General features: G+C 39.4%; 2 protein-coding genes, 1 long non-coding RNA gene and 1 pseudogene across 3 annotated transcripts; 1 reads left to right on the forward strand and 3 right to left on the reverse strand.

Annotated features, from left to right (window-relative positions):
- Nucleotides 1–5,136: 5,136 nt before the first annotated feature.
- LOC104451747 lies at nucleotides 5,137–7,632 on the reverse strand. Its single transcript, XM_010066342.2, has one exon. The coding sequence runs from the start codon at nucleotides 7,630–7,632 to the stop codon at nucleotides 5,137–5,139; it is 2,496 nt and encodes an 831-aa protein (XP_010064644.2).
- A 32,136-nt stretch (nucleotides 7,633–39,768) lies between these two features.
- LOC120294699 lies at nucleotides 39,769–41,350 on the reverse strand. Its single transcript, XR_005551936.1, has 2 exons — nucleotides 41,052–41,350; nucleotides 39,769–41,001 (listed from the first exon to the last, which is right to left on the reverse strand). It is a non-coding gene; the product is annotated as an uncharacterized LOC120294699 (long non-coding RNA).
- A 3,103-nt stretch (nucleotides 41,351–44,453) lies between these two features.
- Nucleotides 44,454–48,447, forward strand: LOC104451748 (annotated as a pseudogene).
- Nucleotides 48,448–64,535: 16,088 nt separating this feature from the next.
- On the reverse strand, nucleotides 64,536–71,774 carry LOC104451749 (putative wall-associated receptor kinase-like 16). The gene is made up of 2 exons (XM_039315342.1): nucleotides 70,115–71,774; nucleotides 64,536–65,901 (listed from the first exon to the last, which is right to left on the reverse strand). The coding sequence occupies exons 1-2, from the start codon at nucleotides 70,980–70,982 to the stop codon at nucleotides 64,766–64,768; spliced, it is 2,004 nt and encodes a 667-aa protein (XP_039171276.1). The 5' UTR covers nucleotides 70,983–71,774; the 3' UTR covers nucleotides 64,536–64,765.
- Nucleotides 71,775–72,089: the final 315 nt, after the last annotated feature.

The following is a 72,089-nucleotide window of genomic DNA, read 5'->3' on the forward strand; positions in this document are numbered from 1 at the left end:
GTTTTATCTTCTCAAAGGCACCCTAGCACTCGGCATTCCACTCGATCTTTGCATTCTTTTTCATGAGCTTGAAGAATGGCTTCGCCGTTTCAGACAACTGACAAATGAACATCGCCACATAATTAAGTTGTCCCATCAGGCTGCGGACTTCTTGGACGGTAGTCGGGGGTCGTAAATCCCAAATGGCTTTAACCTTCGATGGATCAATCTCTATGCCCCTGCTACTAACCATGAATCCTAATAGCTTCCCAGATTTCGCTCCAAAAACGCATTTTGCGGGATTGAGATGCAACTTGAACTTTTGAAGACGTTCGAACAACTTTCGCAAGACTTTAACATGATCTTCACCACGTCTCGATTTCGCAATCATGTCGTCGACGTATACTTCGATTTCCTTGTGCATCATGTCATGGAATAACGTGACCATGGCCCTCTGATACGTTGCCCCAGCATTCTTTAGACCGAAAGGCATCACTTTGTAGCAGAAAGTTCCCCAAGGAGTTATGAATGATGTTTTGCTCCTGTCTTCTTCCTTCATACAGATTTGGTTATATCCAGAAAAGCCGTCCATGAAGGAGAATAACTCGAATCCCGCCGTACTGTCAACCAAGACATTGATATGCGGGAGCAGAAAGTCATCCTTGGGACTAGCTCGATTTAGATCACGATAGTCAACACACACCCTGATTCACCTATTTTTCTTCATTACAGGCACGATATTTGCTACCCAATCAGGATAACGAGTTACTTCGATAAAGTCTACTTTCAGCAGTTTCATCACTTCTTCTTCAATCTTCTTGGACAATTCTGGTTTAGTTCTCCTGAGTCTTTGCTTCTTTGGTGGCACATTGGGATCCGTTGGTAAAGCATGTTCCACAATTTCAGGTTCCAATCCCGGCATGTCGGCATATGTCCAGCGAACACATCTTGATACTATTTCAGAGATTAGTCATCCTTTCCGCTTCCGACTTTGAGAGACATGCCTCGATTTTTACTTCTCTGACATTCTCCGCATCACCCAAATTTATAATGACTGTTTGCTCTTCAGTCAACGGTTTCGATTCTTCATGTCGATTCCACTCACGCTCGATCCCCTTCTGACCATCGTCGTCGATGCCATCGGAACCCGAGGGACTTTCTTCATGCACATCTGAGTCACATGCGTCCTTATCATGATTATGCATAATGTAATGCCTGAGATGCGATGAGATGAGTTAGAGGAATGTCAACAACAAAGACGATGCATGTCGTTTTCAAAAAGTTTTTGGAGTATTTTTTTGTAAAAATTTCAAGAACTCGTCCTCATATCCTCGGATTTCCTTGTTATTGCAAAATAGTCAAATAATGGAGCATATGGAGGCCTAGGCCTCAGCGACCATCATAGGGCTAGTTTGATGTGCTTCCACATGTCCTTGATGTGGCACCCCGAACCACCTTAGGTTGCCACATGCACCTATTGCTACACCTAATGGACACTAGTTACATCTCTTAGTAGAAGCGTTGTAGTTCATAGACATTTTTTTTTTTGAAAACGGTCCCAGCGCGACTCATTAGTGGAAGCAAAATTTAATATCGCCATCTCTCCCTCCAAACAATCATGATACAATGCACACCACTAAGTACCATAGGAAAAGATAAAGCCATGCCACTTTTATTTACATATTTTCATGACGGATTTTCTCGGGTCAATACAACAAAAGAAAGCCAAGATTTTTAGCTACACTTGGCCACATCCCAAAAAGATACTACGACCCCTAAAGTAATCGCATGACGTCCTCCATCTAACAGTGGCGGCTACTCCCAAAAAGAAACACCAGCTCTCTACCCTTCACGTGGCCATCACACCCATCCTGGTGCGTCGGGCAATGGTGGCGGCAGCATCCCCCTAAACACTTCGTCTCGGCGGACATGAACTAACAGAAACTCCTAAATAACAGGGCCCTCAACCAGGCCTACATCGTACATAACCAGCACTCGCACTCGCACAAAAGTCAGTCCAAGGACGAGGACGCAGTCGATCTCCGTACACTCTACCTCTACATCCGATGGGAGGCCATAGAAGGTGCCTCGCGTGACGGTAGGAAGCGGCATCTTTCTAATTTGAAATGTTGGTCCCCGAAGGGGTGAGTACAACCACTTAGCAGGTAAAGGACCAATAAACCACTCAATGCATCATGCCCCACAATCATCACAATCATAGCATCATAAGTCATTAAAACATTCATACACAATTTACCTTTATATCATGCACATGTCATCATACCTCATGTACATGCATCATCATATAGTCAACACCATCATGTCATACACTCACCATCATCATGTCACATGTACCATCATGCCATAGGTGCACATACATCCATGCACTCATCATCATCATATCACATGTACCATCATCATTACCATGCATCCATGCACATATCATCATCATGTCACATGTACCATCATCATTACCATGCATCCATGCACATATCATCATCATGTCATGCATATACCATCATGCATATTTCAATTTCAATTTCTCAATTTCATCCCTTTCATTTTGGACCGCCACATTTCTCTTTCCCGGGACCAATGTTTGCATCCCGCATTTATCACTTGCGCCCAATCCTGGCATCGCGAGAACCCTCCGGCACAATACCTACCGGGCATCCGGCACCCCCACGCTCCGGGCATCTCGTACCCCAATTGGCATCACGAGGACCCTCCGGCACAATACCCGCTGGCATCCGGCCGTACCTTTCTAGCCGGGCATCTCGCACCCCAACCGGCATCGCGAGGCATCCTCGGCCACAATACCCGCGAGCTTCCGGCTCCCCACGCTCCGGGCATCTCGAAACTCCCGAGGAACCTCCAGCATCCGGCCATTCCAGGCCACCGGGCAACCGGCCGTACCCTTCTAGCCAGGCATCCCGACACTCCGGGGCATCGTCGGCTCACACCTCCGACGGCCTTCTCACTTATCTTAATTCACATCTCCAATTATAGTTCAATTTTAACATGGCATGTGATGTGATGGCAATCAAGATCATTTTCATCATTTGATTCATACATGCATCTCCAATCATCATCATACATGCAGCAATACACAATCATTCATAACAATACAATTCATGGAGTCCATACAATTTAGAATAGTCCATTTATCATGCCTTTTTGAAGTTTACTAAATCCCAGCTTGTACCATTTTAGAAAACATTTGAATTAAATATCCGTATGATTCTCAAAAATCATGAAATCAGGACATGAGATAGACAAGACAATAAGATAACAATTTCATGAAGAACACATGCCCTAAAGAGTTTCACACAAGAAGATATAATCCACACAAATACAGCATACAATTTCGGATAGAAACAGACTGCGCAGTTTTTGAAATAATTCAATTTAAATACCCGAATGACCTCCGAAAATTATGAAATTTTACCAGGTTATAGTTAAGACACTAAAGTAGATTTTTCATGAGACATCTAGGCCATATTCGTTCTATATAATTTTCTATAGACGTCCGAAGATCCTGATTCTAGCACCGAAACGTCCAGTATAGCTATCTCCGAAATATCGAGTTTTCACCCACTTATTCTTCTTCGTTTCCTCTGAAATTTGGATATGTTTTGCTTCAAGAGGTCCCCTACAACTTTTTTCAAGGGATATAAGTGAAATTTCCAAAGAACAGCCACCATATGGGTCCAAGAAGTCTCGGGTGTCCAGTACCGTGTTTCCAGATTTACCGTCTTCAAGAGAAAGTCGATTCACTAGGCCACACTTGCTCATTTTACCTCAAATTTGAGTATGTTAGTATTTAGGATTTTCTCTACAAGTTTCATGAAGAAGTCGAAGGGAAATTCTCGGTAAAAAGCAACATGAAACCCACAAAACTACCAAAAGGTCAGCAAAGCAGTTCCAGATCTAGTGTCTTCGTAGGAAGAGGTTTTTACCCCTTAAATCTCAACCATTTTGTCCCAAATTTTAGTATGTTATATTTTGAGATGTTTTCTACAACTTTCATGAAGGAGTAGAAGTCAAAATCCAACTCGAAACATGCATGCAAGCCTCCACAAGTTTCTGGGTCGGGCGGTATACACGAAATCAGCAAGCATTTTTAAGAACAAACCACATTTGCTTCGATTCCTTGCCTCTAAACATCCAAGAATTCAACCACACATGCAAGACACACATGCAAGAGTAGAAATTGATCCTAACTTGCCTCTAAGATCAAGCGGACGACGGCGCACGGACGGCACACGGACGGCAAACGGGCGGCGACGGCTCCTCCTTCTCCTCTCTCGGCTTCCCCTTCCCTCTCGCCGCTCCCTCTCTCTCTCTCTCTCTCTCACTCTCTTGGACGACAGCCCCTCCATCAGCCGGCCTCTCTCCCTTTTGTTTCCCCTAAATCCCATCATTAGCAATGATGAGATGCCACCGACAATGGCCAATGCATGATCTACACTTGGCAATTTGGGAGAGACACTTGGCCTTCTTCATGCAAAAATGGGCCTCATTCTCGGCTGGGCTTTGGGCCAGCAAGTGGGCCGGTCGACAGCCCCTCCTTGGGCTCCAATGGGCCGGCCATTTGGCCCACCAAAAATCCAAGCTATTGGGCCTAAGGCCCAAACCTAATTAAACCCTAAATTTTACCTTTAAACACTTTTAATTCTTTCTTTTATAGGTTTTAAGTTTTCAATTTCACATGGCCAAAATCTTGTAACATTTTATCTATAGGAATTTAGTCTATGAGGTGCATAGCCAAGAATAGATTATTCTCATTAATTTATCCTATAATACTAATTTCAAAAATTCATGAACACAAGCATATATCACTTAGTCTTAAGAGAAAACTAATGGCTAAAATATAAACCATAGGTAATTTCATTACCTAATCATGGGCTTTAATTCATCTAGAGGTCGCCTTGAATTTTTGGGATGCCACACTTGATAAAACATGAGTCTAGTTTATTGAATGAAGAAAGATAATGCCGTATTTTAACACACACCACCCTCGATCAACGGCTCAAGATCAGGGTTGACCAAAGTTTACGTTACATATAACATAAACATGAAACAAAGAAAGAAAAACTACGAGATCCCACGTAGGGGAAAAGACAAAACAAAAGACTAGGCTAGACGAGAACCGTCCTACTCTGGAGGGACAGCCACGACTTCAGAGGACTTGACCTCCTCGCACGCCATGATGGTGCATATGACGCATTCCTCGAATAGCTCAGTCACACCATAGATATCCTCCTCTTCCTCGAACAACATCCTTGGGGGTCCTGGAAACGTCTCTTCCAGCAATGGGGAAAACAGGCTTTGATAGCCCTTGTCCTCTTCAGTCTGGGCAACGCGTTCACTCTGGTCTCTGTACCCGTCCCAGCCTCCTCGGGCACCCCAGCCTCCATGCCTTCCACGGCCTCCTCGGTTGTTATGGCCTCCCCACTTCTCGACATATCCCAAGCCTCTTCTTTTGAAGTTTTTATGAGCTTCAATGAGTTTTTGCACACCTTGACCGTGTGATCCAAGGCCCTCTCCAGGATTATATCCGCTCGCTAGAATAATCTTTCCTGCAGCTATGGCCGGCTTAGACAATTCAGGAACCTTTGTGAAAGACCCTGCAGGCACGTGGACCATGGATACCAGCTCGAAGGTTTGAAAGTTGGATTCCTCGGTACCCTCAAGTTCCACATATGGGATGGTTGTCTTGTGGTAGATCTTGAAGTCAGATTCTCCATGGACCGTGATAAGCCTGTTATCCACCACAAATCGTACCTTCTGATGGAGGCTGGAGGCAACATCGCCTGCCATGTGAATCCATGGCCTCCCTAGCAGAAAATTAAAAGCGATTGGTATATCTAACACCTGGAACACGACTTGGAAGAGTATGGGGCCAATCAACAACTCAAGCTCAATTTCCCATATCACATCCTTCTTCATCCCGTCAAAGGCCGGCACAGTTGACTTGCCAGTACGGATTCTCCTAAGATCAATGCCTAGACGATGGAGGGTAGCCAACGGGCATATATTGAGCGTCGAACCGTTATCAATCAACACTATGCAAACAAGAGTGCTCTCATGCTTCACCGAGATGTGTAGTGCTTTGGTATGATTAGGACCATCGGGAGGGAGATCCTCATCCGTAAAGGAAATCTGGTCTTTCAGTAGAACGGCCCCAACAAACTCTTCCAATTGGACTTCATCAATTGTTTCGGGTACGTGTACCTTATTGAGGACCTTCAGTAAGATGTCCCTGTGCTTCTCGGAGGATTTAAACAACTCCAGGAGGGAGATTTGGGCCGACAACTTCCGCAGTTGATCCACCACATTGAACTCGCTAGATTTTACTACGGCCAAGAATTGCTTCACCTCCTCCTCAGTCACGACCTTCTTTTCTATTCCTTTATCAGGTGCGTAACAGCGGCCCGATCGCGTGACAGCGTCTACCTCATTTGTTTGATAATCCCAAGGTACAGCTTTGGGATCGAATTTAGGAGGACTCTCCAACACTATTACTCCATCTTCCTCCTGGGATGGCAATTCAATTGTGACCGGCGTTACGTTCCCTCTCGTGATTTTGATTGCCGACATTTCCTCGACCATAAGGTCGATCACTGTGGGTTCAGCGATTTCCATCTCGATATTGCCGGCGGTCTCCTCATCCGATAGTTCAATCACCATCGAGGTTATCATAGCTATTACCCATTCCTCGTATAAAGCCGGGGTCTTCGAAATTCTAGGCATAATCTTCTTCGCTCGAGATATACGAGCAATATTGCAAAAAGATGAGCGGAATGACGACGGCATTATCATGGATACGACATCCTCTTCCTCTTCTCCGCGTCGAATTACCCCCATGGCTACCATCTTGCAAATGCAGTTCAGTTTCTCTTCTGGGGTCACATCCTGATGACCTCCATAGTATCCTGCCAGCACTAAGGACTCGTATAACTTGGAAGCATTCACAACTAGAGGCTGTTGACTCGCCTGCATCTCCTCGGAGATTGAGTTCACTCCCTCTGCATGGTCCGGTAGGGGGTTCTGCTGCACATTAAGCTGAGCTTCCTTGAACGTCAAAATGTTTTTGTCCAGTAACTGTTGGACTTTGTACCTCAGTACATTGCAACTATCTACATCATGCCCCCTTTCTCCCATGTGGTACTCGCAGGTCTTGGTCACATCAAACCCGGCGAACCTCGTGAGATTGTCTCTAGGTACTTCCTTCGCAACCATCCTCTTTTCGAGAAGCATGGGCAACAGTTTTGACAACGGTTGTAGCAGTGGGGAAAATTCCTTTCGAAAGGGCCTCTTGCCCTTGTCATATGCTCGTGACGAGCTCTCTTGAACGGCCATAGGCTTGTGCGTAGGTGCTGTGGGCGGCCTAGGGTAAAATGACTCTTGCACGAGCGCTACCTCAACTGCAGCTTCCTTATCTTTTCTCGCTTGGAACTTCTTCGCACCTCCGATGGATATCTTCCCTTCGATGAATGCCCACTCGACTCCTTCACCTACATCTACCAGCTGTGAAAAGGTTTGGCATCCCGAAAATACTAATCCTTGGAAGTATTCAGGGGGCAATGTCTTGAGGAATAGTTGCTTCATCTCCCTCTCATTCAAAGCTAGCTTCACCTGTGAGGCCATGGTTCTTCACCTTTGCGCAAAGGCCTTAAATGACTCATTTCTCTTCTTCTCAACGCGGGTCAACTCTTCCCTCATGGGGGCGAGCTCGGTATTAAACCGATATTGCTGCAAGAACTCATTGGTTAAATCTTCCCAACTAGTGAATTCTTCAATGTCCAGTGTAATGAACCACGTCAGGGCAATGCCTTCCAAGCTATCTTGAAATGTGTGTATGAGAAATGGCACGTTGTCAGCGTAGCGAGCCATTTTCCTCATGTAATATCTAAGGTGAGTCTTGGGACATCCCATTCCGTCATATTTTCTTGTGAACTCAGGCTCTTGGAAGTTCTCAGGGAATTTCGTCTTGGTGTATGGAGACAGCCTATCAGCTCCTTTCAGCTCGTAACCTTGCAAGGCACACAGTCGCTCCTCCATCTTTGCCAAGTGTTTTTCACTCTCTTCACTTAGACTGGGTGTTGGGTTTTCCTTTGGAGGAGGATCCAAATTGACGATGATTGGCGCGACAGAAGGAGCTTCCCCGGCAGTTTCTTTCCGAGAGGATCAGTAACGTGCATGCCTTCCGTCGACACTGGAGTGGATGTTCCCATGACAACTACAGTAGGGGGCTCCTTGAGCTTCTGGCTTATTTCAAGCATCATTGTGGTGAGTTGGGCCAGCTGGTCCTCCATCTTGGCCATGCGTACATTGGTGTCCTCGTTCTCCATTTCGACTTTCGCGCTCGTGCGAATTGGGGATCTCCGTTTGGCCGTGTCGACGATCGGTAAAAGACAATCGATCGGTTAGTACCTGAACAAGGATAGATAAGCATATATAAGCATAGAGTAATGATTAGGTGGTCGGTCCATGACAAAGATCTAATCGCCCCAATTTGTTCGTTTCATTGAAAGCAAGGTTGCTACATAACACAGGAGAGGACATGAGGGAGAACCCCTAAATAACGAAGCTACTCATCTCCCGATAATGAGACACAAGACAAATTCTTTAACATTGTAACATATGTGGGCATAGGCCCATTACATATCACACTTGACTCAATCTAACTAACAAGGGTAGCTCCTGCTTGTGACAGCCCCACTAACTCGGGTCAACTTTGAGGCACACTCCTCGGCTTCTTCGAGCTTCCTCTTGAGGCGCTTGATCTCGGCTTGGTGGGTGGTCTTTAATGGCACGTCGAGAATTTTCGGGCGTAGGCTCTCTGGGATTTTATGCCTAAGGATGTATTCCATCGGGGCATAGTAGGTCTTCTCTTGCCCTTTCAACTCCTCTTCGGGCCATACCAACTTTCGAGGGTGGCACATATCCCACATCGACTTGACTAACGCGACGGAGTCTTCGTGATCTTGGCATCCATCAAGGAAGTCTATCCTGAGCGGGTCTTCTTGAATTGTCGGCGAAAGTTGTTGAACCTCTTGGAACTAGCGGACGACTTGGGTTGGGTAATACTTAGTGATTCCGGTAATTCCCAGCAAAGGAACAGGTCCAGTAAGCCAGTAAGCCCACACACGAACCGCGCTTCTCGAACTCGGAGCCATTTGGCGTGCCATTGGAAATCTTCGGGTCTAGGGTTGGTCATGAAAACTAACCACTCAAAATAATGATAATCGGGGGCAAACGTCTTCATATCTTTAAACTTCAGGATAGGGTGGCTAGAGTGAGAGATGTCGTTCACGGTTATTAAGCTACCAAACCCCTTAACGTGAGAGAAGAACCAAATTTGCAAGAGTTAAGGAGGAGCATGGAAAGTTTTGTTTTTGTTTTCTTTGAAACGAGTAAGGGAAAGAAAAGTTTCAGTCAGAACGGCATTAACAAAGCCCTCCCCATACATACCTCACGAACTACCCATGTCATGGAAGGGTTAATAGCATTCCTACAATGTGGGAATAACACGAACCCGAAGAAAGCTAACAGGAAGATCCTATTCTTTTGAAAAGATGGGGCATTTTGAAAAAGCTCATTTATGAATGAAAATGGGCAAGTCTTGCGATTAACTTTCAAAATTTTCCTCACGTCATCCTCATTAACTCTAAGGAAGTCAGATAAGGTCGATGTATGCTCAGTCCCTACAAGTGGGCCAATTAATTCCGACACCAAAGGCTTTTCCGTGACAACACTGTATTCTTCCAGGGTTGGAGTGAGCTCGTGGTCACCGAACATAAACGTGCAAGTCTCGGGACACCAAACATGCGCCAACGCTCGTACAACACCATGATGAGTTTCTATTTCTAAGAGGGGAAGTAGTCGTCCGACATAGGATCGCACCCAATCATGGCTAGTTGGGTCTAGTCTATCCCACCATGTTCGAAGCTCGGCTTTTGGGGGTAGCAATGATGTGAAACTCGGGTATCCCCATCGTATACTACTTACAGTTACGATCAACCTAATTTGCCATGAACCGACCAAAAAAAGAAAGCGAATAAGTAAATTACGAAGGAAAGAATTCGAAAATCTTATCCTGCTCATTGAGTAGCAAAGCCAATGACATAGACATACACATGGACAGTGATTCAATTTCTACTCTAAACGGCTCAAAATGGAGCCATGGGATCACCGGACTGAACAAGCAACGTCGCGGCTAGGTCGGGTTACCCATGACTCCAGCTTCGTCAAAGAATCGACCCATGTCGCGCGGTTGCAGACCGGGGTGGGTACCTTCGACATGAAGAAAGAAATTTTGGGATTAAGGTAGGCGACTCGTACTACGCGGTTGTAGTCGGAGTGGTATCCACCTCAACACCATCCTAGGTGATCCTATGCAGCTCAGGTTCGGTGGCAGGTTGTGTGTGCTATGGTGTAGTGCAATGCAGGGGACTCATGCATGTCAATTTATAAACAATCAGCACTTCAAACATAAATAAACCATTCACTCTTACACCCCCTACAAAACAAAGGTTAGAAACCACCGCCCCTTATAACTCCCATAAGCATTCAACATTCGACATGTTATGGATGCACATGATATCTTCTCTGCCAAACAAAAATATTTTCAAACAATATTAATTTTGGCTTAAGTCCTTTAAGGTTTAAAACCAAGTCCCCAGTGGAGTCGCCAAGCTATCGCGACCTACCCTCGAGGGGAGGAAATAGGTTCAGGGGTATTGCCTAAAGGACGGGCCTAAGACCCATTATTAGGCGCGGGCTCTCCCAAGCCCATACCCCGCGTGACGTTGGGATATTCTTAAGGAATTTTGTATAAAATGAGTCGCCACTAGCTTATTGGGGTCGGCTAGAAACCAAGTGAGGCATGGGAGTGTACCTCACTTCCTACGCAACTAGAGAATCTAGGGTCAGGAACTTGATTACACTAATTGGTCAATTAGTGCCCTTTCGGTACCTAATCCGATTCATTTTAAAAGAAAATATTTTTATCAGGCAGTTTGGATTGATTTTACATATATCCACTAACATGTGAGGCGATCATGTGGTTGCGCAGTCATTAAAGTAACAATCATAGCTACCAAGATCCTAATTGCAGTAAAATTAAACACGTACAATTGAACATCCACAAACATAGTTAAATATGCAAATTAAACATGCTATATAATCAATATATGAGCAAGTAAAAGCCTAATTACACTAAAAAGGCAAAACATGACAATTTCCAACCAAACTCTACATTTTTTAATTTTCAAATTTTTTAAAAAATAATAATATTTTTTTTTAATTTTTTAAAATTTTTAATTTTAATTAATTAATTAATTTTCTTTGGGTTGGAACGGGTCGGGTTTGGTCTGACCCGACCCGGGTTCGGCCCATTAAAAAAAAAACACACTAAATTTTTTAAAAGAAAAAAATGAGGGCAATTTTCGACCCAAAGCCCATCTTGGATTTTTACTTCAGCCCACCCGAGGGTCCATTTTCTAATATCTATTTTCAGCCCAATCTATTCAGCCCACGAAACAAAAGCCAGCCTGAAACGAAGCCTATTTCCTATTTTCTAGTTTCAGCCCTTTTGTGTTTTCTTTTCTTTTTTTTTAAAAATTTTTCTTCTACCCCTTTTCGGATTGTCTTCTTTGATCCCTTCTCTCCTGCATCCGCAGCACACCGAAGCTTCTATAGCTTCTCCGCTGGTCCTACGCCGACAACGCCACGAGTTCTGACCGCCCTAATGAAGGTCGCCGGACCACTGCCGCCCACCGGTTATCCCCCTCGATCGACGCCGGTTACCTATTTCGGCAACCTCTAATCTACTTCCGATGGAACAAGTCTTCGATCCAAATAAATGCCAATATCTCGTGCAAACCGCTCAAAATCAAAACGAATACAAGCAAGGCAACAAGGATTCAGCAAGCACGGGGGCAAAAATGAGTGGGTCCAACGTTAAAACGTAGGTTACCCTTTGGTTTTATTTGAGGAATTTTGTTGAACGAATGGTCTACACTACCAAACTTGAAGGATTCCGGCTCAATCGAACGCCGAACATGCTTTAGGGGTCTCAAAATATAACGTAGGAGGACATGGGAGCAAAGTGCAAAGGTGACGTGGACCGGAGCTCACGCGAACCAGTCGGCCGTGAGCTCCAGCCCAGCGTTTTCCAAAAACGAGACCGCAGGGTTCAGGAGACCTACCTCGTCCGGTGATGGGCTACGGCGGACCACAGCTGGCGAACGGACCTCTGGCGACGATGAGTTGCTCCCTCGAGCTCCCTGCCTCTAGTTCGGCCTCTCCTTCCCTCCGTGTTTTTCTCTCGCCGCTCTTAGCTTGTTTTTTTTTGGTCTTTTTGTCGTGCCAATTCCTCGGTCTCTCTTCCGGTTTTATGCTCGGCCAGCGCGCGTGGCCTCTCAGCTGCCAGCTTACCGGCCGGACTGCCCCCTCGACTCGCGGATCACGCCGCTCGCCTACCACCGATCCCCTTGCTCCCTCTGTTGCCGCTCTATTTTTGTTCTTTTTTGCAGGTCTTGCAGCGAAGACCGACTGCAGGAGGGAGACGACCAACTCCTGCGCGGGCTGGGCTGAAGGGAAAAAGAAAAACAAAGGCTGGGCTGGGCCTAGCGCGAAGTAAAGAGGAAAGGAAAGAGAGGAATGAGCCTACTCAAGGCTTGTCCGAACTTGGCCTAATTGCCCCCTCTTTTCTTTTCTTTTTGTGAATCTTTTTTTAAAAAACTCTTTTTTTTTATAAAAACCCTTTTTCGTGACTAATTCCTAACCTTTAACACTACTTTAAATTAATTAATTTAGGTGAAATTTAGGTGTCAACAGCAAATATAAAAAGCAGTTGACTTTGAATTTTGTGCTCTGTATGGGCAAATAAAAAAAAGCAGATGATATGCTATAAGAGTTACAAATATGATAATGGTAATTATCTTCATAAAATATGCTCGACTTATATAGAAATCGGCCATTAATTGACATTATTTTTGTTAATGTTTTTTTTTTTTTTTGGTGCCAGCCAATGGATGTAGCTATCGGATCTCCAACATGTGTTTTCTCCTCGATTAATCTTTGGCATGAGAGTGTAACTATTGGATTAGAACTTTTATGCAACGTTCAATCAAGCTTGTGATTTTATTTTTATTTTTATTGTGTCCTTCAATTTATATATTTGTATCACTCCATCTGTCTAAAAAATTTACGAAGGTGCTGCCATTATGGCACTAAGTTACAATTAATTGCTATCGTAGCACCACATGCGATATTAGATGTGGCTGTTGAAATCCTTAAACAATATGAAAAGTTAAATATTTTTTGAATCCTAGGAAGGAGCAAAATGTGAGGAGTTTGCCACATGTGCTGTGAAAATCGGAACAGTTATGGTCCAAAGATGCAGGAATATATATATATAAATGCATGTGTATGTCTAATGTTGTTTTTGAAGAAAGAGAGAGAGAGAGAGAGAGAGGGAGGGAGAAGAGATGGGTGGGACTGAAGCCCTTAAATGCAACGGTTGTGGCACAGCTCAGCTGCGGGAACTCAAACCCAGGTGTCCCCCGCGTAGGCTTTGAAACCAACCCACCGCCCTTCCCCTCTCCCTTCGGTCAACTTCCCCATTCCAATATATTTTCTTCTTTTCTTTTTCCTTTCATCGTTGCACGAGAAATCGGCACGTGGCGTTTTCTTTGCTTCGGGAACAGCACGAGCTCGCGTTCTATCGGGGCCATCAAGAAGAGCCCAACTTAGTCCCGCTTACTAGGTTTTGTTGGGCCAGCCCATGTCTTGTTTCTAGGCCCAATCTCGGTGGGAGTTAGCCTATGTAGCCGATGCGGTTTTGTTACTTGATCCAACCCCTAATCCAAGCTACCATCAAGGCTAGAACTCAACCGCCACATTTTGGTGTCGAATCGTCCTGATATAAAATCACCATATGCTCAGTGCATCCGACAATCTGGTCATGCGAGAATCCTATGATTTAAGGGACGGAATGCATAGGATGTACGTGCACTTGGTCCCAAAATAAAGTTAATGGAATTCCGGAAGACAGTCATGGATTATGCTTCCACCACAACCTATGTAGACATCTTAGTTTTTCAGTTAAGATGTTAGACCAGCTTGTGTTCATGGGTTCCTTGAAGGGATAAGTGCCGTGGGGGTAGCTCGCTGGATGCGTTCTTTCCAAATTGCAAAAAGACTAGGTTGTCACCATCAGCCGAATTGCAACAATTGCGATATAGAGAAGCATTATTCTGACTTCATTTTCAATATAATATGAGGCATTGTGGTGACTCGGCATGTAAGGAAGCCTTAGAAATATAGCAGATGCATTATTCGAAGGTAAACTACAAGAAATACTTTTGTTTTCAATCTTTTGATAAGGGATTTTTTTTTTCTTTTGGTTATACTTGCAGATCAATAAAAATATGGTTTGAGACTACTTCTTCGCAATGTCAGTTGAGATATTATATAGGACCCCGGTCAATGACTAAAATATTGATTTAGTCTGAGCCCTTAATTTCTAAAGTTCCGATGGAGAGTCTGAAAAAGTACTGGTTATTTCTATTGCCTTTTTAGAACCCCCCAAAAAAATAAAAATCAATTGCCTTTAATATAGGTTATATACTCCTTGCAAGCTAGTGTTTTTCATCGCGGTTTATTAGTACCAAACTTACAAAACAATTAAGTTCTTTTATCCTAAAAATAAAATGAGTTTGTTGTGATATGAAGTAATTATCATGTAATTTCCCTAGTACTTTTTTATTGATCTTGTGATCGCCTCATATATGTTGGATAAGAATATTTTGTTCTTGTTGAATTGATTAATATAGTGTTTTTCATCCCTTTATCATATTTATAAGTAATCATATCAAGGCTGGAAGATGTGGTATTTTCCGAGTTGTGAATCGGTTTGTCTTTCCCACTTTTACTTTGATTTAACACTAAACTGATTAAATGAACCTTAAAATAAAGGGAAAGTAAAGCAAATTGAGATTTTATTTTTGTTTTGCCATCATATCAAGTTAAGATCATATTACAAAAAAGGAAGAAAAATATAAAAAAAAAAAAAATACACTTTTTTCTGGCCTATTAGAATCCTTTTGGCCAACAATTCTGTTATCTTTTCACAAAAATGAAAGTTATATAAAGATTAATTGCAATATAATTAGGGAAAAGTAAAGACTGGAAGTGAATGGAGATTCTTACTTGTCATAAAAGTGAATTGGGTTTATAACAAGGGAAAAAAGAAGAAGATAAAAAGCAGTGAGTAGATTTTTTTTTTTTGACCTATTATTGTCATATGTAAGGAAAAAAAGACGACAAAGAAAAGATAAAGGGAAAAAGAGATTATGATAATGTCAAAATGACCATATGTCGGTCTTCTATAAGTCTACCTCAGTGCACTATGATATTAGATTGTTACAATTAAACTTGCACAAATGCTTTCACAAATATAAGTCCAAAACAAATGGCAACTATAACATATATATAGAATACACAATCAACCCTAGAAGTCCTTATGGACAATTAATAGACATGTCATTATAGTAACAAAGGATTAGATGTCGGAACCTGCCGAATAGAAAAAAGAGCTTGTCTTCCCATGTTGGCTCATCCTGGAAGTAGTTGAAGTCGCATGGGAGTAGAGGTTTTCTTCATCCACCGTACTTTCAGTCTCTTCATTGTTTTCTTCAACTGTTGAGTTGTCAAGCTCGCGGTTAATCCTGGCAAGTTGCTCAGCCACTTCCCTCATTGCCAGCCTCCTCGCACCACTTGGGTCCAAGCACTTCACTGCAATCTCAACAACCATTCCTACTCTCTCTATTTCATCTCACTACCGGCCTTGAAGCTTATGATATCGGAGAGTGTCTTATCCTTCATGGAAGAGATGAAATAATGGATAATATTGATTGACTCTCCAAACTTTGTAACAAAACTTGTGGGCTTCTTTATAGTGAGCAACTCCATGAGGACAACTCCAAAGGTATATACATCACTTTTAATTGTTAGTATACTGATGGTCAAATATTCTAGATCGATGTAGCCCAACATGCCTACATGCCTTGTATTTCATTAGCTTCAACATGACTATGCTCTGGTGATATAAGTATCGAACCTCCAAAATTAGATACTTTTATAGAGTATTACAGAGTAATTTTGATCTAGAAATATGTTTACCGACTTGATGTTGCCGTGAATGATTAGGAATTCTGCATAAGAATGCATATACTTGAGTGCAAGAGCAGCTGTGGCAGCTACTCTGAGTTGGTTTTTCCATGATCTTAATATGGCTGACACATTCTGATGGATGTGTTGGAGTAGGGTACCATTAGAAATGTATCCATAAACCAGCAAGGGTATTCTAGTCTCCAAACATATGCCATGAAGCTTCACCATATTTTTGTGGTTCATTTGCATCATAGTTTCAAGTTCATACTGGAAATCCTTCCTTATTAGAGACTTGTGCACATCTTTAGGCTTCTTGACTGCAACCACAATGTCCCTGCTATTCTTTCTCTATAAACAGAATTGAAACCACCCTCGTTGAGCTTATTGCTATCATCATAGTTATTGGTAGCTTTTGCTAGCTTTGGCTCCGTAAAGATTTGAACTCTGTGGTGTTCCAAGAGCTTTCCTCCATTTCTCTCGAAGTATTTATGTTTTCTTCTCTTCCTACAGTGTCAAAGGCTATAGCACCAAAAGTTACGTGGAAGAAGGACAGAGCAATCACTGCCAAATAATTTATGTTACTAGATTAATGATTCAAGCATGTAATCCTTACACGGTCCACATAGTTCATAAAAGAAATTAACTTCAAATAGACTACCCATTTAATCTTTTATTGCATAAGCTGCATCCATCACCATTTATTTAGATGATTAATCTATCTTTCAAAATATAATATGTATGATGCGACAATTCTTATAAAAGTCCTTATGTAATCGACTGGACTCAATTGAAATACGTATTACCGACGTCTTCCAAATGTCTTTGCTTGATCATAAAGACACGGTCTGTAATAAACAAAAGTAAATAAGAAAGCATTCACCTCACATTGTTTTAGCTCTTTCCATTTTCAAATGATATGAAAGGTAATCAATTATGCACGTTGTAATTATCATGATTACATGTTTCCATCCATCCTATTGGAGGAAAGTCTAACCGGTGGGACTACAAATGTAGACATCTTTCAAAATTATACTTAGGCAAATTTGCATTATTATATCGATCTTGATAATTGCTAAAATTTATGTTTCAGAACATATCTGTGTTGAAAAGAAATTTGATATGATCATATGTGGATGTTATGTATTTGAATATACCAAGTGACTAAGGCTAAATGATCTACATATCTATTGTTGTCAAAGTATCTTATAAGAAATAGTTGAGTATATTTAGGAGTTAGTTGTATCTATCGCATGGATAGAAGTAGCGTATCACATGAATAGAAGCAAAGTACTGCACAAACACTGGCAGTGCACCAAGTGGAAACATGCAGAACGTAAGCTGGATGCCATCACTATACTAGAATACTAGATATAAGCACTAATTGTGAATACAAGCGAAGCACATATACAACCTACAACAACTATCTTATCACGAAATTCAAAGTTATTGTTATATTAAGATATTTGATCTCATTCCTCGACAGCTTGTGATGTGGTATGAGATGCTAATTTAGAAGATTTTGATTGATTATTAATCTTAAAGATTATCTTCGTGAAATATTCAATCGCATGAGATATTTTAATTATTGACAATCATCCTGAAGGCAAGATACATTCCATAGACGAGCTACTCTTTCTAGAAACCAAGATTTGATTGTATAGGTGATCAAATCTACAGGAATTCTGATTGATTGACCTCAATGACTACTTAATCTTCTCAACAATATGTCCAATGGGTAGATTGGAGATTAATCATCTGAAAGATTATCCAATGAGAAGTTCAAATGTTGAGGAGTATAAAAGAAGACTAAGGCATCGAAGAGATAGAGAGATCAACAATTCTTATTTCCATAATTCGAGAGATCTTTACTTCTTTCTATTGTCTTTTGTGAGCTTTACATTGTAGTCTCTTGAGAAGTATTGACAGAACCATAGTTTGTGCTTAGTGTGAGATAGAGAGACCGATCTGCTTAGATATAAGCAACACCAGCTTCAAGGAGAAGTACTTAAATATAAGCGGCATTGCTACTATGCTTCTCAATGATTGACTAGTGGAATCTAGCTAGAAGACTATTAGCCAAGAGAGTGGAAGTAGACTTACACTAAACCAAACCACTATAAGCTCTTATGCATTGTTTTTTGTCTTCTCTACTATTACTTACTTCTTGTATGGTAACAGCATTGCACTACACCACTATTTTGGTTAACGCCCATTGGTCGGTACCTCTATTCTTCAAAGGAAAGTTTTCAAACAGTCTTGGTCGATTTTATTTCCTCTCATGCGCCTGAAAGTTCAAGCATTTATGGTGGTAAATCATACACTCCAAAAATTACGAAATATGAAAAATGTATGTAATCAAAAAAATGAGATAGTAAATAAAAGTGGAAAAAAAAAAACAAGCCGAGCCGTGTCGGGCAACCATTAAACATAGTCTTGTTATACACCCCGGGTCAAGATTTTGTTACAATGAAATATAAGAAACAGAAATCCATGTGCCCTAGAGTCCTAGTTACATTGCTTTCATGAATATGTTGCTCTTTTAGAATACATCAAGGGCTTAAACTTCAATCCATCTCTCTTGCTAAGGTTTTCATATTTGGGAAATCATCATGGAAGGTTTGAAAAACAAGCTAAGTTTTTTAACTATCAAGAAAATGACATAAATGGTCATTGAATTTGGGTCTCGTGCGTAATTTGGTCAATAAACTTTTAATTTGTTTAATGCGGTTCATCAACTTTTAATTTATATAATGTAGTGCATGAACTTTTTATAAAAATTTAATTTAACTCTTAAACTATACGAATATATTTCATGTTGTCCTTAATGGAAGGACAATATTTAATATTTTCATATAGTTAGGGACTACATTAAATATATATAAAAATTTTAGGGGACTATTAGTATTATTATCCCTTTTTGCTATCCAACTGCCCCCAAGTGGATGAATTCTAGGCCTCAAGCATTGTAAGGTCAATAAAAGTGTTATGCAAAAAACAACTTTAAAAAAGATTCCGGAAATGGGCCTCTAAGAAAGCCTAATGTAATATTATCAAGGCCCGATGCAAATCCGAAACTGGGCTTCTCCCTGAGCAGCCTAAATGCCATTTCGAAAGTTCTAGGACAATGAGACTCGCATATGAGGTGATGCAAAGAGGCTAAGTACAATGAATTTAGAAAGCCGAAGGGCCTTACCATACAATTTAAAAGACTCTTTTGGAAAATGATTCTTATATCTAACTGGTAGCGGGGAGGCCCAATGATACTTTAAATTTCTCTTAGATAGGCCCTATATTTGGTGGGAAGGTCCAATATAGCTTACAAAACCCATAAGAAATTGGGATTGCCAACCTAATGAGGTGCACCGAAGCCCAGTGCAAAAAGGTTTCATTTAGGCAGCTTTTGTTTTTGTCGAAAGTATACACGTCATGAAACTAATGATCTAGAGACAACATAGCAACATAGAATTCGTTTAATGTGATTGTACTTTTAATTTATTTAATATGATCTCTATACTTTTGGTATATGTTCAATTTTATCCCTGAGTCGTTTTAGAATTCTTTTTTTTTTAAACTTTAGAAAATATATGAAGTTTATTAAAAAAGCTCCCCTTTTAGGATATAAAAACTTTCTATACCTTTTAATTATATAAATATGTTCAGACGAATGAAGAATTATTTGTTGTGTATAAAGTAAAATATTTTGCCATTCAGCCAAAGTTATATATAAAATTCAGATCAAAGCACTTGGCATGTATGACATATTCCTTGTGTGTCAAATGAAATGAATAAATTTAAGATCATATTTTCCCATGTTAAGCATGTTTGCAATAATATCACTTCAGGAAAAATAGAAAAAATATAGATGATTTATCATTTGTAGAATCAACTTCTATTATTTAAGCATGAGAACATGTTAATTCTTTTTTCTATTTAAGCATCAAAGCATAATAGAAGCGTTTTCTGTTCAAGAATTACAAATACAAGAGCTATAATTGTCAGAGTATGGAACATGAATCTTTGTAAGCGCAAGTTTCTGCGCAAGTTTTCTTCTATTAATGAAAGTCAGGTAAGCTTTATAGACGCTCTTCTTCTGAAAGCGTATGCTCTTCCATTGTAAGCACTGTTTCCTCTGTAAGTATCTGAGCGATAAGAGATATATCTTGCTAGCTCATGCTCCCTCTTTGCAAACTTAGTTGTTAGCTCTACTCTCCTTAATAAGTAACAGAGAAAACAATATAGATTGCTAGCATGTGCTCTTTAAAAACATAAGTTCCTCTTCAAGAATCAGAGCAGAGGAGATATCAGAGCATAGGTTTTATTTTATTTTTTTTTCCTTTGTATATCATGGCAAACATGTTTGGTACGAGTGATGTTGTCTTGCACAGGTTCACGGGGTCATGACCTCCCATGAAGTGAGCGGAGTTGATTCCGCTTACTGACCGTGACTTCGAGACATCAGAGCATTATGCATTTTACCTTGTAAAAGAACTTCTGCATACATGTGAGGGTAGATCATCAAATCAGAGCTTCTATTTCTAAGATAGAGATATGCATCGAATAGAGAGAAATTTTGCTCGAACTAGTTTCAGTTGTTGCAGACTCTCTCTCATCTTCATTAATTCAGTCCAAAACTTGATGCAATAAGAGTTTCCCCTTCTTATTTCCTTCAAGTAAGTCTTTCTTTTCTTTTAAGATGTAGAATGCGTTTCCTGTACATACAGAGATGTCCGCTTCTTGCGCCCCTCCACCTCCTTCACCTTCCTTTGCAGACCCTATTCCTTCTTTCCTCCAAACTTCTCCTTCAACAACTTCTTCACCTCATCGTCTACTTCCTCGTCAACAGAAAGAATCTTCCTTTTCTTCATCCATCTATTAACAATTGGCTTGATCTGCACATCCTATTCAGTATCTCAAATCCCTCCAATCTCGGCAATCCATTATCCCGTTTCAGTTCCTCAGGAATTTCAATGCCTTTCTCCCTTAGGATCCCCATGATCACAGAGCCATAGGAAAGAACACCCGAGTTTTTAAGATTTGTACGATACATGTGCAAGAAAACTAGCGTATTCCAAGACTGAATGAAATGCCATTGATGATAGCGAGCTCCTAAGAGTTTTGTTTCAAATTCGGTAACGTCGTTTGTCAAAAGCATTCTTGAGACGAGACAAAGATTCAGGACTTTTTGCAGCAGTTTAATTTTCAAAGCAAAAGAGCCGTACGTTAGAAATGTCACTTGCCTTTTGTTTCCATTCCATATTATTTCATTCCCCAGCAAATCTATACCTCCAGACATAGAGTAAAAGTCCCTCGGTACTAGGGATTAGCAGTCCCAAGTTCCGTGTAGGTTAACTTGGACCCTTGAACCTATTCATTAAAATAGATTTTTCATTTTTTGGAATCTAGAACCTGCCTTGTATACCTTGAAACCTAAAACTACCTTGTTATGGGCTCCAGAGTGGGTTCCAAGGCCTACCTAGGTTCTACTTTTATTATTATTCGAATGATTTCAATGAATTATCACATTTAATAACCATTACTTGCTGTTATAAATATAATTCACTAATCATAAATTATCTTTAGACACCAAAAAAAAAAAAAAAAATGTTAACAAAGGTAAGAGTCTTAGTCATAAAATAGAAACTCAGATTGGTTGTTTTAGATTATACACTCGTCATACCACAAAATCGCATAAAGACATAGATCAAGAAAAACACAAAAATTATTCCAGGTTCTAGATTCCAAGTTCCGGGTTCTACCAATTTATAACTTAGAACTTATTCGTCGAAACAGGTTCCCAAATGTTTGGAACTTGAAACCTACTATGTATATTTTGGAACTTAGAACCAGATAGGCCCTAAAACCATGCTCATCCCTATTCAATACCAAATATATTAGCCCCGCCCCCTTGAAAGGAGTGGGGTGAGGATGGATGTAGTCATCACTACTCATGAACCGCACCAACCTTAGACTCTAGTTACATTCTATATTTAGTGTTTTATACTTTAAGTTTTATAAAATATTTCGTCGTGAGAGCAATTCCAGCGACATACCATTTTAATGACATTTGGTTAGATGTAATATAATGTCGCACAATATCCTAAATGGACATTACTCTTTTATATATATATATATAATTTACCTAATATCACATCTTGAACTCTATTATGACTATATTACCAATTTCCTTAATGTTTATATTAGTGCTTTATGCTTTGTCTCACTAATTTGTCAAAAGAATTTAACGTTATAGAATCATGTCTAGTTTACAAATTAGTCACAATAAACATTGACATTATTCTATTGTATTGAGAATAGAAAGATCATTAGAAAGGTCGATTCTAATGTTTTTAGAAAGTGCTATAAATTGGTACACTATTTCATCGGAGTTTTGAATAATCATATCAGTAAAAAGGGTGTTTGTGCATGGCACGGTCTTCAAATTAGCCTTCTGCAAAAATTTGATAAAATTTCTGCTGATATTTGAGAGGACAAAGAATCTTTTTTGGGTTAATTCCCTTCTAATACTCAATAGATAGTAATTTCTAGCGAACTTTATCTTCCCATGAGCAGTCCAAGGAATGGTACAAATCTCATGTCTACACATCAAACAAAAACTAGCAATGATGAGTTTGTCACTTCTTCTCCAAAATGTCATTTCTCTTAGTGAATATTCTACGGTACATAGCGGGACAAAGACTAGCTTGTAATTTCCGCCTTCTCTTGCCAGAACGTCCAAATGACGACTTCTTTGTAAAGTCCGGCTTCTAGGTCGACTTGTCAAGTCTTCCCCAATATTGATATGGAGTCTGTGTTCTCACCTTCTTGTTTAAAAACTAATGATAAAGTCGTTCTCATGCTTTAGGCTCAAAAAATCAATGTTGTGGGTTCTAATCCTACCTCAAGAAATTCAATTTTAAGTGAATTGTCATGGTGATGAGTTGTTGTATTAGTATCCCTCCATATAATTACCTAATTATGGTTGAGTTCTCGGATTACAAACAAAAAATTCTGAGATCCACTGACAAAAATTATAAAAATTAAGAACGTATTAAGTGTGCTAGTGCTATCCTTAAATAATATTTTTCGCAAAGTGCAAAAAAGGTAAGATGTGACTATCCTCCAAGATTCAAAATTTCTTGAAGGTCGAAAAACAGGGAAAAAAAATTGTAGTATATGGAAAGAGATGACAATCAAAATGGTGGAGGGGAAGAGGTATTGAAACTTCGTGCAAGAACACCAATGTGCATGCATGTGTGGTGATTCTCTCAAATTGCATTGGTAAATGAAATATTCATAAAAATGTAGATAAATTAGTGTACAAAACAAATGGATAAATGATACAAATGGTCTCTGAACTTTCATCCAATATGTAGTGTGATACATGAACTTTTAATTTATTCAATGTAACCTCTAAATTTTTAATTTTTTGAATGTGGTTTCTAAACTTTTGTTACATGTTCAATATAGTCCCTGAATAATATGAAAGTGTTTGGTGTTGTTCTTCCATTAATTCAAAATCAAGGGCACTATTGAATATTTCCTTATAGTTAAGGGACTCAATTGAACACATATCATAAGTTTAGAGATCACATTGAACTAATTAAAAGTTCAGGGATAACATTGCGCGTCGAAGTAAAGTTCAAAGATCACATTGCATATTAGGCCAAAGTTTGAGGATCACTTATGTCATTTTTCCAAAAACAAAAGGGATATATTTAGAGAAAAGTGAAAGTTAGAGAAGTCACAGTACAGGATGAAGTGGCAATTATTTGAGATGTCTCGCTCCTTAGATCTCTTTACTTGTAGGTAGCATTGGATGCCAGAGTTTTGCTTAGATCACTTATTTGGAATTTAAGGGCACGTTTGGTAATGTTTTTGTTCTGAGGAACAATTTTTTAAAAGAAATAGTTTTTTTTTTTCTGTTCCAGGGAACAATTTCTGAGTATAAGAACACGCTTGGTAACTGCAAAAAATTTCTACTCCCATAATAGAAATGCGTTTGATAAACTTGCATAATATTTTTTTTCTTTTAATTTTTCAATACTTTTATTATTTTCCTTTTTTTTCTTCTTCTTCTTTCTTCCTTTTGGCTGGTCATCACCGACGAGGGTTGGCGACCTCGCCGTGGCTAGGCAAGGCTCGACCTTGCCTTGGCTAGGCGAGCTCGAGCTCGCCCAAATCTGGTGAGGCCAAGCTCGCCCAGCCACTAGCGCCTAGCAAAGGCGAGGCCAACCCTCGTCAGCCGATGCGAGGCTCAACCTCGCCAAGCCGTGGTGAGGCCAACCTCGCCCGCTTGGGCAAGGTTAAGCCTCGCCGGTGACCTCGCTTGGCCACCGAGGCCACCGATGAGGCTTGGCCTCGATAGTGGCTAGGTGAGCTTAGCCTCGCCGAATCTAAGCGAGCTTGAGCTCACCTAGCCAAGGCGAGGCTGAGCCTCGTCGAGGGCTAGTGACGCTTCGATGAGGTCACCGGCCTCGACGGCTGATTGCCGACCTTGGCTGAGGCTAGTGATCGGCCAAAAGGAAGAAGAATGAAAGAAAAAAGAAAAAGAAAAAGGAGAAGAAAAAGGAAGTGTTTCTCGAAATTTGTTCGGGAATAAAAATAGATTTTTTGTTTCCGAGAACAAAAGTGTAAACAAACGCGTTTCTATTCTTTTTTGTTCTCCAAAACAAAAGAATATAAATTTTTGTTCTAGGGAACATAAACAAAAATAAACAAACAGGCCCTAAGTGACTGACGAGTTTATTGGAACATCATATTAATAATTAGTCTCACGAGATCCTTGATATGGAAGCAAAGCAATTTAAGTTTCTATTTAGAATGCCTCTTATGGTTGTTTTTGTTTTTGTTTAGAAATCGAGGCAAGAGATTTTATGTTGTTAAGGAGTTCTTAAGAGTATTTATTATATAACTAATAATGAAACTTTTGGATTCGAAAAACTGATTCTTCTCATGTTAAATAAAATTACTACATTGTCGAGAATTGAAAATTTTCCTAACTTCTGAAACAATTATGGCTTTAGAATGTTTGCAATTTGAGTGAAAATGAAAGCGAATACGTTAATTGCTCACATTTATATTTAAGTAAGTTTGTATAGGGTTCAGACGAAAATAAAAGTTTGTATAAGGTAATATTTATAACTTGTTCACGAATCAAAAACATGGTTTGCCAGAAAAGCCTGCAATCACTTTCCCACGGGTCAGTAGCGATGACCTGGTCTTCCAATGCGCCGACCGACTTGGCTGCTGCCGAGGCATTGGCATCAACGAAAGTAAGGATTATAAAAACCGGTAAGACAAGAGCCAGAGGAAGGCACAGATTGGAAAAACATAAAGATGAGAGCAGCTGTGTTTTGTTTTCTTTCAATTCCGATGGCCTTGGCTTTGGCCACTTTTACCGTGACGGACAACTGCAACCGAACGTGCGGCAACATGGGCGTGCCTTTCCCATTTGGACTCTGACGAAAGTTGCGCGCGGAACTCCTACCTCGTCCTCAGCTGCAACCACACTTCCGGGGACCTGTCCCTCGACGATGACATTCCGGCGTTGGACATATCCGTGGAGAACAGGACAATGACCATTGGCCAGTACAGAGCTTTCGACTGCTACGATGAGAGTGGCCATCTGCTTGACGACTCTGTCCCTGACACGTCGATCACATTGGGTGAAGACGGGCAATATACATTCTCAGACACCCGGAACAAGCTCACTGTCTTCGGTTGCGACACCTTGGCTTTTATCTTGGGTGCCAATGGAACTGCTGGGAGTGGATGCTTCTCCTATTGCCACGAGGACATTAACTTCACAGCCGAAAGCTATTGCTCCGGCTACGGATGCTGTCAAACATCGATCCCCAAGAGCCTCAGGAGCCTCAATATATCCATGATCAGCGCAATGAATTTGAAAGAAGATGAGAAAGAGATAGTCGAGAGAAGAGAACAAGAGAATTTTCTTTGTATTCTATATATCGATCAATGTACAATGTTTACATTGTTTATAATACAAAGTCTGTATATGAAAAGCAAGTAAATATTTTACAATATTTGTATCCGATTAGATCCGATACTAAATGGACGTAATTGATCCTTGAATGATATTGTGAATCTTCACGCGTATCTTCCAATACTCCCCCTCAAGCTGGTGGCTTGTAGATATCTAAGACGCCTAGCTTGTTTAGGAGATATGCGTGCTGACTTTGTTTATAATACAAAGTCTGTATATGAAAAGCAAGTAAATATTTTACAATATTTGTATCCGATTAGATCCGATACTAAATGGACGTAATTGATCCTTGAATGATATTGTGAATCTTCACGCATATCTTCCAATACTCCCCCTCAAGCTGGTGGCTTGTAGATATCTAAGACGCCTAGCTTGTTTAGGAGATATGCGTGCTGACTTTGACACAAGGGTTTGGTGAATACGTCCGCTGGTTGCTCTTCTGTTCGGATCCCCAGTGTCTCAATTATCCCTTGCTGGATCTTCTCTCGCGTGAAATGGCAGTCCACTTCTATATGCTTCGTTCTTTCATGAACTATTGGATTCGAGGCAAGTTTGAGAGCCACATCGTTGTCACAAAATAATTTGGTTGGCCCTTCAATTTGTACCCCAAGATCTCGAAGCAATCCGCGTAGCCATACTATCTCACATGCGGTCTTTGCCATGGCTCGATACTCTGCTTCTGCTGAGGATAATGAAACAGTTGGTTGCTTCTTTGTCTTCCATGAAAGTAAAGAATCCCCTAACTTGATACAGAACCCTATTATGGACCTCTTGCTCATTGGACATGTCGCATAATCTGCATTGCAGTATGCAGTCATTCTCATATCACATTTCTTGGAGAGAATAATTCCAAGTCCTGGACATTTCTTCAGATAATTTACCATTTGAGTGCTGCATTCATATGGGACTGCTTTGGATTGTGCATGAACTGACTAAGAGTTTGCACAGCATAACTGATGTCCGGCCTGGTCATAGTCAAATAGATGAGCTTCCCAACAAGTTTTCGATAGCTCATTGGATCTCTTAGTACATGATCAGCTTCTTGAGAGATTCCAGCATCATACTCTACTGTGGTCAATTTAATATTTTGCTCTATCGGAATTACTGCCGGCTTACATCCTGACAGTCCAGCTTCTGATATGATTTCTAAGGTAAATTTTCTCTGGCTGAGACATATTCCTTGATCGAGCGAGCAATTTCTATTCCAAGAAAATACTTTGGCGACCCTAGATCTTTTATATGGAAAGTAGAGTGCAAGTATTTCTTGAAACTTTTAACAGCCTTCTCATCATTGCCCATAATCAAGATATCATCTACATATATCATCAAGTATATGGATGACGTACCTTTGGTCCATGTGAAAACAGCATAATCAAATTTGGACTGTTGAAAACCAGCAGCTATCAGGGACTCAGAAAATTTGGCATACCATTGTCTGGATGCTTGCTTGAGCCCATATAAGAATTTGCGGAGACGACATACTTTATTCTCCCCATGTCTCCGTAAACCCTGTGGTATGTCCATATAAATCTCTTCAGCTAAATCTCCATGCAAGAATGCATTATGGACATCCATCTAATGTAATGGCGATCTGGTAAGTCTACGGAGAGGAATGAACGGACTGTAACATCCTTGGCTACAGGCGAGAAGGTTTCATGATAATCAAAACCTTCCTTCTGTGTGAAATCCTTTGCCACCAGTCTGATTGTCCACTAGTGCATGCAATTCTTCTTCCATCGCCTTTTGCCATTGCGGGTCAGTACTCGCCTCTTCATAGCTTGATGGTTCTTGTTCTTCAGAAATGTGAGTAATACAACGTCTATGCTCCTTGATAACCGATTGAAGGAAACATAAGAGGAAATAGGAAAAAGAATACATGGATTTCTCACTCCACATATGTAGTCCTTGGTCCAAGTTGGAGGACGTGTTGCTCGTCCTGACCGTCTTGGCTGAATGTCCTCTGAAGAAGACTGAGTTGCTGGAATATCTATAGGCAAGGATTCCAATGTAATCCTCTCATTCGGTTCTTGATCCGTGTCTTCTGCTAAAGGTGTCATTGGCATAGTGGATGTAGGAGCAGTACCTGTATTAGCTGAGGAAGGGAGCAGAACATATCTGGGATCATTGATGGATTCTTCGATATTGTGAGTGTGAGAATAGTCCTGTCTGTTCCTGTCTGATTCCTTTATAGAAAAAGGAAAAAAATCTTCTTGGAAGGAAACATCTCTACTAACGAAGAATTCACCTGTAGAGGGATCATATATTCGGTATCCCTTTTGTAGGGTAGTGTCGCGACCCGATCTCGCCGCCCCCTTGAAATGTATCCAAGGATGGGAAAGGTCGGGTTTAGGGGTACTTGATCTCGAGATCACGAGCTCTCCCAAGCTCGTACCCCGCATGACAGTAGGTTGTCGCGATCCATACCCACATAAGCGACACGCCTAAAAAAGGAGTCGAATGTGGATATCGAATTTAATGGTACTTTTACCATGGTAGCCCTCTCGATAGTACGCTCCACCCATTAGGATGGCATCACTTCATCCTTTGGGCTACCCCACATCGAGTATGCTAAACCATAGCGAGTTTCATCGAAACTCATACCCCGCGTGACAACGGATTTATTTATATGATCTAGGTATTTAACAACCTAAAAAAATATACAGGAGTCGCCACTAGCCTCAACTTTGGGGGTCGGCTAGAAACCCAATCGAGGGTCGGGAGTGTTCCCTCGATTCCTACGCAACCAGATATCTAGGTTCGGGGACTTGGGTTACGCTAATATTGCTATTAGCGCCCTTTCGGTACCTAAACAGTATGTTGTGCTTTTCCTAACATGTCCATGCGTTTCTTTTTATATTTTCAGGATCATCAATTTCTATACTAAGTGATCATGCGTGGTTGATCATTTTCATGCTATTCTATTTCTAAAAAATAAAAAGGAAAACAACCAATGAAATTGAAATTGCAAAACGTTAAGTAAGCAATCAAGGAAAAACAGTAAATCTATCAGGCAATCCTAAAAATATAAAAGAGAAAACAAACGAGAAAGAAAGGAAACCCGCAACTCGTCGGGCTTTATACAATGCATAAAACCCGAGACATGTGTCGGGAAAACAAAAAGTACAAGACAATGGTCGGAATGGACATCGACCTCCACCACCTTCATGCCTTCTCCATCCTCAAGGTCCTAATCTAAACCTAATCTAAGAAATTTATGACTAGGTGCATACAAATGAAAGAAACAATCATCACGTATCGAAACAATCAAAAGCAAGACATTCTTTTATGTTCACAAAGAATGACTAAAGTCACAAAGTCTTCTAGATCAAATTCTAAGTGGTATCCCAAGATTCATCATTATTATATGTCACATCTAAATTCTTCATCATAGAAACTAGACACTCAACATAGGCTCAATAAAAACGCAATCGTCAGCTATTTCATCCTAAAATTTCTATGGCAGGTGAATCAGCATATGAGGAACAAATTTCATGAAGAAACATCCTAAAATTCTAGACACGTGAATTTATAACATCCTGGAAGAGATCAAAGTCAATTGAAAGTAGAATAGAGCAGCAAGGCAAACATACAACCCCTTTTTTTTAGTTTTTATGTGAAGGACAACTTTCATGAAGGACCTAATCCCAAACTCCTCACACAAAAAATTTGTATTAAATTCACAAGTATTCGAGGTTATAGAAACAAAGCATGCTTTCTAGACCAAGACAAATTCCAAATTTCAATATCAGCAAATTTACGCATGAACAGCAAACATCAATTACACGTGATCTCCATTTAACCCACTAAAAGCACACATGATTGCATTCTAGTAAACTTTATACGGGAAATGCGGTAAGACACAAGCATTGCAACTTTAATGGGACATCGGAACGTAGGTAAACATAATGCAATGGGAATTAACTATTTATGACTGAGCCAAAAATCACAAAGCACAGCATGTAGATTGAAGATAAGGAGAGAAAATAAGCATAGGAAATCAGCCAAAATGGATCACTAAAACCACACATTTTCATCATAAACCTAAGCTTATGCTCTTTCTCATAAACCAGATCTATCAAGAGAACGGGAAGTAGTTGAATGATGACCCATGTATTTAAAGTGAGCGTCTATATAGATGAGAAAAATTCAGGACCTTTCTGGACTAAGACGTTAAAAGCTTAGGTAACATCAAGATATGGCACCAGCATTGACATATAAAAAGAGGTAAAAACAGCAATCTACCTTTCTTATATCTACAAAAGTGGGAGTTAAGCTAGCCACCTTTCTTACATTTCTGAACAAGGCCAAACAGGAAAATCAAATGCAGGCACCTTTCTTACATTTCTGAACAAGGCCAATCAGGAAAATCAAATGCGGGGATACATCTATCGGTCCTATGGAACTTGAAAATGACCACCGAATGAAGTGAACAAGCAAGATGACATGCTTCCTGTTTCAAGACATTTAAATTTCTTTATTGCTGTGGCTAAAGATATATCCCTACCCATCTAAATTCTAATATCCAATCATACCGAAGGTAACAACTAGAAAACAAAATTTTGATTCAATACATCATCAAATTTGAAAGAAATATGTTGGAGATAAAACTCATAATCCCAACAATGTTCCTCCACAGTCAGCATCGATATAGGTAAACTCGTAACTATTACAACTACAAAAATGCTAAGAACAATCAAGAGCAATTCCAACATCATCATATTTTCTATTTATCTGCATATACCACACAGAGAACTATTTAAGAGAGGGAGTGCGTCAATTCGTGCATGAGACAGAGCAATTAAGAGGGAGAGAGATAGAAAAAAAAAACCTGATCAAGCTAGGGACAGAAATCCGTTGTCACCGATCAATTTTGGAGCTGTGCCGAGACTTCCTACTCGGCGCGAACCTGAACCCCGATATCTCGAGCTCCGGAAGGGTGTGATCCGCGACGAACGCGTCGGATTGATAAGCGAGTGAGCGTCCGAAAGAGGGATAGGGGTCAGAATCCAACACCCAAACGGATGCCAACAGAAATCGAAAACCCTAACAAATCGTGGAGGATGGAAAAAGAGCTCACCGCTCGAGCAAAAAATCCAGCGAGAAGAAATCGGTCAAGAGTCGCTGTAGTTACTGCTAATACGCTTCAGATCTGAACCTCCTCCGATCAAGTTTTCAGAGAGCAAGCGTCGCCGGTCTTCAATTTCAGATCCTTGCTAACGCGAGAAAGAAAAAACCTTAGCCTTCGACTTGAACTCAACGGAGAAGTATTGGAGACGGATGCGGAAACTCCCTCCGATGGACCGCGAGCGAAGTCGAGACTTGGGATCCGAGATCCGAGTCCTAACGGCCGCGTCTTTGAAATGAGCTTCGAGCGCTCGGTCGGCCGAGAGAAGACGAGGTCCGCGAGAGGAAGATCGCCAGTCCACGAGCTCAAGAGATGGTATGAAGATGATCCGAGGAGAAACGCAAGAAAGATGCCGCCATTGACGTCGTGGGAGGGCTAGGGTTCCGCTGCAACCGCCTCGAACTCCATTGATGACCCCGCAAAAAAATACGAACGCCCGAGAAAAAAAAGCTCGTGTAAGGAGAGAGAGAAACCGTGTGAGAGAGAGAAAGTCGTGCGAAGTCCCCTCTCACCCGATTCTTTTTGCTCCTCTTTTTTTTTTTTTTCTTTTTTGTTGTTTTCTTTTTATTCTAACTTTTCTTTTGCTTTTCATTTCATTTCATTTTTTTTGTTTTGTTTTCATTTTCACTTTCATTTCATTTTTTTTTTTTATGCTTTCCTTCATCCATTTTTTTCTTTTGGGCTCTTTGTTCTTTTTGTCTCTTCTTCTTTTTTTTCTTTTTTTCTTTTCTTCCTTTTTTTTGTCTTTTCATTTCATTTTAATTTTTTGCTTTTGCAAATTGAATGTTTAAAACGTCGACAAAAATTTCGGTGTCAACTTACTTTGCCCCTCTTTGAGTGGGAGTTCGAAGAGGTTCCACTCAAAGATAAAATTGATACCTGCAATTTTTAGTCGACCCAACTTTGGAAATATGGAAATGACAAAAGCAATGATACTTGGTTAGAGGCATACACGATACTCACCTTTGCTCATGAGGGTATCGAACTCTTATTGGGGTTTATTCGCTCTATCTCTATTTTCTCTCTCTCATGGAATGGAATGAAAACAATGAAAATCACTAAATGGAAAAGGAAAGGTTTAAGGATAACCTATGAACCGTATGGTTTAAATTGGGAGAAAGGTCTCACCGTGTAAAAACGGGTTTCGACCAGGGAGAAAAAGTTCACCGTATACAAACGGGTTTGGATGTGATGTCTCACCGTGTAAAAACGGGTTTCGACTAGGAGAAAAGTCTCACCGTGTAAAAACGGGTTTCGACCGGGAGAAAAATCTTACCGTGTAAAAACGGGTTTCGACTGAGAGTAAAGTCTCACCATATACAAATGGGTTTCGACTGAGAGGAAGGTCTCACCGTATACGAACGGGTTTCGACCGAGTATGATAGTCTCACCGTATACAAACGGGTTTCGACTGAGAGGAAGGTCTCACCCTTTACAAATGGGTTTCGACCGAGTATGATAGTCTCACCATATACAAACGGGTTTCGACTGAGAGGAAAGTCTCACCATTTACAAATGGGTTTCGACCGAGTATGATAGTCTCACCGTATACAAACGGGTTTCGACTGAGAGGAAAGTCTCACCATTTACAAATGGGTTTCGACCGAGTATGATAGTCTCACCGTATACAAACGGGTTTCGACTGAGAGGAAAGTCTCACCATTTACAAATGGGTTTCGACCGAGTATGATAGTCTCACCGTATACAAACGGGTTTCGACTGAGAGGAAGGTCTCACCCTTTACAAATGGGTTTCGACCGAGTATGATAGTCTCACCGTATACAAACGGGTTCGACTGAGAGGAAAGTCTCACCACGTGGTTTAAGGATGACTTGGAACTTAGTGGTTTAAGGATGGACCCACGAACCTAAAAGACAAGGTTTAAGAATAACCCACGGAACCTAATGGTTTAAGGATAGACCCACGAACCTAGTGGTTTAAGGATATACCCACGAACCTAGAAAACAAGGTTTAAGGATAACCTGGAACCTAATGGTTTAAGGATAGACCCACGAACCTAGTGGTTTAAGGATATACCCACGAACCTAGTGGTTTAAGGATATACCCACGAACCTAGTGGACAAGGTTTTAAGATGACCTAGAACTTGGGGACAAGGTTTTAAGTTGACCTAGAACTTGGGGACAAGGTTTTAAGTTGACCTAGAACTTGGGGACAAGGTTTTAAGATGACCTAGAACTTGGGGACAAGGTTTTAAGTTGACCTAAAACTTGGGGACAAGGTTTTAAGATGACCTAGAACTTAGGGACAAGGTTTTAAGTTGACCTAGAACTTGGGGACAAGGTTTTAAGTTGACCTAGAACTTGGGGACAAGGTTTTAAGATGACCTAGAACTTGAGGACAAGGTTTTAAGTTGACCTAAAATTTGGGGACAAGGTTTTAAGTTGACCTAGAACTTGGAGACAAGGTTTTAAGATAACCTAGAACTTAAGAGACAATGATATGGTTTAAGGTGACCAAGAACCGGTTCACTAAGGAACAAATATTTTGAAAAAGAGTTTCAAGATTACTTGAGAGCCAATCTTGCAAAATAATGCCAATTATCAAATCCTTTCAGAGGGGATTTTAACAAAATGAGATTTGATTAACCATCTAAGGGTTAAGTCAAATATGCCAAGTGGAAATATCCTAATCAAAAAAGGTCTTTCACACCGACTCTCAAAAGGGCTTTTGTTCCCAACCATTGATATGGGAAAACTGTTTAATCTCACTAGAGAAGTCTCACTCAACCTATGTCTATGGCTTTCGGAAACGTTCACAGTGAATACAATCCATTGATCAAAAGGTCTTTTAAATGGACCGTAATGATGGCTTGGTCATGGGCTTACACAAAGGGTATGCATTTTGAGGCCAAGAAATGAATATGCAATCAATATCTTCATCGGGTTTACAAGTCAAGAACCTTGAAGATAAGATAAGATAGGATTGCTTCCACTCCTTCTAGCGGTAGCTCCTATGTGATACTCTCATTTCAACTCGAACCATCCCAATCGGAAGAGACTTCGGATAAGGGTTGTAGTGTTGGTTCAGGTGAGGCTTAGAAAGGCTTGAAAAACTTTCAGATATCAAAGGGTTAAAAAGTGAGTGATTATCTTGGCATCATTACCATCACATGACTTTTCAAAAATTCAACTCTTGAAATTTAACCTATCTCGAGAGTCCTTTTGGTAATTTGTCTTGAGACATGAGAGCTTCGCCCTTTGTTCTAATGATATTGCTTGCAATATATGTTTTTTCTTGCAAGAATTTTTTTTTTTTTTTTTGCAAGACATTTTTTGTTTTTCAATGAATTCTTTTGCATGATCATGGATTTTTTTTTTTTGCATTCTTGCTTTTCTTTGCATTTTTTTTCATGGGCATTGGCCTTGCTTTTACCAGGCACACTGCTTTTTCATGCCCCCTAGTTTTCATTCTCTTTTGAGCATCTAGGACTCTCGAGTGGCATTTACAAACATCACCAATATTCTCAATTTTGTTGGTAAATCATGTGCATTGCCCCAGTGTGGGGAGATAATCATCACCTAGGGTTATGAAAGAATTGCATATGGCTCAAATTGGCTAAGCAAAGGATAATTGTGTTTGTGGTAGTGAACAGAATGCTCTTCGTCACTTTGGGATGCTTCGAGTCTTGATAAGAAATCACCTGAAGCTAGCACAAGAAGATTGATGCAAGTGAAAGCAATAAAATCTTTCTTAATCTTTTGCTCCATAATTTTCAACCAAGACCCCCTATTTTGCCCCAATGTGGGGTTGTTCTTGACAGGGTTATTTTGGAAATGCTCCCTATTTGGCTCAAAGTGGCTTGCAAGGGATATCAATAGTGTTTGGGGATTAAGAAATGAAATGCCTTTATTATTTCAAATCATGTATTCACTGTGAATGAATCCTATGCCCTAAGACATGGTTCTTTCCACTCAATTCTCTCAAAGAGTGTATGAGGACGTGTTTGGTAAAGGGGTTGCCTCTCATCATTTTAGGCACTACCACCTGGCATATTTAACAATCATTTTCAAGTTTTCCAAAGCACATTTTGGTTAAATTCAACTCCTTGGGGAAATGAAAATGTAATGAAGTTTTACTTGAAAGGACATGTTTCCTTGACCCTACTGGGGAGATTTTTGGAAGTAAGATTGACAACATTTGTAGACGAAACAAGCTTTGCTTAGCACATGGGTTCATTTCTAGAATTCTAATCGTACTTCTAGAGCTCTAACCGACTCTAAAGTTTAAACTGGCTCTTTTGGCATTATAAGGAACATTGTCACTTCTAAGTTCTAAAGAAGAATGGACACTTTTGAAAGTTTTGTACTCTTGAGATGAACCTCTTGCGGACAGGTAGAATCTTCGTCAGAGATCCTGCAAAATGAACAAACAAGCAGATGCAATATGTATGCATGCAATGCATGATGTAAACATCCTAAAATGGCTCAGATTCAATCCAAAAATGGCTCAAAGGCCTTTCACTTTATTCATTTATAATACTTCTTGACAGAATCAGCATTTACAGGTCTTGGCAATTCATGACCATCCATTTCTACAAGGATTAGTGCCCCACCAGGTAGCACTTTCTTTACAATATATGGACCTTCATAGTTTAGAGTAAACTTCCCACGAGAATCTGGAATGATAGGTAAAACCTTCCTCGAGACAAGATTGTTGATCTCAAAATGTCTTGGTCTAACTTTGCGATTAAATGACCTAGCTACTCTCTTCTGATAGCTTTGTCCATGGCATAAGGCTTTTACCCTCTTTTCATCAATCATATTAAGTTGTTCAAATCTTTGTTGAACCCATTCAGCTTCAAGAGCTTGATTTGAGAAAGTACCTCGGTGAAGGAATTTCCACTTCCACGGGTAATACAGCTTCCATCCCATAAACCAATGAGAATGGTGTTGCCCCAGTCGAAGTATGAATTGAAGTTCGATAAGCAAACAAAGCATATGGCAACCGATCATGCCAATCACGATAATTTTCCGCCGTTTTGGCTAAAATCTTCTTGATGTTCTTATTTGCCGCTTCCACAGCTCCATTCATTTGTGGGCGGTAAGGAGAAGAATTCAAATGGCGAATGTGGAATTCTCCAAGTAAATCATCCACCACTTTATTGTTCAAGTTTGATCCATTATCTGTGATGATCGCTTCAGGAACTCCATATCGAGCGATGATATCACGACGGATGAATTTTGCCACACTCTTTGCAGTAACATGGACATAAGAATTGGCTTCAATCAACTTGGTGAAGTAATCAATGGCTACCAAGATAAAACGATGTCCATTCGATGCTTTAGGATCAATTGGTTCGATGATGTCGATGCCCCACATCGAAAAAGGACAGGACTTGGACATTTGATGTAGCTCATCAGGAGGAGCATTGATTCTGTCTCAATAGACTTGGCATCAATGACAACACCTCACATGTTGAATACAATCGGCTTCCATGGTCAACCAATAGTAACCAAGCCTCATAATTTTTCTAGCCAAGAGATGACCGTTCATATGAGTGCCACACTCTCCTTCGTATATTTCTTTCAAGAGCCCAATTAATACATTGGCATCCGCTTGAGAGAGACTGCCCCAATCTTGGTTTCCCAAATTTATAGTGATGGCTGTTCGGTGGTAGGAGGTTTGGACTCTTCATGTCTGAGCCATTCTTTTTCAATACCTCGAAGATCATCTTCATTCTTCGAGTCGGAATAATTGGGTTCGTCAAAGTCTTTTGAATGCGAATCCGAGCCATGCAAATGACTATCATGATGTGAAATGCCATACCTGAGATGTAATTGAAAATTGGTTAGCATATGTACATCTAAATGAATGCAATGAATGTAAATGTCATGAAAAATTTGTTTTCAAACTCAAATTATTTTTTTTGAAAAATTTATTGGGAACTAGCCCTCATGTCATTGGACGTCTTCGTTCCACCAAAATATTTTGAAACTATAGATCATGTGGAGGCTCAGGCCTCAAAGCATCATCATAGGACTGATTTGGGCCTCACACGTCTATTAATAAAATATGAATTTTTTTATATGCGAAAATTGCATTACAACGTATATCATCTTGGATCTAGAAAGTTTATGATCCAGATATTACAAGCACAAACGAATGAAATGAACAGAATTCCCTCGCAGGGGAGAAATGAATAAATTCCCTCGAATACAACTAAAAATTAAACGGGGGAGAAATGAATCAAATACAACTAAAAATTAAATGCAAGAACTAGAAACATCTTTTACACAGTGGGAATTGTAGGTTCTTCATTTCCATCTTTGTTTGATGGCGAAGATCCCCCTACTTTTATTCGTATAACAAATCTTTCTTCAGCAGATCTCCCCACTTTTTCAAATGAGCTGTAGGAAAATAAAATGACTCGAATTAGTACCATTTGATCAAAAGAAACCATTAAAGTACAAATCTTTCTAGTCAATTTTATATTTTCTTGAGATGAAATAATGATAAGAAGTGTATATGATCCCAGTATCATATAACCTCCTCTTATCAAAATTTCTTAAAAAGAAATTATACAATTGAAAAGGAACGACGACAAATATTTAATCAGAATGCCCATTTTCTAAAAATTACATGAAAATGTTCATGAATTTCATTTATTCCAATCGAACAATTACAAGGGAGACAAAACCTTGATTTCTTGAAGCTTACAAAGTAGTTCGATTTTACAAGGAATATGAAAAATGAATACAGGGAAACCTTAATAGAAATGAGGGAAACACAAAAGAATTCCCTTTACAAGAAAAGAAATATGAATTCGAAACCTAAGAACTAGGTGGGATCGTGTGGAGACACTTGTTATCATGGGCCAAGCGTTCCTCATCGATCAAGGCATCGTCTTCTTGTTTGATAATATGAGCTCCTTGAAATCCCCGAGGATCGGGTAATTTTCCACGTAGTCTTGATGTCTTGGGTCGAGATTCACCAATAGTCTTGAGATTCCCAAGCATGGGATCACATCCACTTCAAGTTTACCCATCTAAACCTAAACCTAAAGGGGCACTCATGATTAAACATATCGTCGTTGGAATATAAAACGCATAATTGAAATATGGAAAGTAAAAAGATAAGGACGATAAAAAAGGAACGATCACTTACCCACAAAACACATGGCAAACACAAGTCACATGTCGCATGAAACTGTGAGGTTTTGACGCCTAAGGTAAGGGTGCTAAAGGCTCAAGGTCCTCATCCCAAAGGATAAAAATAGTTTACCCACCGCTACTATCGTCGGTCAGTGCTATTTTTATCGGTTGGAATAAGCGGGTTTATGTAAGTAATGGATTACCACGAGCATCCACTCGCAGATTCCACCCATAAACCCTCCTAAGGTCCTAAATTGGGCGATCGGGGTTTTAGACCGCGGTTGTGTGTGCGGTGTCGTGCTAAAGCTGGTAAACATGCATTTAAATTTAAACATCCAGCACTTCAATATAAACCCACATACATTCATTCATCCTTACACCACCTGCAAAACAAATGGTTTACAAGCACGCCTCCCCTTATAACTCCCACCTACAAAACCATTTAACACAAAATAAGCGACTAACCTGATTTTCCACGCGACTTTGACATGCAGACGATCCTACAAGAGACATGTCAGTCAAAACACAACAACCATTTTTAAACGGCTTCAAGTCCTCTTAACCTAGTAACCAGTCCCCAGCGGAGTCGCCAAGCCTGTCGCGACCCGATCTCGCCGCCCCCTTGAAATGATATCCAAGGATGGGAAAGGTCGGGTTTAGGGGTACTTGATCTCGAGATCACGAGCTCTCCCAAGCTCGTACCCCGCGTGACAGTAGGTTGTCGCGATCCATACCCACATAAGCGACACACCTAAAAAAGGGAGTCGAATGTGGATATCGAATTTAAGGGTACTTTTACCATGGTAGCCCTCTCGATAGTACGCTCCACCCATTAGGATGGCATCACTTCATCCTTTGGGCTACCCCCACATCGAGTATGCTAAACCATAGTGAGTTTCATCGAAACTCATACCCCGCGTGACAACGGATTTATTTATATGATCTAGGTATTTAACAACCTAAAAAAATATACAGGAGTCGCCACTAGCCTCAACTTTGGGGGTCGGCTAGAAACCCAATCGAGGGTCGGGAGTGTTCCCTCGATTCCTACGCAACCAGATATCTAGGTTCGGGGACTTGGGTTACGCTAATATTGCTATTAGCGCCCTTTCGGTACCTAAACAGTATGTTGTGCTTTTCCTAACATGTCCATGCGTTTCTTTTTATATTTTCAGGATCATCAATTTCTATACTAAGTGATCATGCGTGGTTGATCATTTTCATGCTATTCTATTTCTAAAAAATAAAAAGGAAAACAACCAATGAAATTGAAATTGCAAAACGTTAAGTAAGCAATCAAGGAAAAACAGTAAATCTATCAGGCAATCCTAAAAATATAAAAGAGAAAACAAACGAGAAAGAAAGGAAACCCGCAACTCGTCGGGCTTTATACAATGCATAAAACCCGAGACATGTGTCGGGAAAACAAAAAGTACAAGACAATGGTCGGAATGGACATCGACCTCCACCACCTTCATGCCTTCTCCATCCTCAAGGTCCTAATCTAAACCTAATCTAAGAAATTTATGACTAGGTGCATACAAATGAAAGAAACAATCATCACGTATCGAAACAATCAAAAGCAAGACATTCTTTTATGTTCACAAAGAATGACTAAAGTCACAAAGTCTTCTAGATCAAATTCTAAGTGGTATCCCAAGATTCATCATTATTATATGTCACATCTAAATTCTTCATCATAGAAACTAGACACTCAACATAGGCTCAATAAAAACGCAATCGTCAGCTATTTCATCCTAAAATTTCTATGGCAGGTGAATCAGCATATGAGGAACAAATTTCATGAAGAAACATCCTAAAATTCTAGACACGTGAATTTATAACATCCTGGAAGAGATCAAAGTCAATTGAAAGTAGAATAGAGCAGCAAGGCAAACATACAACCTTTTTTTTTTAGTTTTTATGTGAAGGACAACTTTCATGAAGGACCTAATCCCAAACTCCTCACACAAAAAATTTGTATTAAATTCACAAGTATTCGAGGTTATAGAAACAAAGCATGCTTTCTAGACCAAGACAAATTCCAAATTTCAATATCAGCAAATTTACGCATGAACAGCAAACATCAATTACACGTGATCTCCATTTAACCCACTAAAAGCACACATGATTGCATTCTAGTAAACTTTATACGGGAAATGCGGTAAGACACAAGCATTGCAACTTTAATGGGACATCGGAACGTAGGTAAACATAATGCAATGGGAATTAACTATTTATGACTGAGCCAAAAATCACAAAGCACAGCATGTAGATTGAAGATAAGGAGAGAAAATAAGCATAGGAAATCAGCCAAAATGGATCACTAAAACCACACATTTTCATCATAAACCTAAGCTTATGCTCTTTCTCATAAACCAGATCTATCAAGAGAACGGGAAGTAGTTGAATGATGACCCATGTATTTAAAGTGAGCGTCTATATAGATGAGAAAAATTCAGGACCTTTCTGGACTAAGACGTTAAAAGCTTAGGTAACATCAAGATATGGCACCAGCATTGACATATAAAAAGAGGTAAAAACAGCAATCTACCTTTCTTATATCTACAAAAGTGGGAGTTAAGCTAGCCACCTTTCTTACATTTCTGAACAAGGCCAAACAGGAAAATCAAATGCAGGCACCTTTCTTACATTTCTGAACAAGGCCAATCAGGAAAATCAAATGCAGGGATACATCTATCGGTCCTATGGAACTTGAAAATGACCACCGAATGAAGTGAACAAGCAAGATGACATGCTTCCTGTTTCAAGACATTTAAATTTCTTTATTGCTGTGGCTAAAGATATATCCCTACCCATCTAAATTCTAATATCCAATCATACCGAAGGTAACAACTAGAAAACAAAATTTTGATTCAATACATCATCAAATTTGAAAGAAATATGTTGGAGATAAAACTCATAATCCCAACAATGTTCCTCCACAGTCAGCATCGATATAGGTAAACTCGTAACTATTACAACTACAAAAATGCTAAGAACAATCAAGAGCAATTCCAACATCATCATATTTTCTATTTATCTGCATATACCACACAGAGAACTATTTAAGAGAGGGAGTGCGTCAATTCGTGCATGAGACAGAGCAATTAAGAGGGAGAGAGATAGAAAAAAAAAAACCTGATCAAGCTAGGGACAGAAATCCGTTGTCACTGATCAATTTTGGAGCTGTGCCGAGACTTCCTACTCGCGCGAACCCGAACCCCGATATCTCGAGCTCGGAAGGGTGTGATCCGCGACGAACGCGTCGGATTGATAAGCGAGTGAGCGTCCGAAAGAGGGATAGAGGGGTCAGAATCCAACACCCAAACGGATGCCAACAGAAATCGAAAACCCTAACAAATCGTGGAGGATGGAAAAAGAGCTCACCGCTCGAGCAAAAAATCCAGCGAGAAGAAATCGGTCAAGAGTCGCTGTAGTTACTGCTAATACGCTTCAGATCTGAACCTCCTCCGATCAAGTTTTCAGAGAGCAAGCGTCGCCGGTCTTCAATTTCAGATCCTTGCTAACGCGAGAAAGAAAAAACCTTAGCCTTCGACTTGAACTCAACGGAGAAGTATTGGAGACGGATGCGGAAACTCCCTCCGATGGACCGCGAGCGAAGTCGAGACTTGGGATCCGAGATCGAGTCCTAACGGCCGCGTCTTTGAAATGAGCTTCGAGCGCTCGTCGGCCGAGAGAAGACGAGGTCCGCGAGAGGAAGATCGCAGTCCACGAGCTCAAGAGATGGTATGAAGATGATCCGAGGAGAAACGCAAGAAAGATGCCGCCATTGACGTCGTGGGAGGGCTAGGGTTCCGCTGCAACCGCCTCGAACTCCATTGATGACCCCGCAAAAAAAAAAAAAAAAAAATACGAACGCCCGTGAGAGAGAGAGAGAAAAAGTGCGAAGTCCCCTCTCACCGTGCGAAGTCCCTCTTTTTTTTTTTTTTTTTTTTTTTTTTGTTGTTTTCTTTTTATTCTAACTTTTCTTTTGCTTTTCATTTCATTTCATTTTTTTGTTTTGTTTTCATTTTCACTTTCATTTCATTTTTTTTTTTTTATGCTTTCCTTCATCCATTTTTTTCTTTTGGGCTCTTTGTTCTTTTTGTCTCTTCTTCTTTTTTTCTTTTCTTTTTTTCTAATTTTTTTTGTCTTTTCATTTCATTTAACTTTTGCGAATTGAATGTTTAAAACGTCGACAAAAATTTCGGGTGTCAACAGGTAGCATACCCCATAAATATGCAACGGCGAGCTTGTGGACCCATCTTATCCTTAGGTCCTACTATAGATGCATAGCATAGACACCCAAAAATCCTCAGATGATTAAGATATGGCTTCTTCCCAAAGAGAATTTCAAAAGGGCTTCGACCGTTAAGAATCTTGGTGGGCATACGGTTGATCAAATATGTTGCAGTCAATACACATTCCCCCCAAAAATTATCTGGAATGGAACCCTAAAATTTTAAGGCCCTGGCTACTTCCAGCAAATGACAATGCTTCCTTTCCACTATTCCATTTTGTTGAGGTGTGTATATGCAAGAACTCTCATGCAGAATCCCTTGAGATGATAATAAAGTCGTACACTCATAATTGAAAAACTCTTTCCCATTGTTTGTCCTAATTTTTTGAATATTTTTCCCAAACTAAGTTTTCGACAGAGAGAGGAAAGTTTTTAAGTATGATATGACTTGACTCTTAGATTGCATGAGGAAAATCCATGTAGCCCTTGAATGATCATCCACAATGGTAAGAAAGAAACGAGAGCCATCATGATTCAGTGTATGATATGGTCCCCAAACATCCATATGAAGTAAAGAGAAAATGTCAGTTGCACGACTTTTGCTCAATGGAAAAGGGTTGCGTGATTGCTTTGCAAGTGGGCAAATGTGACATTGAGAATAGGGAAATGAGGAACTATGACCCAATCTGGAATGGAAAATGAAATTTTTATCATTGGTAGTCAGATTACATAATAATTGTTTATTGCAATGAAAAAAATCCAGATTCTTGGGTGAACTTCTCCAGAAAAATAGTCCATCTGATAGATTACCCCATCCCATCAGTTTCCCAGTCGAAAGGGCTTGAAATTGACAACTATCAGCATTGAAGGAAACTTGACATGAATTCTCCTTACAGGCTCTAGACACAGATATAAGATTGAATGGAATTCAGGAATATATAGGACATTGGTGAGAATGATTTGAACTAAGATTAACGTCGGTTGTAGTAACATGAGCAGTATTCCCATTTGGTAATTGCACTATAATGGGATTATCCAGTTCTTTATTAATAGTGGTAAACAATGTCTTCTCACATGCAATATGATCACTGGCTCCAGAATCAACAATCCAAGTATTTCTCGATATATTGTTTATTCGACAATGAGAAATACCTGTAAAGCTGCCCCCTTTTCTCTGAACATCCAATTTGTGCAGTGCCTGCATCAACTGCTCATATTCAGCATGAGTAATAGGATGATTTGTACCCGCCTGTCCTGTAAGTTGATATGCTGCTGCTGATATTTCTTTGCCCTTTTTTTCATCAGGTTTACCATGCAGCTTCCAGCAATTTTCTATGGTGTGATGAGGCCGTCTGCAGAATTCACAATATAATTTGGCCTTATTTTTTTAATTAGGCCCATAGGAGTTCAGCCCAAAGGAATTGGGCCCACGAGAGTTAGGCCCATACGGATTTGGCCCATGATTTCTCGAAAGGTTTCCACCTTGGATCCTTTAATGAGCAAACCATCTCCACTGTCCGATCTCCATGTGTTCACGCCCCTCTCCAGCCATCCGATCGCTGCGTGCGATTGTGACCGTCCGCGGCAGAGCCTTTAAAAGGCTTAGCTTCCGCTAACCCTAGGTTTTCATCGCGCTTCCTGTCTAGGGTTCGCGAAGCTCTCTTCGTTCTTACGGCGAGGGCTAGGGTTTCCACCCCCTTTCCTTCGGTCAAATCAAGCCTTTGGCTTTCTTCTTGCACGGCGAGTTGAAATATTCGGCCAATCGAGGGTGCAAGCTCTATCGCGAGTATCTGTGACCTGAAATGGAGGTAAGAATCATTAAGAATAAGGAGGAATCGAGTCGCTTTCTCCCTGTCTTTTATCGCCTTATACTGTTGAATGGTGATTTCGGGTCCGTTTAGTTTCTCCTCCGCTGCTTCTAGCTCGTTCCAGAGCGCTGATAGCTTGTTGAAGCACGTTGTCACGGACGTGTTTCCTTGCTTCAGTTCGAGTCGTTTTCTCCCTGTCTTTTATCGCCTTATCTTTGTTGAATGGTGGTTTCGGGTTCGTTTAGTTTCTCCTCCGCTGCTTCTAGCTCGTTCCAAAGCGTTGACAGCTTGTTGAAGCACGTTGTCACGGACGTGTTTCCTTGCTTCAGTTCGATAAGAGCTTGATGTAGCAAGAAGATTCTCGCCCGATCCAGTTTCCCGTACATTTCTCTTATATTGTCCTAAAAAAAATTCGAATCTTCTGTTGGGGGCAACCCAGTTGCTATCTCTGGGCTAATGCAGTTGCCTATCCACGTCCTGACCAATTGGTTGCACTTTTTCCATTGTCGCCATAATTTCTCATTAGTTGGAACCGGGACGGTTCCGTCGATAAATCCCTCTTTGTCTTTTGTTACGAGGGCTCAACGAATTCACGTGCCCAATTCAAGTAATTTTCCGATCCTGTGAGGGGATGACTGATAAGCTGCAACTCTGGTCCGTCAGTGTTGGAGACATATAGCGCGTCGCCAAGTTCTGGGCGACCCATGGCGGCCGTAAATGGAAAGGGTATGAACCCTGTTGGGAATCCTGGATTTGTAGACTGACCTGCACTCAAATTTTCTGATCCGCCCGTCTGCTCAGGGCCGATGGCTGTGCCTACCCCAATGTTGGCCGATAGGCCTCCATTGGTCTGCACACTCTGGTAGCTCGGCTGTGATGTACCTGGGTTTAATCCCTGGATCCATGGGTATGGCATCCATTGATAAGGATAGCCCGAGAAAGGTAACCCTGGATTGAACTGAGCCGGATTTTGTTGCCACTGTGTGTGCTGAAATGGTGTTTGACCTTGGCTGGGCTACTGTTCAATAATGGGTGAGTCTGATTTGGACGAAACAGGTGGTGTCGGATTTGTTCTCGACTGATCTCCAGAGGGTAAGGTAAATTCTTGTGGGTTGGTCATGATGAAGAATTTGCAAAAGAAAATTCTGTTTTGTAGATTGAGTCTTTTGCAGATTCCGAATTCCTCCCAAAGACTGCTCTGTTCTGCAAGAGTCGCAGCAACAAAGACAGAAAGGAAAAGGAAGGCAATTCGAACAGGAATGCGGAAGCTAGGTCAAAATCAGAGGCTGCTCTGATACCGTGAAAGAAGATGAGAAAGAGATAGTCGAGAGAAGAGAACAAGAGAATTTTCTTTGTATTCTGTATATCGATCAATGTACAATGTTTACATTGTTTATAATACAAAGTCTGTATATGAAAAGCAAGTAAATATTTTACAATATTTGTATCCGATTAGATCCGATACTAAATGGACGTAATTGATCCTTGAATGATATTGTGAATCTTCACGCGTATCTTCCAACAAAGAATTACACTTCAGTTTACAATTTCAGCTCTTGTGGATCAGCGTTCTTAGTGGACCAGGACTCGTTTAATGTCTCCAAATACGAACTTCCTGTCCCAAATGATATGCTCGTTAAAAAATACTCAAACGTTGTCCTGGATTGGGTAGTTGAACGGGATTTAACCTGCAAGGAAGCGCAATCGAACCGATCGAGCTATGCTTGCGGTGCCAATAGTTTCTGTTCTGACTTCAGGAACGGGCAGGGTTATCGTTGCCTCTGTGATGCTGGGTACACGGGGAATCCCTATACCTCCCCACTGTCCCCGGGATGTCAAGGTATCGTTCCGTTCTCTTTGCAAGCCAAAGTTTATCTTATTGGATTGAGCCAAATTTTATATTATTGGATTGGGCCAAATTTACAGTTCACCATTGATTCTGCTTCATATAGACATTGATGAATGTAAGAATCCACGACGATACCCATGTCATGGTTATTGCAAGAATACGCCTGGGAACTACACATGCGGTTGCCGATAAACATGACTGGTGATGGCAAAGTCGGTTGCCAAATTTCAGGTCTTGCCACGACTGCTGCACGTAACTCTATTCCTTTGTGATGGTCGCTTAATGAACTATTCTATTCTTGCTGATCGCGAGTCCACTTGCTATTGATCTGGTTTATGTTGAGATGTTCTGAAATTGTATTCGATCCTACTTTTCCACGGAGAGATCATTGATCACCACTCGATGACCATCGGATAAAAAAAAGGTCAGTCTCACCCAATGATTGCAAATTTAGTAAATTACGATCCGTTGTAATCCGAGAATCCATTCCAAGTACCATAGAAGTGCCCCTCATCTGGGTTTTTTCCTTTTCTTTCTTGGTGTTCACCAAGAGACACTCCCGGCCGCACCGTGTTTTTCTTTCTTCTGGTCGTATATTCATTGCACACACCACACTGCTTTTTTATTCTTCACGTCAAAGACGCACCAACCCCTTTTTGGCCAAAAGGCTAAAAAGTCCAACCTTCATCTAAAAATTGCGAGTTTACCAACATGACCAAAAGTACATCAACGAACTCAATTGAGTCTAACTAAAAAAAAATTACCGACAAACCTCCGATCTAAGAGTCGAAGGTTGAAGAACTCTGAGGTCCAAGTATTTAAGGGGGTCAAGTTAACATTAAAATTTAGTTCTTAAATTTAAAAGGCCCGAATTCATCATATAACCTAAGTCAAATTTTTTGGGAGAAACTAATTCATTTATTACTCTATTTTGTGTGGTAGTCATTGTATCGATAACATTAAGCGTAGTTGTTAGTGGGCTAGTCTTCTTCATATGCAAGAGGAGAGCCAAAGAGAGATATGTTAGGCAAAATGGAGGAGAGATCTTGAAGCACCAAAGAGTGAAAATCTTCACCAAGGCACAGTTGGCTAAAGCCACCAATCACTACAATACTAGCAACAAGCTCAATGAGGGTGGTTTTGCTTCAATCTACAAAGGAAGAATTGACGGTGACGTTTTATTCACAGTCAAGAAGCCTAGAGATGTCCTTGTCAATAAGTCAAAAGACATGAACAAGGACTTGTCTCTAAGTACTCACGATGAATTTCTACACGAAATCAGTATCATTTCACAGGTGAATCATAAGAACTTGGTCAAGCTCCTGGGCATATGTTTGGAGACCAATGTGCCATTGTTGTTCTATGAATTCATTCCTAATGGGACTCTCTATCACCACATTCATGACAAGAGATCGACTGTTTTGCGCTCGTGGAAGAATTGCCTCGGAAGCTACCTTGGCCCTCGAGTACTTGCATTCCCTAGCTGACCCGCCGGTCATTCACAGTGATGTCAAGTCTCTGAATATACTTTTAGACGAGAAGCACTCAGCAAAAGTATCTGATTTCAGGGCCTCGGTTTTGATATCACTTGGAAAGACTCATGTAGCTGATAGAGTACAAGGCACAATAGGTTACCTTGACCCTAGGTATCTCACCATTGGTGAATTAACCACGAAGAGTGACGTTTATAGTTTTGGGGTTGTCCTTGTGGAGCTCCTCACCGAAGAGATGCCAACTCAATGCACAAAATATGGGGAAAAAATCAACGCCGTCCAATTTTTCATCTCCCCCATGGAGAACCAGACACTCATCCATATGACAAAGTTCGAGGCATCCAACGAAGGTGAATTGCAGGAGATCGAGGCAGTTGGTTCGCTTGCTAGAAGGTGCTTAAACTTTAATGGCGTCAAAAGGCCAACGATGAGGGAAGTGGCCGAGCAACTGACTAGGATCAACAAGAACTTGTGGGCCGATCGACAAGACGATGAAGAGACTCAAAGTGTACTTGACGAGACGGGATGTGATTCTCTCCGGACTTCAATCGGTGAAATGAACAAACTGAATCGACTGCTCTTTTATTATTTGACATCGAAGCAGCCACTTCTAGTTCCAGTGTCTGATTCGTGCTTTCTAACATAAAAACAAGTCCAGGGGTCGTATGTCCCGGCTTGATTAATTAGGGATTTTCAAGTTTTTTAAGGGATGATTCTTATTTAAGGTAAGTACGGTTTATGATTTGCTGGATGAATAATTACAGAATGATTGCGCTGTTCCGTATCTATTCGAACAATTTAATGGGAAATTACATTTTTGAATTGCATTTTCCCATAGACCTTCTTTCCCAAATAAAGCACAAAGGCAGTTTCCTAATATTTGGCGCTGTATCGTTTTCTCTTTTTTGCCTTTTTGTCACTATAGCAAAAGATGCCGCTTTATAGAAAGGCAAGAGCTACCAGAAAGCTTGAATGACAAACTCTACCCGCAAAGTTACAAAGTTGATTCGAGTTATCCACACAGTTAGATCTGTAATGCTCGTGTGAAAACTACTAGATCCAGTGTGGTGGCTCAAATCCGTGCGTCGATAAAAAAACTTAACCTAAACAAGATTTTCACGTAACACCTAATTAATTCGATGAATAAATGTGGCTTGTCTGGCCTGTCCCATTCTCTACATTGTCACTTAGCACTATAGGGATGTCAAAAACCGAACCGAGCCAAATCTAAAAGTTCGGTTTTTTCTAGTTCGGTTCGGATAATATTAAAAGTTTAACCGGTTTGATTTTTATCAATTCAGTTAATGGAATTAAACCAATAAAATATAATTTGATTCCTTTTATTTTTTTTAAAATCATTTTTAATTTTTTAATTTTTTGCTTTGTCTTTTTCTTTCTTTTTATTCTTCTTCTTAAAGAAAAGGAAAAAAAGAAAAGAAAAGAATAAATAAACTTTTTTTAACCGGTTTCTTTTTCTTTGACAAGTTTATACTTTTTTTTTTTTTTTTTTTTTTTTTGGTAAAGTGACAAGTTTATACTTGTCATGCACTTCACCGCAAATATAAGCGAATTAATACACGTTGTGCATCATCACCACTATACACCGTTTGAGGAGACCATTGCCTTTCCAGCTCGCCTGACCCCGCAACAAAACAATAACAACATGCTCAGCATAAAGATGAGTTCAGTGGATCTCCAACGTTGATTTATGTGGGCTCCACATGAGACCGTCGTAGTCTAGCAACTGAAATTCGTTGGGATTTTGTGCATCCGGTTCATGCAAGTGTGGCCGGGATGCGGACTAAAACCTCCAGGCCCACCGCGTGGCAAGGCGACCACATGATGTCTCGTACAGGAAGACTTGGTGATGGTGACGGTGACTTACAAGTCGTCTCAAAGTCTTTCAAAGCACAACACAAAATGCGCGAGCAAAAGTAAAGAAGAGAGATTGTGGGATTCCGAAGAAAATAATCCTGATTATCTTTACATAGAATTATCTTTTTGTCTTAACTCCGGGAACCATTAATTTCTAAAAGATGTTATTTTTCACATTATGAATAATAGAGATAATGATGTTCTATTGTTTGAATAAAAATAGTCCCCTTCTTTGTATATTAAGAATTATTGGATGCTCTCTGAGTAGATATGACATGTATCTCTAATCATAGTTAGGATCATACAAAGATGTATTAACATCATCAAAACCATAATCGTGCAATAATCTCAAGAATTTGTTGATGATAGCAGTAGTGTTTGATTATATGAGGTAAACATCCAAAAGTTCATTTGAGTAGTAGTTCCAAAGGGGAAAATATGAAAACCGGACATGGTTGATTGTTATTAAAGTATAGTTAAATAAATCATTAATTAATACAAAGATTAACAGCCTTAAATCTAAGCAGGTCTTTAAAAGGGTTAAAGCTTAAGGAAGAAATAGGGGGGAGAACTCCCGAGGGTAAGACTCTCCGTTGTTTTCCATATTCCCACTCACCCAGGAAGAAAAGGTTGGGTGGGAACTTGGGGTTTGGGGTGTCCAGGCATCGGTATGTAAGAATATGAAAAAAGGGACTTGGTTGAATAGTTAAATACATTATTAATTAATAGAAAGATTAATAGCCTAGTCATAAGACAACGTAAAGCATAACTTTATAATTATTATTGTATTAGAGGATCCAAAATAGGATCTCTCTCCCCCTTTCTTTGGGTCATAGAATCTCCCTCCCTTTAACCACCTATTTTACAGGAACATTAAATGTTATTTCAATCTCGGGATAACTTTCTTCTATAGCAAAACTACTTTAGAAACATATTTCTTTACCTGGCAAAACTTTTTAATACACCTAAGACCACTAGACTAGATTCATTATAGCGTTGATCATGCAGGCCTCACAAATGAGTCATGCATGATCAATTGTTGCAATTGCATTGGATTGATGGACTAGTCAAGAGATTATTTATGTACCGCAATCTTTTAATTAGAAAATTGCCTCTATTTAAAGGTGACGAGGCAATGGACCTAAGAGTTATGTCCTTTTGTATGTAATAACTTAGTGTTAAGTGATTAATATAATTAGGATTGCTTGTAAGATGGAATACTCTTCCCTTTCCTAGAATTTTCTTTTTAATATCATGGATCGGTTGCTTTACTAATTTAATGTAACAAGTCAATAAAAATGTCCAAGTGATACGATTTTTTGGTCAACCTTGTGTTTGAGTTTTGAAAAATCAATGCCACCTCATTATGGAAAAGTATTTGATTCTTAAATATTAATAGCACATATAACAATAGAATAGAAATCGATATTAAAAATCTAATAGTACTTTTGGGTTACTTAACAAGTTTCACCTTCTTAATATAGGGTACTAATTGTAGTGCATGAAGGTGCAATCTATATCTCTTAACTGGTAGTGGTAATCTATGTAGTAGTTAAGATTGATTATAGGGGAAGACCCTACATAGGCGGTAAATAGAATAGCGATCGTCTTTTAATTTTCATTAAAATCATCTTATTTTAAAAGGTAATTGTCTTGCTATTACAACCCACAAGTCTTTTTTTTTTTTTTTACGGAAAAATGTATTCAATTTGTTTGACTTAAACAAATCTCACACACAATTCACTTTTTTTTGGTTGGTGCAATTCACTTGTTAACATGTATCTAATAACAAGATTTATTTTAAATGTGCGGTGTTGTGATCGATTTATTAATGTTTAATCAGTCAGCCCATATTTCGAAATTGCAAAACAAAAATCTGACTTTGAAATTGCAAAACAAAAATCTGACTAAAGGTTACCACCAAAATGGTTTTGATTAAGGGTGTGCAAAGGAACCAAGACTCACCCGGATTGCCAGGAATCAGATCGGAACCGCTCGGAACCAGTGGTTCTTAAGGGAACCGGTTCGGTTCCTGGTTCCAATTTATGGGAATCGGTAGGTACCAGTTCGATTCCTGGTTCCATGGGCGGATCCGCCCACTGGACCGGACCGATTATATTATAATAATATATTAATTTTTAATATTAAAAAATTTCCATACACTTCCTAAGATCCTTAATAGCTTTCCCTCTTCTTGCCATCGCCGTCTTCACGTTCGCCAACTCAAGAAGCACCGCGTGCTGCACGGGTCTAATGTCCTCCACTCCAGAATCTAGAGTACAGACTCCTCTTCCTCTAGCTTAGCCAACATCCTATTAGATCTATTCAAATACCCCAAACTATCATCAAACCTTTTCAACATGTAATTAGCAAAACCCATCGGTTGCAAAGCCATGGCAACAAGCAAGCTGGGCTTCACAGCGACAAAGCTTTGCATAAACCCTTGTAGAACCCTTAGGCGAGACAGGGTTTTGCCGGGAAAACGAAAGGGAAAATGAAAAAAAAAAAAAAAAAAAAAAGTTGCCAGCTCCTATTAGGTTCTAGGTGGTTGTTGCTCTATTGACTATTAAAGACCGGTTCCATGGATTCACACGAGAATCGGACCGGACTAGCATTTCGGTTTCCGGGTGGATCCATGCAACTAACGGACGATTCCTGGTTCCAATTTTTTAGAATCGGTACTTAGCGGGTGGTTCCTGGTTCTAGGCTAGGAACCACCCGCCCGGACCATGCACATCCCTAATTTTGATCATAGAGTCGTTTTGAACAGTCATTTTTTATATTAGCTGCAAAATCCACTATGCCTCTCTCTCTTGCCCAAACTAAAGTAACCATGTGTTTCACGACATAAATTAAAGGGAAAATTCCAAATAAGGACCTGAAGTTGACCAATTTTCTCAAATAATGATCCAAAATGAATTTTGTGTCAGATAAAGACTTAAAATGGACCCATTGTCTGAAATAAGGACCCGAAGTGGTTAAATTAATTCCAAATAAAAACTTGAGCTTGCTGGTCAGCCAAATATTCCAAACGATCGGAGTTTGGGCAATTTTGTCCAACAAAAATATAGGGAAAATTAACAAATCCTAAAACAGAAACAAAAAAACTCTAGGTTTTCTATAGTCTCCCATTCCTTGTACCCATCCTCCGCAAAGTCAAAGATTGAAGTTCTCCCAATTCCTTGTACCCATCCTCGCAAAGTCGAAGACCCAAATTCTTTGCCGGTTGAGGCACGTATTCAAAAATAATAAGAAAACCACATGCTTCTTTCTTTGTTTACAGAGACCCAAATTCTCTGCCGGTCGAGCAAGGCGAGGAGCGACAAGAATTGAGTCACGATGATGACCGGGTAGTGATTTGGTTGAGGAGCAGCGGGGGAGAAGAAAGAAGAAAACGTAAACATCTAAATGAATAACCTAAACTTAATTAATTTATAATTTTTCCTTTTTTTCCAATCACAAATTTTTGACAAAATTGCCCATATTTTAATTGCCGAAAAATATCTCACGCGATGAACTAAGGTCCTCAATAGAGATTAACTTGATCACTTTGGCCATTATTTGACACAAAATTCACTTCGGTTCTTATTTGAAACAATGGAGTCCACTTCAGTGTCCTTATATGACACAAAGTTCACTTTCAGCCTTTATTTGAAAAATAGATTCACTTCGAGTTTATTCTAATTTTCCTAAATTAAATATAGAAAAGCACCTTGGATTAATATGTGTCAGAACTTCACCCTTTTGTGCTGGCGTCGGACCTAGTTGGCTCGGCTCGGGACCCAAGGAAAAGAAAAATTCAACAACATGCTTCGTACGTAAATGAGCCTAGTCAATCTCCGGCGTTAATTTATATGGGCCACATATAAGACCGACCTCATCTAACGGTTGAAATTCATTGGGATCTTGTGCACTTGGTTCATGCGAGTGCGACTTGGATCCGCACTAAAGCCACTGGGCCCAATGCTTGTGACCAACAGAGTTGGTGCGTGAAGACTTCAAGTCGTCTCAAAGTCTTTCGGAGAACAAGACAACACGCCAGAGAAAAAGCATTCAGAAGAGACAAGACGCTGTGGGGTTCGCTGTGATCTTTCTCAGGGGCGAAATGCGTCTTACGTGAATTGAGGACGTCAGACGGGAGATTCACAGCCACGAAATGTGTGTCACGCGACCTGGTCGTCGCTCGGTCCATTTTCTATAACCACATAGGAGCAGTAGGAGCACGGCAGCGGTTCTCCCCCAAAGCGCTTCTCGTTCTCGCTGCATGCGAATCCGAAGGCAAGGAAACACCGCACGTGTTTCGAGCAAATTTGACCTGTCCACCAATTTTCTTCTATATGAGGTCATCAAAATTCATTGTGAACGTTAATAGATGGGCCTATTGGCACGTACTTTTGCTTAATGAGCGGTTTACAACCTTTTCTTCTTCTTTTTTCGAAATGAAATATTGACAACATGCCATAGAATTTTTTTTAGTTGGTCCTACTCTACTTATTTTCTAACTCTCACTTTCAAACTTCGTTTTCACCCCAACTTCCTAAAAATGTGGAGATTCAAACCCCCCACCTTGTCCTTCCATGACGGTGGTTAATATGTCATAAAATTAAAAAATGTTACTTTACTTCTCAGATTAGAATCGCTTGAACGTAATAGCAATGAGACAATTATTATATGCACTAAACATATTAAAACCTAGTGAATACGATTTGTTAGATCATATAAATTTCTTGTGAGATTCATATACTTGATCTGTTACTTTGTGTGGAAATAATAACGACGTATCGCAACGAGTATCAACTTAAAAAGGATCTTGGTTGGGGGGAGGGGGGAAACATAATCCCACCCCTTGTCAAAATGTATATAATATGGCAACAATAAAAACAAAATGTTTTTTTTTTGGGGGGGCGGTATGTTAGATGGTGGGCATTAAAACAGATTTCAGGAACGTCGTTATCAATAAACTGCAAGGACACGCCAGTCAATTCTCTTGACAGCGGGGTTGGATGGTGGGCATTAAAATAGATTTCAGGGAACGTCGTTATCAATACACTGCAAGGACGGGCCAGTCAATTCTCTTGACAGCCAAGTGAGAAAGCAGGGCATCCATACAAGAGAGTTGTTGGGACTTTTCTGCATACTCTGTGCTCCTTTTTTTTCGAAAAAAAGAGACTTGTTTACATTGTTGAGGTAAAGACGACAGTCCAAAATCTTGCCCTCCGGCATTAAAACAAAATCTTGCGCCATTTTGGATTTGAGTACGAAATCCTCGTATCCCCCATGGTCCACCGCTAAATATTCTTGTTCCCCACAATGATCTACGGGATTTTATTGATGATCTCTTGGCCTCATAGCAAGATGATCAAGTACATGATTTTCGCAACATCGTGGATCTTCTTGCTGTTTTTTTTTCAACGAGTTCTTGTCACGTAACATTGTTTGTTAATTTAATTATGCTGATTTTATAGGTTTTAAGTTATTAGAATCTTCGAATGTTGAAAATGTTGAATTAAAGATTATATCTGTAGAACTATTTGCTTCTAAAAGAAGTCACTTTTGACCTCTCGAATTACAAATATAATGACCTTCGGGTGCCTTATAATAAAATAGCCATCTTCTATGAATATTAGAAAATATCAAGTACTCTTTGCGTAGACTCGACATGTACCCATTATCATATTTATTGTTATGTAAAGATGTATTAAAATCATAAAAGGAAAAAACCTGCACTAATTTTTAGAATTTTAATAATGAATTGTAGTATTTATTTATGTAAGATTCGCATCCCAGAATACATTTGCAATCATAGTTCCAAGTAAATATAAAAAGCAATTGACTTCGAATTTTTTGCTGGGTATGGGCATAAAAAAAAAGACGGGCCAGTCAATTCTCTTGACAGCCAAGTGAGAAAGCAGGGCATCCATACAAGAGAGTTGTTGGGACTTTTCTGCATACTCTGTGCTCCTTTTTTTTCGAAAAAAGAGACTTGTTTACATTGTTGAGGTAAAGACGACAGTCCAAAATCTTGCCCTCCGGCATTAAAACAAAATCTTGCGCCATTTTGGATTTGAGTACGAAATCCTCGTATCCCCCATGGTCCACCGCTAAATATTCTTGTTCCCCACAATGATCTACGGGATTTTATTGATGATCTCTTGGCCTCATAGCAAGATGATCAAGTACATGATTTTCGCAACATCGTGGATCTTCTTGCTGTTTTTTTTTCAACGAGTTCTTGTCACGTAACATTGTTTGTTAATTTAATTATGCTGATTTTATAGGTTTTAAGTTATTAGAATCTTCGAATGTTGAAAATGTTGAATTAAAGATTATATCTGTAGAACTATTTGCTTCTAAAAGAAGTCACTTTTGACCTCTCGAATTACAAATATAATGACCTTCGGGTGCCTTATAATAAAATAGCCATCTTCTATGAATATTAGAAAATATCAAGTACTCTTTGCGTAGACTCGACATGTACCCATTATCATATTTATTGTTATGTAAAGATGTATTAAAATCATAAAAGGAAAAACCTGCACTAATTTTTAGAATTTTAATAATGAATTGTAGTATTTATTTATGTAAGATTCGCATCCCAGAATACATTTGCAATCATAGTTCCAAGTAAATATAAAAAGCAATTGACTTCGAATTTTTTGCTGGGTATGGGCATAAAAAAAAAGCAAATGATATGCTGTAAGAGCTATAATTCAAAACAAATATGATAATGGTAATTATCTTCATAGGATATGCTCGACTTCCATGGAAATTGACCATTAATTGACATTCTTTTTGTTATTTTTGTGCCAGCATATGGATGTAGCTACCAGGTCTCCAACATGTGTTTTCTCCTCATAACCTTTGGCATGATATTGTAACTATGGGATCAGAACTTTTACACAACGTCCTATCAAGCCTGTGATTTTTCTTTTTTATTGGATCCTTCAAGTAATTTTTGTTTTTTAATATTTGTATCAGTCCATCTATCTAAAAAATTTACAAAAATGCTGCTGAGTTATAGTTAATTGCTATTGTAGCGCCACATATGATATTAGATGTGGCTATGGAAAGTCTTACACAATATGAAAAGCTAAAAAAAATTTGAATCCTAGGAAGGAGCAAAATGTGAGGAGTTTGCCATATGTGCAGTGAAAATCGGAACAGTTAGGGCTCAAAAGATGAAGGGAAATATTTATTTATTATTTTTTTATAGAGAGAGAGAAAGAGAGAAAGAAGGAGAAGAAATGGGTGGGATTGAAGCCCTTAAACGCAACACGTTTGGCACAGCTCAGCTGCGGGATCTCCAATCCCAAATGTCCCGCCGCGTCCGCATCGGTGGCCGCAGCCACCCAGGTTGCCTGCGCAGGTTGTGAAACCAACCTTTCGTCGTTGCAGGAGAAATCGGCATGTGGCGTTTTCTTTGCATCGGGGACAGCACGAGCTCGCGTTCTATCAGGGCCATGAAGAAGAGCCCAATACCGACCCGCTTACTGGGCTTTGCTGGGCCAGCCCATGTCTTGTTTCTAGGCCCACTCTAATTGGGAGTTAGCCTATATAGCCGATGCGGTTTTGTTAGTTGATCCAACCCCTAATCCAAACTACCATCAAGGCTTGAACTCAACTGCCACATTTTGGTGTTGAATTGTCCTGATATGAAATCATGATACGCTCGGCACATCCAACAATCTGGTCACACGAGACCCATCTGATTTAAGGGATGGAATGAACAGCATGTACCTGCACTCGGTCTCCAAAATAAAGTTCATGGAATTCCAGAAGACAGTCGTGGGTTATGCTTCCACTGCAACCTGTGCAAATATCTCAGTTTTCGGTTAAGATGTTAGACCAGCTTGTGTTCGTGGGTTCCTTGGAGGGATAAGTCCCATTGGGGTAGCTCACTGGATGCATTCTTTTTGAATTGTGAAAAGACTAGATTATCACAATCAGTCGAACTACAATAGTTGCGATGCAGAGAAGCATTATTCTGACTTCAATTTCAATATAATGCGAGGCATTGTGGTGAATTGGTATGTAAGGAAGTCTTAAAAATACAGCAAAGATGCATTATTCAAAGGTAAACTACAAGAAATACTTTTGTTTTCAATATTTTGATAAAAGATTCTTTTTTTTTTCCCTTTTTTTGGGTTATGCCTGCGAGTCAACTAAAATATAGTTTGAGGCTACTTCTTTGCACTGTCGTTTGAGGTATTATATAGGAACCCGGTCAATGAATAAAATATTAATTTAGTCTAAGCCATTAATTTGTAAAGTTCTAATAGATAGCACAAAAAAGTACTAATTATTTCTATCGCCTTTTTAGAACCAATATATATATATATATATATATATATATATATATATATTTCTATCGTCAATATAGGTTATATATTCCTTGCTGGCCAGTGTATTTCATTGCAATTTATTAGTAACAAACTTACAAAACAATTAAGTTCTTTCATCCTAAAAATAAAACAAATTTGTTCCGATATAAAGTATTATCAAGTAAATTCCCGATACTTCTTTATTGATCTTGTGATCCCTTCATATAGGTTTGGATAAGAACATTTTCTTCTTGATGAATTAACTAATATGGTGTTTTTCATCCCTTTATCTTATTTATAAGTAATCATATCAAGGTCGGAAGATGTGGTATTTTCTGAGTTTCCTCTTTCCCACTTTCACTTCAATTTAACATCTAAACTGATTAAATGAACTAAAAAATAAAGAGACAGTAAAGCAAATTGAGATTTTATTTTTGTTTTACCATCATATCAAATTAAGATCATATTGCCAAAAAGGAAGAAAGAGTGGAAATAGACACTTTTTCTGGCCTATTATGATCCTTTTGGCCAACAATTTTATTATCTTTTCACGGAAATGAAAATTATATTAAGATTGATTGCAATATAATTAGGGAAAAGTAAAGGCTGAAAGTGAATGGAGATTTTTACTTGCTATAAAAGTGAACTGGAATTATAATAAGAAAAAAATAAAAATAAAAAGGAGTGAGTGGATTATTTTTGACCTATTATTATGTGGAAGTAAGAAAAAAGACAACGAAGAAAAGATAGTGGGAAAGAGAGATTATGATAATGTAAAAGTGGCCATATGTCAGCTTCTATAAGTCTACCTCAATGCACAGCTATACATATATGATCTTATATTGTCACTCCCAAACTTGCACAAGTGCTTGCACAACTATTAGTCCAAAACAAATGGCAAACATTACATATATTCAGAATACACAATCAACTCTTGGAGTCCTTATGGGCAATTAATAGACATGTTACTACAGTAATAAGGTATCAAATGCTGGAAGCTACTGAATCCATTCGCAAATCAGAAAAGAGAGCCCGTCGTCCCATGTTGGCTCATCTCGGAAGTAATTGAAGTCACATGGGAGTAGTAGGGGTTTTCTTCAAGCACCTCGCCTTCGGTCTCTTCATTGTTTCCTTCGACTATCGAGCTGTTGAGCTCGCAATTAATCCTAGTGAGTTGCTCGGCCACTTCCCTCATTGCCGGCCTCCCACACCACTTTGATCCAAGCACTTCACTGCAATCACAGCAACCATTTCTATTCTCTCCATTACATCTTCACTAGCATCCTTGGAGTTTATGACATCGGGGAGCATCTTATCCTTCACGGCAGAGATGAAATAATAAATGATATTGATAGACTCTCTGGACTTAGTAATCAAACTTGTTGGCTTCTTTCCTGTGAGCAACTCCATGAGAACAACTCCAAAGTTATATACATCACTCTTAATTGTTATCATACCAGTGGTTAAATATTTTGGATCGATGTGGCCCAGCGTGCCTTGTATTTCATTGGATAAGACATGAATACGCTCTATTGATATAGGTACTGAAGTTCCAAAATCAAATACATTTACCGAGTAATTTTGATCCATAAGTATGTTCATTGACTTGATCACCATGAACGATTGGAGGAATGCATATAATTGAGTGCAAGGGCTGCTTTGGGCATTTTGAGCCGGTTTTTCCATGATTTCAAAATGGTTGATGCATTCTGATGGATGTGTTGGAAGATGGTACCGTTCGAAATGTATTCATAAACTAGCAATAGTATCCTAGTCTCCAAACATATGCCATGGAGCTTCACCACATTTTTGTGGTTTATTTGCATCACAATTTCAAGTTCATGCTGGAAATCCCCCTTTATTAGAGACTTGTGCATGTCTTTAGGCTTTTTGACCGCAAACACGGTGTTCCCTGCTATTCTCCCCCTATAGACGGAACCAAAACCGCCCTCGCCCAACTTATTGCTAGCATCATAGTTATTGGTTGCTTTTGCTAGCTCTACCTCCGTAAAGATTCAAACTCTGTGGTGTTTCAAGAGCACTACTCCATTTCGTCTGAAGTTTTTCTCTTTGCTTCTCCTCCTCCACGTGTGAAGGGCTAAAGCACTGACAATTAAGAAGGAGAAGGCCAGACTAATTGCTGCCAAAGAATACATGTAACTAGATTAATGATTCAAGCATGTAATCCTTATACAGTCCACATAATTCTTAAAAGAATTTAATTTCAAATGCACAACCCATTTAATTCTTTTTTACATAATCCATATCTATTACCATTGATTTGGATACCTTTCAAAATATAACAAGGATTATACATGTTATGTCTCATGTAACAATCCTCATGAAAGTCCTTATTTAAAATTTGACATGCGTTACCCAATGTCTTTCCTTGATTATGACAAAGGTTTGTAATAAAACAAAAAAGAACGAGGAAGCATTCACCTCCCTCCACTAATGCAGGAACATAAATATCGCCCAAATTTATATTTAGTTAAAATTTAAACGTGTATAATATATATAATATATAACCTACCAATTAAAAACTTGATTGAAGGATATAGACTCTATCTAGAGATAAAAGAAAATATAACCATAGTTATATACCTATTAATTATTTCTCTAAAACTAATTTCAACCACTTTGAAATGGAAAATTGCCACAACTCTGTGCCCTGTGTGGGGGGCATCGCCATAGAATTAATTTCTGCCAGAAAAAAACTAATCCACTTAGTGGTTGGCCACTTTAACATTTTTCTCAAGATAGCTATCACACCTATATTCCTTTTTCTTTTTTCTTTTGTGTCATGAAAAATTATATACCCTCTTGCAATTCCATTTAGGATATATTTACATAAATTTAACATATTTGTATCACAATGAACAAATTTTAATTTAACATGTTTATATTATCATGAACAAATTTCAAAATTTTAATGACACCAGAAATAAAAAATCGAAAAATTTGTCACGAAGAAGATAATTTAAAAAAATTTATAACATTTACCCTTTTCCTTATTTTTGCTATTTCTATAGGTACCGAACACGTTGCCTCATGGGCTGGTTTTCTAGATCCAAACAAGCTCCCACCTTCACAAATTTGGCGATGTGGGACAATGTGAGGATGAAATACACATTACACAGTAATTGCTTACCAAAAGTATAATTTGCATCTTCTTTAAAAGCAAGGCTTGTCGGGAGAAGCGATCGTCCTTTCAATTTTAATAATAATAATATTATTCCTATAAAAAAAAATTACAAGTAAATTAAACGAAATAAAATAAATGTTTTTTTTCTTAAAAGTGTACAAGAGGTAAAGCTAATGCTATCTCGACTAGGAGTGAGCATGGTGCAGGTTGGGCGATTCACCCCCTAATCCTAGGATCAATCCACACAGTATTGGTCTTCAATTTTTGGGACCGATGACCGACCCGATTGAGCTTGAGACCGAGGACCGGACCGACCCAATGGATTCAGTCTGGTTCTAGAGTCAACCCGGGATCAACCGATAATTTTTTATTTCATTTTTTGTACTCCTTAAAAAGCAAGCGAGGACTAAAAACCGACCCAATGTGTTCGGTCCGGTTTCAAGGTCAACCTAGAACCAATCAATAATTTTTTATTTCATTTTTGGTACTCCTTGAAAGGGTAACCAAGAACCATACCAACCCAATGGGTTCAATGATGAGCAATGTTAGCTAACAAAGGCAAGCGGTGAGGGTCAAGTGGGGTGAGTGTCTAACAGAATGAGCATCAAATGTTGAGCGGGGAGCAAAAAGCCAAGCGAGCATCGAGCGGCATGAATGACCCAAAGCAAGCGAGGCGAGTGTCAAATGGCAAGAGAAGAAGTTGTTTCTTTCGATTTTAGTAAATTGAAGACTCAGAGGACAAATAAGACAGAAGAGAACGGATACTAGAGGAGGATGCCATAAGAAGCTGTTTATGCCTTTTTGGACGCCATAAGGACTCCTCACAAAAACATTTTCCTTATTCATAAATTATGACTATTGACACCGTAAACGACATTAAAAATCTAAGTTATTAAAGAACAATATAAAATTACTTGAACTCCTCACTAAAGAGCTATTTATTTCTCTAAAACTAATATATGGGTTGGTTCGGGTTAGATCGACCCAGAATTCTCAAGATCGAGGACCGACCCGTACAGTACTAGTCCAAGAATTCTAGGACCAAGGACCGACCCAATCTCCCTAGGAATAGGACCAAGACCGGTAGGGTTGGGCCTGTCTAGGGTCGGTCCAGGGTTGACCCTAGACTAATGCTCACCCCTAGTTAGAAATTTGTTTACGCTTTCGCTTGTGTAATTTACCGTTATTGCGATTTGGGTTAGCAATGCCTCTTGGGACGTCGCAAGTAAATGACCAAAAGGGAAAGTATGTCGAGCGACGTCGCGTGGCTGTAGCGGGTTGGGGCATGACAATTATGGCCTAAATCCCTAAATAAGCACATGACTCAACTATTACACTTATGAACTACCTTCCAAAATCCAAGGATAGACTTAAACTTCACAAGACAACTTGATTCTCAAGTTCTCTCCCATCTTAGGCATGTGGGGCTTCCTTGGTTTCTAATAATTGTTCACTTTTAATTGATCCAAATTCAAGGTGACAAAAGATAATTATGAGGATTAGCTAAATGTCATCTTAACCAGATAGGAATATCTCGCAACTACCCATGATCAACACTCATAATCGGACTGAGGTTTGTGGCTAAGTCTTAATCAGAAATGGCCCTAACACAACTTACACAAATTAGGCAGCTTCGGTGGTGCTCGGGCAGCTAGATCGGAACCGAATTCGGCGCCTGTCTAGGGTTCCATACGTGACCCATGGTTGGTTTAGAACCAACCCATGTTTGAGCCTGGTTGATCCATAAATAACCATAAGTTGTCACGTAATCATGTAGGATCAATTGACTTACCTTGGCTCATGGTTGCATAAAATCGTTTTAAAGTCGTTCACGAACAGTATAGTGACCGTGCAGAGTAACTCGTGATCGATATATACTCGAGCTAAATCGATTCGTACCCATTCATTGATCGAATTGTGATAGCATGTGATTGTTCACGTCAATCTTTATGGTCAAGCGGTCTTTTCATGGTCGAACACTCTGGTCCGGCATAACCCCAATCCTGAGTCGCCTTGCCCCCAATTAGTTAGTTGGTTCGTGAGCATTCCCTAGGATCAACTCACGGTCCATTCTCATTATCGGCATATTGATGCTTAGTCTATTCCTTGCACCCGAGATAAGGTCCAAATCGAGGATGTCACATGTAATGCAGGCATTCATTGACAAATATTGTACTCTCCGTGCAAACTCCACGTGTACACAACCATATAGTGAAATTAAGATGTATTGAAATCATCAAAAAATAATCTTGCAATAATCTCAAGAATTTTCTAATAATATATGGCATTATTTGGTTAAATATGATTATAATCCAAAAATACATTTGTAATTGTGCGTTGGGTATGGTGATTTGGACATCAAGGACTTAATATGGAAAACAGTTGCTTACTTTAGGAGCAATGGCAACACTTATGATAATATAATTTTCATCATATATATGTTCTTTTATGTGCCAACATATGATTAGAGCTACCAAAGTCCCCGGTACGTGTTCTTTTCCTCTAATAATTCTTTGGCTAGATAGTGCAACTATTGAATCAAAACTTTTGCCCAATTTTTAAGTCTGTAATTTTTTTTTCCCAATTGGGTACTTTTTTTTTGTTGGTCAGACAATTAAATACTTTTAGGTACATGTTTCTTTATATGTATAGATCCATCAATTAAGAAACTATCGATATCATGGCATTAAGCTGCAGATAATTGCCATTCTAGCATCATGTGTGGTGCTGGACGAGGCGATGGTAGTGACCATCACTCAGATTCTATATGTGTGCGTATGGGAAGGTGTCTCCATCATCCATCAAGGGCATTATTGCGACTTCACTTTCCAAATAATACCAGGAATGTAAAGAAGATATAGAAATAGAGCAAAGATTCATTACTCGAAGGTAAACTACAAGAAAACTAGTAGCAAAAAGCATCTAGCTGAAGCACACCTGGGATGCCTCTATCATATTTATGAGTAATCATATCATGGTTGGAAGATGTGGTATTTTCTGAGTTATGAATCGGTTTGTCTTTCCCACTCTCACGCCCTATTTAACATCCAAACTGAAATCATATTAAATGAACTACAAATAAAGAGAAAATAAATTAAATTTGGATTTTTTTTTCGAATTAAGATCAAATTTATAAGAAAAGGAAACGCTAGTAAAAGTTTCTGGCCCTATTAGTGTCTCTTTGGCCGACAGTTTTTATCTTTGTCTGGATAAGTGCAATATAATGAGGGAAAAGTAAAGACTGGAATTAAGGGAGATTCTTACTTGCCACAAAAGTGCACTGGGATTATTTCAAGGGAAAAATAAGATAAAAAAGAGCGAGTAGATTTTTTCTTCTGGACCTATTATTATATGTAAGGAAAAAAAGACAAAGAAGAAAAGATAAAAGGGAAAGAGAGATTATGATATTGTCTACAAGTCTACTTCAGTGCGTGGCTGTACATATATTATATAGATTGTGACACTTACACGATGCTTGCACAACTATAAGTCCAAAGCAAATGCCAAACATAATATATATTCTGAATGCACGATCGACCCTGGAAGTCCTTATGGACGGTTAATAGACATGTTGCTATGGTAATAAGGATTAGATGTTGGAACCTGCTGAATCCATTCCCTGATCAGAATAAAGAGCTAGACGTACCATGTTGGCTCGTCACGCAAGTAATTGAAGTCGAATGGGAGGGGAGGTTTTCTTCATCCACTTCGCATTTGGTCTCCTCAATGTTTTCTTCAACTGTCAAACTGTCGAGCTCGTGGTTAATCCTTGCGAGTTGCTCAGCCACTTCCCTCATTGCCAGCCTCTTCGCACTGCTTTGGTCCAAGCACTTCACTGCAATCTCAGCAACCATTCCTACTCTCTCCATTTCCTCTCGACTAGCATCCTCGAAGTTTATGACATCGGAAAGTGTCTTATCCTTCACGGAAGAGATGAAATAATGGATAATATTGATCGACTCACCAAACTTAGTAATGAAACTTGTTGGCTTTTTTCTTGTGAGCAACTCCATGAGGACAACTCCAAAACTGTATACATCACTCTTAATTGTTAACATGCCGGTGGTTAAATATTCTAGATCAATGTAGCCCAATGTGCCTTGTATTTCAGTGGCCACAATATTACTATGCTCTGGTGATATTAGTATTGAAGTTCCAAAATCAGACACTTTTGCTAAGTAATTATGATCCAAAAGTATGTTCGCCGACTTGATGTCACCGTGAATGATTGGGGGTTCTGCGCAAGAATGCATATACTCGAGTGCAAGAGCAGCTTCGGCTGCTATTCTGAGTCGGTTTTTCCACAATCTTAAGATGGTTGAAGCATTCTGATGGATGTGTTGGAAGAGGGTACCATTCGAAATGTATTCATAAACCAGCAATGGTATTCTAGTCTCCAAACATATGCCATGGAGCTTCACCACATTTTTGTGGTTTATTTGCATCACAGTTTCAAGTTCATGCTGGAAATCACCCTTTATTATAGATTTGTGCACGTCTTTAGGCTTCTTGACCGCGATCATGGTGTCCCCAGCAATTCTCCCTCTATAGACTGAACCGAAACCGCCTTCACCAAGCTTATTGCTATCATCATAGTTGTTGGTTGCTTTTGCCAGCTCTGCTTCAGTAAAGATTTGAACTCTGTGGTGTTTCAAGAGCTCTCCTCCATTTCGTTTGAAGTTTTTCTGTTTTCTTCTCCTCCTCCAATTGTCAAAGACTAAAGCAATAGCAGTTATGCTGAAGATGGGCAGGGCAATCACTGTCAAAGAATATATGTTACTAGATTAACAATTTAAGCATTTAATCCTTATATGGTCCACATTGCTAATAAAAGAAATTAATTTCAAATGGACTACTCATTTATTCTTTTATTACATAATCCACATCCAGCACCATTTATTTGGATGATTAAGCTATCTTTCAAACTATGACTATGTATTTGTATTTGTCAACACATACTATGTATTATGTAACAATCCTTATGAAAACCCTTATCTAATCAATTGAACTAAATTGAAATACATATTACCAGCATCTTCTATTACACCTCCAAATGTCTTTCCTTGATTATAATGACGAAAGTTTTTTATAAACAAAAGTGAATGAGGAAGCATTAGCTCTTGGCATTTACAAATGATATGAAAAGTAATTAATTATGTACGTTGTAATTATCATGATTACATGTTTTCGTCATCCTATAAAAGGAAACCCCTACCACGGAGGAAACTCTAACCAGAACTAGTGGGGTTATGAACATAGATTTTATTCAAAAGTGTACTTAGGTAGATTCGTGTTATGAAATGTATAAACCGTCCATCAAAAGCACGATTGAAGGAGACTTCTTCCATAGCTAGATATGAAAGAAACTATCGGCATTTTCATCTCCTAATTAGTTATTTCTCAAAAACTAGTTTCAAATAGGAATGGGAACGGGGCAGGGACCAGGACCATGTCCCTCGTGTCCCCACCCCCTGAACTAAAAATTGATAACATATCGTTCTAAATCTAGCAACTTGATCTCTTCTGCTTTCTCAAATATTCAAAATTTTGAATTTAAAATTCTTTCCTCAATTTGATGATACTTTCCTCGATTTAAGGAATCAATTTTACTCTCATCATGTAACCGTGTATCTATTTAAACTCATTCTATACATCAATAGAGATATGAAGGGAAAATAAAAATATCCAAAGTTTCCTTTACATTCTTTAAAAACTTGCCCGCCACACGGGCACCCCTAGAGTAATCGTTTTTCTCAAAAAGGGCTAATCCACCTATTAGATGGCCACACCATTTTTCTTATTTTTACTATTTTTATAAGAATGAATGATCAAGATGGGTGGGTTTTATACAGAAAAATGGTCTCATTGATTGGTTTTATAGAGCCAAACAAACTCCAACCTTCACAAATAAGTCAGTGTAAGACAATGTGAAGATGAAATATATGGAAAACAATTGTACCACATTGCTCACATAAATGACTTTCCAAGCTTTCATCTTCTATAAAGACAAGACTTATAGAAGAAGTGATTGTTCTTAGGGTTTTATTATTATTTCATTATCTTCAGAACAAATATTACAAATCAAACGAAAGAAATAAATTTCCTTATGAAGGCTATGTCTAGTTGTCTGGATTTCTAACACAATGATATGATAAGATATATTACAAATCAAACAAAAGAAATAAATTTCCTTATGAAGGCTATGTCTAGTTGTCTAGATTTCTAACACAAGGATATGATAAGATAGGATATGAAATTCAGGAATTTTGCTATGTCCTATCTACTGTTTGGTAATCACAGTAATAAAATCGGATATATTCACATCATATCATGTATATTGTTTGGTATAAACGACATATCGGTGTAAATGAACCTATTTACACCCTAAATATTCTCAAATGGATATGGTAAAAATCTATAGCAAAACTCTTGCTTACTTTATTTTTATTTTCCTCTCTTTTTAATTAATTTCTTTTTTTATTTCTTTTTTCCCTTCCATTATTCTCTAATATAATTTTATTAAATAGTAAACTGTACCAATATACCTAAAATACTAAATTACCTATATATGTAATAAATATAAATATAAATTATATTTATATATTGAATTTATATTATAAGATAGAATTATATTTGAATATATAAATAAAAATAAGATTAAATTTAAAAAACTATATTTGTATTTTGAAATTCTTATATTTTAATTCAAATATTATTTATATTAGAATATAATTTTAATTTTGTTAATTTAAGAAGCTTGTTATTCCATAAATATAACTTTCATATTATGGATATTAAAAATCATATTTACATTTATCTCACTTTTTTCGTGGGATAATTTCATTCGACCTAAATTCCTTTTATATCCGATTTTATCCAATCTTGAGCAGACACCAATCATAGAATATGATAAATTTTATCATATCGTGAATTTTATTTCGACTATCAAACGCAGGGCACGCAGTCAAAGTGTACATGGGCAGATTTGTCTGGTAGGGCAGTGCTAATGCTAACCCCACTTCGTCTCGCCTATTGTTTAGCCAAATGCCTTGCGGGGCATCTTTTGCGGGGAATTTTGCCCCGCCGGATATGGATTGCCTGTGCCTCGTGCCCATTTTTTGTTCTACGAACCCTGCTCCCTCAAGCTTGCTATTATTGTTATTCAGATTTTGACATTTAACTATATGTTTTCTTCAATAACTATAAATATGTACGATAGATGGTAAACTGTACTTCTATACATCGAGAAAAACTAATATATCCACTGCAAAATCTCAATTAAAATATGAATGATCATACTATTCTCTGCCAGCGTAATCTCAAATTATACAAGCAGCGCACTTAAGATCTGCCACGTGTCCCACAGCTTCCTTCTGTTTACCCTAAAAAAATTTGTTTGTCTCTTTCTACTCGTTTTACTTTCTTTCTTTATTTTTCTATTTCTCTGCTTCAGTAGATAATAAATTGAACAATTTTCTAATTCATAGGAGGATGCCTAAAGGGAACAATTCTTACCCACTTCGAAACTCAAACATGACCTACAGGTCTGAATAATATTTAGGCTCCATTTTTTTCCACAAAAAGCAAATGATTTGGAAAACACTTTTTAAAAAATGATCACTTGCATTGCTTAAAAAAATGAATGAACAAAACTATTTTTATCATTTACGAATATATTTAGACAAATTATTCTTACCAAAAAAATATATATTTAGACAAATTATTATTGATAATAATAATTTTATTATTAATTAATTATTTCAAACGAGTCTATTGGGAGAAAGTGTTTTTTTAGCAAAACCACACGCGCGTGCACACCAATCATGTTCCTTGTAGCCCACCTCCACATTAGCCATTGGCCATCAAATGCCCGTCCATGCCACAATCACCATGAGTGCCACTGCAATCACGGAACCGCCCACAGACCTTGTTGATTTGTTCTTCAAATCACGTTTGTTTATGTACTTAATGTTATGTGGGTAAACTTGCAATTTTTAGATAGAGGTTGGACCTTCTAGCCTTTTAAGCCAAAAGGGGTTGGGGTGTTTTTGAAGTAATACAAGCATGGTGTGTGCTGTGAATTGAAAAATGATTAAGTGACAATCCTTAATCTATTGTGAGATTAACGGCATGTTCTGAATCACAAAAAAAAAAAAAAAAAAAAAAATATATATATATATTATTACATGGTCCATTTCTTCAGGAATTATTGGCTCAACATGCTGGTACTCTCATAGTGGCCTAATGAATACACGACCAAAATAAAGAAAAATAGAGTGTGCCCGCGTGGGTCTCTAAGTGAATACTAAGAAAGAAAGAAAAAATTCAAATGAGGGCCAGTTCTGTGGTACCTAAAACAAATTCTCGGAATGTAATTGATCGTAACTCCTGACAAGTTTTTGTAATTCCTATACAAAATATCGTAAGACACAAAAATTTACCGCCAATGCGATTAACGGTCAAGACTTACTCTTTTTTTTTTATCCAATAATCATTAAGTGGTGACTAATGATTTCTCGGTTAAAAAGTAGAATCAGATACAATTTCAAAACATCAACATAAGCGAGATCAATAGCAAGTGGACTCCCGGTCTAAAGCGAGAATAACATAGATTATTGAGTGACCATCACGAGGGAATAGAATTCCCGTAGCGATTATGGCAAGACGAGACTGGCAACCAATTTTGCCATCACCGCTCATGCCAAATGGGCAGTTGCATGTGTAGCTCCCCTGCTTATTCTTGCAATTTCCATGACATGGATATTGTCGTGGATGCTTGCACTCATCAATGTCTATATGAAGCAGAATCAATGGTGAACGTAAATGTACATTCATTCGATTTTTGCTTCTTAATTTGTATTGAAGCATCTAACTCAACTCCATGAAAAACCGGTGTGAGGAAATTGGATTGCGGAAAATTTGGCCTAATCCAATCATATAAAATTTGGCTCGCAAAGAAAGCAGAACAATACCTTGACATCCAGGGGACAGTTGGGAGGCATAGGGATTCCCCGTGTACCCGACCTCACAGAAGCAACGATAACCCTTCCCCTTTTTGAAGTCATAGCAGATGCTGTTGGCGCCGCAGGCATACTTCGATCGGTTCGATTGCGCATATTTGCAGGTCAAATCCCGTTCAACTACCCAATCCAGGACAACGTTTGAGTATTTTTTAACGCGCATATCATGTGGGACAGGAAGTTTGTAATCGGAGACATTAAATGAGTCCTGGTCCACTAAGAACGCTGATCCACAAGAGCTGAAGTTGTAAACTGAAGCGTAATTCATTGCGCTGCTCATGGATATATTGAAGCTCCTAAGGCTCTTAGGGATCGACGTCTGACAGCACCCAGGGCCGGAGCAAGTGCTCTCGGCCGTGAAGTTGACATCGTGGCCGCAATAGGAGAAGCATCCTCTCCAGAAAGTCTCGGGGGCATCCCTGATAAGACCCAAGGTGTCGCAACCGAAGACAGTGAACTTGTTCCGGATGTCTGAGAGTGTATAGTGCCGGTCTTCGCCCAATGTGACCCATGGGCTACGGGAAGTGCTGTTAAGTGGACGGCCATTCTCGTCATAGCAGTCTAAAGCTCTATCCACGCCAATGGTCATTGTCCCACTCTCCAAGGATATGTTGAACACTGGATTTTTCTTGCCTAGGGACAGGTTCCCTGATATGTGGTTGCAGAAGAGGACGTGGTCGGAGCTCCACGCACAACTTTTATTGAGCCCGAATGGGTAAGGCTCGATCATGTTGCCACACCTTCGTTCACAGTTGTCCTTCTCGGTATAAGTGGTCAAGGCCAAGGCCATCGGAAGAAAACACATCAAAACCGCTTTCATCTTATCTTTTTCCAGTCTGTGCTTCCTCTGGCTCTCCTCTTACCGGTTTTTGTTAACCTAGTTTCGTTGATGCCGATGCTTCAGCTGCAGCCAAGTCAGTCAGCACACTGGAAGACCAAGTCATCCATACTGACCCGTGGGAAGTCATTGCTGGCTTTTCCAGCAAACCATGCTTTCAGTTGTCCAAGTCATAAGTGAATTTTTTTTTTGATATCCAGATCCGGTCTGGCACACCTAAATATAAGTGATGTTTATATACACTTTCATCACACATTGTAAAGCCATGATTGTTTCACAAAATAACACGAGAAAAATCAGTTTTTTGAACTGAAAAAATTTCTACCAAGGAAGCACGGACACGTTCAGAGGGCCTCCGTGTCGTGTCGGACACGCTCAGACACGTACGGATACGCGGTCAACACGTGTTGGAACTGTAGGTGCGAAGGGAAGAAGGTGATGGAGGGTGGAGGCAAGGGTGAGGGAGCCGAGGCGACGCTGCGAGCGACGGCGAGGGAGGACTGCGACCGCCGACTGCAACGCCAAGAAGGCTGCAACCACCGACTGCAACTCCGAGAAGCCTTCTCGATCGTCTTGGTCGGCTGCGACCGCCAACTGCTACGTCGAGATGGAAAACCGGAATGCCGTGATGGAAGGCTGGACGCGAGGCTACGACGGCAAAGGGGGGAACGGAGGCGAGGCAGCGGCGAGAGAGGTGGAGACCGAGCAAGGGAGAGGACAAAGAAGGCGATTGCTAGGGTTTTTGCCCTTTGGGCCGTTACTTTACTGATTGCTTTTTCAATTTTAGGAAGAAGAGCAAGGAGAGAGACGACGGCTTATGGGGAAGACACGAAAGCGTCGTGCAGGGTGACTTCAATCTTGGGAAGTGACAGGCACAGGCGGTGGGTAGGGTGGGGAAGAAAATAGAGGGTGAAATAAATGGGTGGGACCCATTTAGCCCTAAAAAATATTGAACGTTAAATAACTTTATTAATACATGGTAAGGTTAAAAATAAATAAATAGACTAGTTAAAAGTTATTTTGAAAAATGAAAACACTAGATGTTAAATAATGATAAATTTTGATCATCGTAGAGATAATATAAATTTA

This window comes from Eucalyptus grandis, chromosome 6 (genome assembly GCF_016545825.1).
Source record: "Eucalyptus grandis isolate ANBG69807.140 chromosome 6, ASM1654582v1, whole genome shotgun sequence".
Taxonomy (NCBI): Eukaryota; Viridiplantae; Streptophyta; class Magnoliopsida; order Myrtales; family Myrtaceae; genus Eucalyptus; species Eucalyptus grandis.

What these genes read in the sequence shown, in the direction of transcription:
- LOC104451747 (XM_010066342.2), bottom strand. Translation starts at nt 7,632, where the DNA reads ATGGCCTCACAGGTGAAGCTAGCTTTGAATGAGAGGGAGATGAAGCAA.
- LOC104451749 (XM_039315342.1), bottom strand. Translation starts at nt 70,982, where the DNA reads ATGAAAGCGGTTTTGATGTGTTTTCTTCCGATGGCCTTGGCCTTGACC. An exon ending in ACTGTCCCCTGGATGTCAAG is followed by an intron (nt 65,902 to 70,114) that starts GTATTGTTCTGC and finishes ATTCTTTGACAG; the next exon opens with TGATTGCCCTGCCCATCTTC.